Here is a 72089-nt window from a genome sequence, read left to right on the forward strand (position 1 = left end):
CCTTCTTTAAAAAAAAAAAACAATCATCCTGCCGCCACTAGATCGAAGTCAGCGAGGGCTCTGTTTGGATAAGGTGTCTGGGACCACCTGGATGAATGTAACTTCTGTTTACCAGACCGCACGTTGCTCACCTGTAGAATGGCTTCTTTCTTTTTTTTTCCTTTTTTTTTTTACAATGGGCTTTCCCCCTCCTTCAGAGGCTTTTCATCTTCACTGGCTTCTTCATCTACAGAGGGGGAGTTGTGACGACGTGTTGCTACAGAAGAAACGACTGACTGACTGACTGACTGGGAAGGCCGAGGTTGTTGCTGGCCCCGGTGGAGGGGAGGTCTGCACACAAATGAACAAGAATGGTAAATATTTCCCAACACTGATGTGGACAGAGATAAAAGCAGGTGTTTGTGTTTGAAGGTAAAGGAGGGAGATCGAAGGAGTGTTTGAAGGTAAAGAAGAGAGATGGAGTGTTCAGATTGGAGGTCGAGGAAGACACTCGGTGTGTTGGCGTTACTGTAGAACAGAATGAAACCTTGTCCCTCATTCATCCCTCCTTATCTTTTCATTTTCCGGCTCTTTTCATAGCTGTACTGGTCTTTCTCCTTTGCCTTTTATGACCACCGGTGACAACGAAATAACATCTTTCCCAACTTATATACACCTCATATTATTTTCTAGCAATCCAAAACCACATTTCATGTTTTTCGTCGTTTTCAAAAGATTAAATCGACCCGTGCCTTTTCCTGAGCCTCTAATCTCCAGATGTAGTGTCATCCCCTCCTGACCTTAGTCAGAGTTCTCCTGGACTCTGTGAGTAGGTAACCCTGTGCCATTGTAATCCTGAGTCCCCCAGATCTACTGAAGAAACCCTCTTCTCTGCTTTAGCTTCAAAGCATTTCCCCCTGAGCGGCAGAGTTCCAGGCTCTTTGTGGCGCGGGCTATTTGTCAACGGGTTTGGAGGGTGACTCGTTTCACTCGGCTTTCTGAAAGGGCCCAGTGCTTGTGTGTCTGACGCGGCCTAAAGTTACGTCCAGGAGCTCCACTATTACAACCCGACGACTGACAGGAAAAATGGGGCGAGCTCCCTTCGCCCCGGCTTCTTACAAAAACACCAACAGGACGGAGCGGGAGGGGGGGGGGGGGGGGGGGGCAGCGGGAAACAACAGATTAGACCTCCGATCTCAATCTAGCCTCCTCTGGTTATTGGGAAATAATAGCCCTGAAGAGGAAGTCATTCAAACTGCCTTTAATCAATTTCTCTTTGACGAACGAAGGAATGAGCGGCATTGAAGGCCAGAGAGAAGAGGAGAGGAGAAGGGGGGGGGGGGGGGGGGTCGTCCTAGCTCTAACCAACAGGGGGCTGGCTGGTGGGTGTAGAAGGGAAGAGATGGGCTTTAATTTCTCAGGTTGTCCGGGCGTCTGAAGACTACGTGATCATCACCACAGCACAGCAAAGCTCGCAGGCCTTGAAGCCATGTGTGAGTGTAAATGGTTCCAAGGCTCCCCAGCGGTAAAATCACATTGCCAGAATTACCACCAAATCCAAATGAAACACTACCCCCTTTTTAAAGGTCTCATTGAGAACCCTGTGGCTTTTTTAAAAGGGGCATAAGGTAGCAATTTCCCCCCAAATATGGTATAGCCCAATAACTGTTGAAGAAACTGACACGGTGTCAGGGTAAATCAAAGAGATACACTATATATACAAAAGTATGTGGACACCCCTTCAAATGAGTGGATTTGGCTAGTTCAGCCACACCCGTTGCTGACAGGTGTATAAAATCGAGCACACAGCCATGCAATCTCCATAGGCTAACATTGGCGGTAAAATGACCCGTACTGAAGAGCTCATTGCGGTCAACTGTAAGTGTTATTATTGTGAAGTGGAAACGTCTGCCACTTCACGGCGCTTCATGAAATGGGTTTCCATGGCCGACCAACCGCACACAAGCCTAAGTTCACCATGCACAATGCCAAGCGTCGGCTGGAGTGGTGTAAAGCTCACCGCCATTAGACTCTGGAGCAATGGAAACGCATTCTCTGGAGTTATGAATCACACTTCACCATCTGGCAGTCCAAAGGACGAATCTGGGTTTGGCGGATACCAGGAGAACGCTACATGCCCCAATGCATACTGTCAACCGTAAAGTTTGGAATAATGGTCTGGGGCTCTTTTTCATGGTTTGGGCTAAGCCCCATAGTTCCAGGGAAGGGAAATCTTAACCTTACAGCATACAATGACATGTACAAAGCGAAGTCCATACAGAAATGGCTTGTCGAGATCGGTGGGGAAGAACTTGACTGGCCTGCAAAGACCCCTGACCTCAACCCCATCAAACACCTTTGGGATGAATTGAATACCTGACATGATGACTCCTTGCTGTCCCCAGTCCACCTGACTGTGCTGCTGCTCCAGTTTCAACTATTCTGCCTTATTATTATTCGACCATGCTGGTCATTTATGAACATTTGAACATCTTGACCATGTTTTGTTATAATCTCCACCCGGCACAGCCAGAAAAGGACTGGCCACCCCACATAGCCTGGTTCCTCTCTAGGTTTCTTCCTAGGTTTTGGCCTTTCTAGGGAGTTTTTCCTAGCCACCGTGCTTCTACACCTGCATTGCTTGCTGTTTGGGGTTTTAGGCTGGGTTTCTGTACAGCACTTTGAGATATCAGCTGATGTACGAAGGGTTATATAAATAAATTTGATTTGATTTGATTTGAATTGGAACACTGATCGTGAGTCAGGCCTAATCGGCCAACATCAGTGCCCAACACCACTAATGCTCTTGTTGCTCAATGGATGCAAGTTGCCGGAGCAATGTTCCAACATCTAGTGGAAAGCCTTCCCAGAAGAGTGGAAGCTGTTATAGCAGCAAAGGGGGGGACCAACTCCATATTAATGCCCATGATTTTGAAATGAGATGTTCGACGAGCAGGTGTCCACTTATTTTTCGTCATGCAGTGTATCTCAGATTGCTATGTTGCATTATTGTGGTATTATATATTATTATTATGTATGATACATTACAAATGGTTGGAAAATAATGTAATATACGAGGGACTTTCGGGATTGATTGAAAGACACCATCATCTTAACATTTCAGGATTTGGTTTTACAGTTATGAAATGCACATAAACTGTAGCTATGTGTGCATATTCACCCAAAGGACTGCAGCCTGCAAATCTGCCCATTTTAAGTTCAAGAGAGGAGGAACCGTTTAATTTAAGCCCTTAAAAAGGAAGTCATTCATTCCGTGCTGAATTGCAACGCGGCCCACTGGGTTAGATAAACAAGTGTCCCTTGCATTACGGTCAAAACACCCTTGCCTTGTTCCTGCCATGGTGTAAACTCCCACTATCACTTTACAGTTACATTAGCCAGTGAAACTGGCAGATGACAAAAAGACAAGAGGATATTCATGCCTTGTGTTGGGGACAGGGAGGGAGAGAGGCAGGGTGGGCCTATACCCGGGGCTGTTCTCAGCTAATTGTTTAAAGGGAAAACAGTGGAGCATGGTAGAAAAAAGTGAAGCAAGAAGGGAACAAAAGTTTTGCATTATGGTAGGATGACGACGGGCTACAAAGCACCAACCCAGATGGTCTGTCAGATTCATTACTATCGTACAGTACTTAACAGCTCCTATGGCAATGTCAGGAATACTACCGAGCTGCTGGGACTTCAACCTCAACACAGGAGTCTCACCAGGACCTCATTCTGTTTCATCCTCAGCTTCTCCTGTTTTCTATCCTTATTGTTGCTGCTCAATAGGATTTGGAGGGCTGCAAAAACAGCCCAACAACTATAGCTACTTATCTGGCCATGGAAGAGGAAACCTCTCGTAAGAGTCTCGTAAGAAAGATGAGAGCAGTTTGGTGCAGCAGATGAGTAACAGGCTCTGCTTATCAGTAATAAGACAGTAATTGCTCCTTGACGCTGTAGGGAGAGGGATAGACGGAGAGAGGGAGAGAGAGAGAAAGAGAAGGAGACAGAGAAAGAAAGAAAGCTGAAGGAAGAGATAATGAGAGACAGACAGACAGACAGACAGACAGACAGACAGACAGACAGACAGACAGACAGACAGACAGACAGACGAATAGACAAATAGACAAATAGACAGACAAATAGAGAGAGAGAGAGAGAGAGAGAGAGAGAGAGAGAGAGAGAGAGAGAGAGAGAGAGAGAGAGTAGATCCCTTTCCATTGGCTAACTGGAGGTAATGACTGCCAATGGAATGCCTGTTCCTATAATCCCCTGTGTCACCGTCGACAGATCCTCTTGTCCTCTGACCCCTGGACGACGTAAGGGAGGAATGACAGGAAGTGACAACTTAATTCAACGACCTCATAGGTCAGGGGTCAGCAGGGGTCTCTCTTGCAGAGAAGGTGGTGTTACTTTGACTACAACCGTTTACGACCGAGCTAATGAATTAGTGTCACAAAGATGATCAAAAGATTCTGACTTCGATGAGTGTTTGTCTCAACAGTGAACCCATCAGAGCATAAATGGCTCAATATTCTGCAGGTTAACACTTGATTTGGATATTCCATATGTAGATGCTCTATAGACTATCAGTAACATTTCGACAAACTATCTACTAACCCTAACCTTAACCCTTACCCTAACCCTAACCCTTAGCCTATCCCTTATTCCAAGCCTAACCCTAACCCTAACCCTAACCTTAACCCTTACCCTAACCTTAACAAGCGGTTGCTTATCAACTGCTAGTTTGTTGACAGTACGACCATCTGTAGACCATCTATCCAAATAAAGTGTGGCCTTCTGCAGTTAAAAACTTGCATGTACAGATTTGTGGTGTTTTTATCTTCAGTATCTGCGATAGAAAGACCTTCCGTTAGTCTGCATCCTCGTTCTTTTGGATTCTGCCCTTTGGTAACCTCACTGTGTAACCTTTTGGTAGGCTACTCCAACTCACCCGGTCAAAGAGCAGTGGACAGGTGGTTGGTTCTGACACTAACACACATGCAGTGATGTGCCTGAAGCAGTGAGTTTGCATTTGAATGCTCAAATGTATGCAGTAAATATTTCAACTCAAGCCACTGACTTCATGGCTGAATCAAAGGTTGTTAGCATTGGCACACACACACACTCAACAGGTTTGAGCTGACGCTGAACCACAGACAGTTTCAGACAACTTCACCAGTAAGCACAAGTTATGCTATCACATCGAAATCAACAGCTAAACACATAAAATGATCATATATGTAAGCATCAACAATACTATGACACAGTCAATTTGTTTAATGCACAAGCTCAAGCAGCGAGAACCGTTCCAACATAAGCGGCCATTACTGTAACTTTCAAACACTTGCTACTCTCAGGATACGGTATGCTTAACCCCGCACACATTTCCCAGCGCTAAGCAAACAAACAGTCACGTTGGGATCAAACCCCCTGAGCATTTACACAGGTATGTCTGTAACATCCGACAAAGGCAGGCTGAATGGCTTGGCACTGTCTGCTAGCGGCTAGGGTTATCTCTCTCCCACATTACAGGGGTATCTGAGAGAAGGGGCTGCGTGAGCCATCTACATGTCAGCAGCCTGCTGAGCCCGGGTCTGGAGAGACCAGCCAAACCTGTCAGGGAGTTTGTCGTCGATCCCTCCCCCGCCTTATTGTCCGACTTATCTGATCCTGGTGCATTTCTGCTTCCCTCCATGCCCTCCTCCTCCTCACCTCCTCCACCCCTTCCTGCTCTTCCACCTCCACCTCCTCCATGCCCTCCTCCTCCTCACCTCCTCCTGCTCCTCCACCTCACCTCCTCCACCCCTTCCTGCTCTTCCACCTCCACCTCCTCCATGCCCTCCTCCTCCTCGCCTCCTCCTGCTCCTCCATCTCACCTCCTCCACCCCTTCCTGCTCTTCTACCTCCACCTCCTCAATGCCTTCCTCCTCCTCTCCATGCTCCTGCTCCTCTCCCCCCCCCCCCCCCCCCCTCCTCCTCCACTTCTATTGAAGCAAATTGAAAAAATGGAATCTGTCCTCTTGGGAAATGTAAAGTATGTATTAAAACAGCAAAGAAACATTTGAATTGTGAAAATGTGCAGATTTTCACCAGATGGCTTCACGTTTTAAACCTGCTGTTCCGAGTACAGAATATGCAAATATCTTCTCAATGGTTGCCTAACTTCCCTTAATAGACCATATTGTTATACATAATACATTGTGAAAAGCCTTAGTATATGCTTCATTTGACAAGTTGTGAATGCTCTAATGTTAAACCTCCTGGTACACTGTGGCCTAGACCGTCTCTGTGGTCCAGGAGATGAGTCCTTCATGCACCATGTGATTGGGTTCCAAGCTGCCTGCTTCAACTGTAAGACGTTACAGTGTGTGTGTGTGTGTGTGTGTGTGTGTGTGTGTGTGTGTGTGTGTGTGTGTGTGTGTGTGTGTGTGTGTGTGTGTGTGTCTGTGCGTGCGTGCGTGCGTGCGTGCGTGTATATATATTCAGTACAGGCTTAATTTTCTGTGTGTTTGGCTTGGTGCAACTAGGTGGTTTATATGAATGAGAATGATAGGACTGCTCTGCATGTTTGTCCTGTGTAACTGTGTCATCGTCTTGTTTCTGCCTCCACTCTCTTCCTCTCTGCAGCCTCTCTTTGCTGCACCGACAATTTGGTGGACAAACATGCAATCAGCCTCTCTACAGACAGCCCTTTTAGTTAGTGCCGAGCAGTGTGTGAGTTATGGTCGAGATAGAAACTGTGGAATTATGGGCGAGCTGCAGGGATGCTTGTCCGTGGGAGGAGGGAGAGAGAGAGACAGGGAGAGAGAAAGAGAGATGTCTACAGCTTTGTGCCACACAATTACATTCAACAAATGCTCAGAAACGACACAAATCAAGAGGAAACGACATCCAGATAGCTGACCCAAAGAATCTCCCGCTGGCATTGGTTGGTCACGACAGTGAGTGTGTGTTTGAGTGTGCTTGTAGGGGTGCATAAGTGTGTGTGTCTGTGTGGGCGTGCATGTGTGTGCTTGTATGCGTGTGTATGTGTATGTGTATGTGTGTGTGTGTGTGTGTGTGTGTGTGTGTGTGTGTGTGTGTGTGTGTGTGTGTGTGTGTGTGAGGTAAAAAGGAGGTTGCTGCTAGCCCTCTCGGCATTCTCTCACCATACTGCACAAACTTCTGTACAGACTAACGACATGCTCAAAAGCAGCATTGAAGGCATTCCTTTCTAATTGTACATGTTATCGTCTTTTCAAACAGGAGAAGAAGAGGGCCAGATACTGAGAGTCTTGGGATAGGCCGATATGGGCCAGCATCTGTCCCAACCTCCCCTGGGCTATTTAAAGGTACAGTAGGCTGTATTTTCCACCCTTCCGCCGTTCTCCATATTGGAACCAGATGCTGCTGAATGCGAGGCCCCACCTATTGAAATGGACAGGGCAGATGGAAGTAGCTCACCCTGCATGCATGCCACCCCCTGTTGGCTTTCATGTGATCGAAAAGCTCTCCTGCATGGGTGGGCGTGGGTGGGTCCACACATACATGTACACATATATACACACACACATGCAAGCACTTGTACATACACTCACTCACACGCACGCACGCACGCACGCATGCACACACACACACACACACGCACACACACACGCACACACACACACACACTCTCACACACGCATGCACACTCACAAACATACACACACTCTCACACACGCACGCACACACATACACACACACATACGCACGCACACACACACACAAACACACACATGACACACATGCACACATAATTTCATCAATTTTAAGGAGGATTAAGTTTATTGTCATGAATCTTGCCCTGGAGGCAGAACTGAGCGGTTTCGACTAGATTGGCCAGCTGCAAAGTCAAAATTGGCTATATCGTAAAAATCCATATAAACAAAAAAAATATTTTTGGTCTTAATTTTAGGCTAGGGTTAGGCATTAGGGTTAGCAGTGTGGTTAAGGTCAAGGTTAAGATTTGGGTGAGGCTTAAAATCAGATTTTATGACTTTGTGGCTGTGCCAGCAAGTGACCACTCTGCAGAGCTGCCTCCAGTACATGAGTCATCCCAATATTATTATTATTATTTTGTTGAACTTTTAATCAAATCAAATCAAATGTTATTTGTCACATGCGCCGAATACAACAGGTGTAGTAGACCTTACAGTGAAATGCTTACTTACAAGCCCTTAACCAACAATGCAGTTTTAAGAAAAAAAATCAAAAAAATGAAGAGATAAGAATAACAAATAATTAAAGAGCAGCAGTAAATAACAATAGCGGGGCGAAATACAGGGGGTACCGGTACAGAGTCAATGTGGAGTCTATATACAGGGGGTACCGGTACAGAGTCAATGTGGAGTCTATATACAGGGGGTACCGGTACAGAGTCAATGTGGAGGCTATATACAGGGGGTACCGGTACAGAGTCAATGTGGAGGCTATATACAGGGGGTACCGGTACAGAGTCAATGTGGAGGCTATATACAGGGGGTACCGGTACAGAGTCAATGTGGAGGCTATATACAGGGGGTACCGGTACAGAGTCAATGTGGAGGCTATATACAGGGGGTACCGGTACAGAGTCAATGTGGAGGCTATATACAGGGGGTACCGGTACAGAGTCAATGTGGAGGCTATGTACAGGGGGTACCGGTGCAGAGTCAATGTGGAGGCTATATACAGGGGGTACCGGCACAGAGCCAATGTGGAGGCTATATACAGGGGGTACCGGTACAGAGTCAATGTGGAGTCTATATACAGGGGGTACCGGTACAGAGTCAATGTGGAGGCTATATACAGGGGGTACCGGTACAGAGTCAATGTGGAGGCTATATACAGGGGGTACCGGTACAGAGTCAATGTGGAGTCTATATACAGGGGGTACCGGTACAGAGTCAATGTGGAGTCTATATACAGGGGGTACCGGTACAGAGTCAATGTGGAGGCTATATACAGGGGGTACCGGTACAGAGTCAATGTGTCAATGTGTGGGGGCGAGGTAATTGAGGTAATGTGTACATGTAGGTAGAGTTATCAAAGTGACTATGCATAGATAATAACAGAGATTAGCAGCAGCATATAGTTTGGGTAGTCATTTGATTAGCTGTTCAAGAGTCTTATGGCTTGGGGGTAGAAGCTGTTTAGAAGCCTCTTGGTCCTAGACTTGGCGCTCCGGTACCGCAGAGACAGCAGTCTATGACTTGGGTGGCTAGGGTCTTTGACAGCGTCTGGTGTAGATGTGCTGGATGGCAGGAAGATTGGCCCTGGTGATGTACTGGGCCGTTCGCACTATCCTCTGTAGTGCCTTGCGGTCGGAGGCTGAGCAGTTGCCATTCCAGGCAGTGATGCGACCCGTCAGGATGCTCTCGATGGTGCAGCTGTAAAACCTTTTGAGGATCTGAGGACCCAAGCCACATTTTTTGAGTCTCCTGAGGGGTACAGGTTTTGTCGTGCCCTGTTCACGACTGTCATGGTGTGCTTGGACCATGTTAGTTTGTTGGTGACACCAAGGAACTTGAAGCTCTCAACCTGCTCCACTACATCCCCGTCGATGAGAATGGGGGTGTGCTCAGTCCTCCTTTTCGTGTAGTCCACAATCATCTCCTTTGTCTTGAGCACGCTGAGGGAGAGGTTGTTGTCCTTGCACCACACGGCCAGGTCTCTGACCTCGTCCCAATAGGCTGTCTCATCGTTGCCGGTGGTCAGGCCTACCACTGTTGTGTCATCAGCAAACTTAAGTGTTACCTGATCTCGTAAAAATGCCACAAAAACACTACATGCATAATTGAAGGAAGTGATTATTGTTCGCAGCTGATAAGAAGTTCCTTGTATGTGGACACAATTGAAAGTTTAACCTACCAATTGGTTTCGTTATGTGCTAGTTTTTTACAAGTTATTGTCAATGTAGTAATGACTGTAGGGAGTCTGGCTTGTGTCTACTCCGAGATGGACCTTGGACCCGCAGCCCTTTACCGTTTCTTTACCTGGCCCTAAAACACTGGCGTGGCCCTTAGCCTGCAACCCTATCCAGCCATGAATTACCACAGCACCTAGCAACCAGAACAACAATGATGATGATGCCAGTGTGTGTGTGCATAAGAAATCATGTGTCCTTTGTGTTGCAAGTGACAGGTAATTGAGGTAGATAGGTAGGAGGAATTATGGCAAGGAGGCAACTTTAAACGCTGCACGGCTTTACATAGCCAAACGCTCGCTGTTTGGTAACCTACCTGTAAGGCGTGCGTACTGGCGGTAGAGAAGTCAGGCGCAGGAGAGCAAAGACTGTGTTGCAACGGCGCAGTTTAATGATAAAAATCACTGTGAACAAAAGCAATATATACAATGGGACGGAAACCCCCAGACATAACGTGCACAAGCACTTACAACAAACAATACCGGACAAGGACATGTGGGGAACAGGGGGTTAAATACACAACATGTGATTGATGGAGTTGAAACCAGGTGTGTGGGAAAACAAGACAAAACAAATGGAAAATGAAATTTGGATCGGCGATGGCTAGACGACCGGTGACGTCGACCGCCGAACGTCGCCCGAACAAGGAGAGGGACCGACTTCGGAGGAAGTCGTGACACTACCACTATGACACAACCGTGGCTCCTTCTAATTTACACACAATTGCATTAAATGCAAATATGATTTTGGTTTTATTGACGTGTAATAATGTTTGTATTTTGACACACAAAATGGCCTTGAAAGTCACGAAAATGTGTCAATAATAGTAATAGTAATGCATTATTTTCATTTGAAGTCAGGTCAAACTGATGTAGGTGATGAAAGAATCCCCAAACATCTTATGATAAGAAATTAGTAGTGGGTTGGAGGCTGAGCACACCTTTCTCGTCTATCTACAGGGTGTGTAGATGTTGTCAGACTGTGAAGGAAAAGCCTGTGGATTGACAGGAAATGTCTTCTGTGACTTCTCTGGTCAGCCTCAGCCCTCTCTGCCCGGACCAAGATTCAAAACAACATTAACAACAAAATCTCCATCGGACCAAGATTCAAAACAACATTAACAACAAAATCTCCATCTGTGTAGATTTGGCTGACATGTCATCTAAATGTTGTAATGACCTGTAGGGCCAGGTCATAACTTGAGGAGTCTGTGGCTATTACAACCCTTGAATAAGAAACCTTTCCTGGCTTAGAAACTGTAAAATATACACAAAAAAAAATGTTTTCTAGGAATAACCAGTAGATTTTCAGATTGGAGGATTAAAGCTGTAAGGGATTCATCCGGACTGAGCCGTGCATTCAGGGATGAGAAAATCAAACGAGCGATGGACTCACACATGGGTTAAGGTGCGTTGGCCCCTTAACCGAGGGGTTAAGAGGGAGTATTATACACAAACATGCACGCAGGCACGCATGCACACACCACACAAACTCCTTGGGGGGTTAAGAGGTTGTTTTGTTTCTGCTGTCCGGGCCCTATGGCTGTGATTAAGAGTGTTGCCCCTGTCCTCTGCATGTCCTGGTGTTTAGATGTCACAGTTATGGCAGGAATTCTGAGAGGAGAGGCCAGGAGGGGTCACCACCATGATGTAAACATCAACATTATCTTCCTTAAATGGATTTAGGCCACTTGAAAGGAAAGGCCCCTACAGCAGTAGAAAGCCTGACCCATTGGCTAAAAGTTGCCCTGAGGCACAGATCTAGAATCAGCTTCTAAGTCCAAACCTTAACCATTAGGGTGTAAAACACCAAACTGACCTTAAACCAGCATCTAGGGACAGCTTCATCCTATACTGGGCGGTTGGCTGTGCGTGTAGGGATTGGGAGAGGGGCTTTACCCTGAGATGATCAGAACAGTCAGGTTTTTTTTTTAACTACAGTCGATGTCCGCGCCCAGGTGGAAATCACAGTGGCATAATAAAAAAAATCCCCTATCAAAATCTGTCAGTTTAAGCTAGAGATATCTTTGTAACATGTCCACATCTGCGGTGAAAGGTGACAGAGCTAGAGTGATGTTAGTCAGAACAAAATCAGTCTTCTCACAGAATCGTCTGTAGCATCCGAATGGTTTGGCCTATAAACACGATGGTGTTCTCTGTTTTGCTCTAGGACCCCCACAAGCGCCTTGGGACTCGTCTGAGGTCGGTACCGCCGATCTGCCAACTTCTGTCTGTAATAGTTTGGGCTACACACTAATATGACCCCTCTGTGTAAAGGTGAGACTCTCACGAACGCGAACATGTTGTTTTTTCTCTAGGACACTTACAGGCCTCACAGGACTCGTCTGAAGGTCCCCCGGTATCAGTCGAAAATATTAATGGAAGTTTACTGTGTATGGAGATCATTTAGTGACAACAAAAAAAAGGTGTTAAATATGTGTCAAATAAATATACAAATGTTTCCTAATCTTTCGTATATCTCTCAGATATAGGGCAGACACTTGTAGTGAACATGTAATGAATCTGTCATTCAATGTGTTTGTATGGGCTAATAGCAGTAAGGCCAAAAATGATTTTTCATCAAATGTTTTTTGTATATATTTTGTTGATACTTCAACGGGTCTTAAAATGTTAAATCAAATAGCAAAATGATCCTTGGTATAACCTTCTTAAAACATTTCCATATAGCCTAGTAGAACCCCCCCCCCCCCCCCCCGGCTTAGACAGGGGCTTAAACTCTTATGGGTTAACACCCTCCCTGGACCAGGGCCATGGCAGGGAGCGGACAATAGGGCCTTTGTGACTTCCTGATTGGACTATCTGATCACAACAAGCACACTAAGGGTTGAGTCAATGTAGGGGGGGGGGGGGGGGGGGGTAGAGAAAAAGTATCTCGGCTCCAACTGAAAGTTTTCTGGGCTTCATGTCGAGCTGTCGGTTTTCATAATGCCAGGTAGATGTCGTTTGATTTTAAAACAGGGTTTAGCGTTGTACAAGCGAGTTACAACTCTGTAACAGCTGATTCCTCCTTCATTTGGTCAGATAAATCATTGAGAACATGTTCTCTTTCACATTAACCACCTGGTAAAAGTTAGATGATTGTCAGTATTGTTGTCATGACCATGGAACATTTGCTTTCTCTCTCCAGTGGGTCCGGGATCCTTCAGGGTCATGTTCAATAGGCAATAAACAGCTAAATATTACCTGATCTTGTCCAACAAAAAAAAACATATTTTTGGTTTTCCTTTGGAAAACATTTTGCTACATTGTGCCATACTGAACATGACCCTGTTGACATGGTTTGATCAACCAGACATACTGACCTTGTCGTCTTTGTAGGGTTAGTAGTGAGGCAGATATAGTTATTTTCTGACAAGGGCCCTGACACTTGATAAGATGGTCAACTCCCCGGTCGCTCAATGTTAGGTTTAACAAACCATAAACATTGTGTCCGTAGGGACTTGTTGCACTATGAGAAAGCCCAGGACACAGATTTTCACGGGTCCGGGTGAACCCGATATACCTGAGACATAACCTGGGCCTGATGCGTTGGGGTCTGAAATTCTAACTTGTCCCTCGGGTCTGGGTCTGGTCCTGTTTGATTGTCATAAGGTCTCAGGTATATGTAACTACAGCTGAAAGACCCGAGTGGACCCAAATGGACCCGACCATGGCTCTGCATAGCCTATAGCATCTTTATTTTAAGCTAATAAGGTGAATTTATTTACTAATTGAAGGCCAAGCCAACAGATAAAGACTTATTCATTCATCAGAAGAGCAACTAAAAATATTTTTTGTCACTCTGGTCATTTCGGGTCAGGTCTGATTATTCTCGGCTCCATCAACTGTTGTACTATACACTACCAGGTAGAGGCTGGCCTTAAGCACAGATCTAGGATTAGGTCATGATCCAGAGTTCTAACCTGAAACCATAAAGTAAGGAAACATCAAACTGACCTTAGATCAGTGTGTAGGATCTACTGTTTTAAACCAGAGCAGAGGGTGTTCATTTTCGTGAGCCACGTGACCATGGTTGTGGTAACCAGGGTTGGGGTCAATATCATTTAAATTCCAGTTCATTTAGACACTAACCCACATTTTCCTAATTGAAAAGCATTGAAGAGAATTTGAATTGGAATTTCAGTGTTCTTCCTGAATTGACTGGAACTTAACCCCAACTCTGGTGCTTACACAGAACGTGATGCATATATAGACTTGGCCTGGTCCTGAGCCACAACCAACCAATCCAACCAACAAAGCAGACATCCAACCAATTGAACCAACCAAGCAGCCGACCAACCAATCCAACTATCTTAGCAGCCAGCCAATCAACCAATCCAACCGGCCAAGCAGCCAGCCAGCCAACTAGGCTACATGTAGGCATTCCTTCCACTGTCCTAAGTGAGAAAACACAACCCATAAGCATGTGGCTTACTGGGTCCTCTCTGGCGTAAAGGGGCAATCTGGGATTCCAACAACAACAAAGCGGGTGTACCAGTTCCAGATTGACCCTGTAAGTAGAGGAACGAAACCAGTCTGGATGAAAAAAAAACATCCACACAACAACCAGACACATTCTTCTGGGTTACAATTCCATGCTACTATTTGTAAAGTGAAGTAAGTAAGTGGCTCTGTTTTATTCTCCTATTATGAGATTGTTGATTACGTAAGAAAGCAGAGAGTGAAACTCCCACAGCTGCGGCTGTCCCAGGCCAAGAGGTGTCTCCAGGACAGGTGTGTACTGTATCGTACTCTGGCACAATGTCTGTCTGTGTGCGTCAGGATGTAGCCGTGAAAAACCTCTGTGTGATCTGAGAGTTTCAGTACCTCAGGGGCACTTCCTAACTTTAGATACATGTGTGTATCTTGGGACTTCGGGGCAAATGATTTACTTATTGAAGTCAATTGAAGATCTTGCAGCTGCTGAGATGTGTGAAAATGTGTGTTGTGAACATGTGCATGTGTAACAGAACTGAAAGTTGAATACTGTTAGTATGCCCCCCCCAAAAGCCTAAATGCTTGATTACTTGAATGCATGACTGACTTCATGCCCTAACATTCTACTGAAATCCATATGTGCATTACGCACACAGATTTCAGCTTGGATTGGTCCCTCATAGATTTGAACAGTAACAGTCCCAGCTCCCTGTACCTATGAGCTGAGCAGTGTAACCTGAGTTAGTCACAGGTCAGAGGTCAGTTATGGAACTCGAAATGGAGGGAATGGCCCCCTGCCTTCCTACCACTACGCTGTAGGCTTATTTGTTTTTTCTCTCTCTCAAAGTGGTGTTCAGGCCCTCTTAATGACTACTAATAATACACACCCTCACACATCTCCCTCTGTTTATACGGCCTGTAACAGCATGGGACTGACTGAATGAGACCTGTGTGTGTGTGTGTGTGTGTGTGTGTGTGTGTGTGTGTGTGTGTGTGTGTGTGTGTGTGTGTGTGTTCTCCCTGTGTTCCCTTTCATTCCATCTCACACCCCCTATTTTCTTCAGTTCTAAATTCTATAGCCTGAAGGTAAGAACACCTGCCAGTTTTTTTCTCTGTAAATCCGAGATAAGACAATAGGATCTGTAGAGGTGTCTTGTTACAGAGGTGCAGAGGCAGAGCAGGGATCCAGACACTGTAAAACCTCTCCTGTCGCCTCTGCACTCCAGGTGTGAAAAAGGTCGCCTTCACACTCCAGGCGTGAAAAATGCTACAAAAACATTCAGTCTTTCATGCCAGCAGAATTAGGGGACTGAAACATTTCAGCATTAGCCCCCGAACTCCCAATTTTGACTTGAACTGTGCCAGGTTGGTTGCAGCTCTGCAAGCTGTTAAGATTTCGACGTATCATTTTCAAGTGCACATGTTCCATGTTATGCTAGTCACTGTGGAGGAATGTGGAGTGAATGGACAATGAAGTTATTGAACTGAGAGAGAGAAAGATTAAGATTAAGCCTAATAGCAAGCAGAGGGCTTTCCCAGTTTGTTTTAGAGTGATGCAATAGCTCCCTCTGCTGGTTCCACCACCACATCATCACACACATGACAAGACACAGAACTTCTCACTTGAAAGCCTTGTTCTTTTTATAGGCTCAACCACATCCATCATGGCTTTGAACTGCACATATTCACTAAGTAGTAGTTTGGCCTGCCCAGCCCGGCCTGCCCGGCCTGGCCCGAACTGGGTTGACTGACTGACTCACTTCTTTATATGTATGAGGGGGAGAGAAACTCTTTGATCCACACCCATTGAGGATCCTGTGACACACTGATGGCTTTATAATACAGTAGTAACTAGTCCATGAATTCCATCTGAGTGACTGTAGATTCTCCACCTGGCTGTACAGGCTTTTGCTTCAGCCCTGCTCTAACACACTTGACCAAGCTAACCGTGGTCTAGATGTGCAGGTCATATGAATTATCAGGTGTTTAAGAGCATGGCTGGAGCAAAAGCCTGCATTCCCCAGTAGTTCTGTAGGAGAAGGGTTGGCCTTGCCCGGCTACCCAAACTCCTTGCTCCGGCCAAACACTACACCACGCCATCCATGCCCACGGATGTTAGTTTCTTCTCTGCAATGAGTCGGGATCTGAGTACCTCCCTGACGATTTCTAGAACACAAACACATTCTAACAGTTCTGATTGGTTCCAGAAACCGATGGGTTCGGCCAGAGCCAGAACACGCGTGGGTAAAGGGGCATTTTGGAAATTCCTCAATACTCTGATTGGTTAGAGATGATCAAATTGCTGAGGACTTTGTTTTGTACAACACCTCTCATTTGCCTAGTCACTTTTCACCTACCTATATGTATACAGCTACCTCAATTACCTCATACACATCGATTCGGTACTGGTACTCCCTGTATAGAGACGTTATTTTTTCATTTTTGATTTATTTCACCTTTATTTAACCAGGTAGGCTAGTTGAGAACAAGTTCTCATTTACAACTGCGACCTGGCCAAGATAAAGCATAGCAGTTCGACACATACAACAACACAGAGTTACACATGGAATAAACAATCATACAGTCAATAATACAGTAGAAAAAAAAGTCTATACAACGTGTGTGCAAATGAGGTAGGATAAGGGAGGTAAGGCAATAAATAGGCCATGGTGGCAAAGTAATTACAATATATAAATTAAACACTGGAGTGATTGATGTGCAGAAGATGAATGTGCAACTAGAGATAGTGTGGTGCAAAGGAACAAGATAAATAAATAAATACTGTATGGGGATGAAGTAGTTGGATGGGCTATTTACAGATGGGCTATGTACATATATATTTTACTCGTTATTGTTAATCGTTATTCACTGTTTATTTATTCCTCTTGTCACTATTTCAAATTTGTATTGTATTTTTTATCTTTATCTTTAACTCTGCATTGTTGGAAAATGACCCATACGTAGCTGAAGCATTTCACTGTTAGTCTACACCTGTCGTTTACAAGACATGTGACAAATAACATGTGATTTGATTTGATTTATATTTTGATGTCACCACAAAATACTTAAATGATGGTGGCAGTCTCAGACTGAGCAAGTGCCTCGTTCAAGTGCTAGTCAGAACTAAGAAACTCGGACATTTCCGACTAACTAACTGGTTGTAGTTAAACAGGTGCCGCGTTCAACGAACCAGTTTCCTAGTTCGGACGAGTAGATGAACGTGGCATATGTAGCAAACAGAGCAGCGGACGAATTCAGTTTGAGTCGTTCAGGTAAGGGTTGGCTACTCCTATATGCTCTGTCCATCACTAGTATCCAGTTGGTGGCAGGCTTGAGTCATCGTTACCTCTGTAGGTCTATTTTCAATTACTTTTCTGTGTTTCAATACATGGAGTTTCTAAATGTTTCATTTTCTTACGTAGCCTAACATGTTGAACAGTAACTCAAATCATATTGGATCTTTAGTTGTATGAATGCATGTGTAATGCCACTACGTCAACAAACAAACAACAAATACACAAATAGGCTACATTACATAAGTGCAACTATGGTGACTACACATTGAATCAGTGTTATGATTCATCCGGACTTACACATGGAGACAGGATGTTTGTGGGTCTGACGAGATGTTATTAAAGTAAAGGGAAGGTGCGCTGACTGACTGGCTCATACAACTCAGACTAACCTAAATAGGAAGTGTCCCTGTTCCTCTCCAACACACCCATTCCAAATAATAGTTAGCCTTCTGTAATTACGCAAGGCTATAGCGTAACGTGTACAGCCTGACACCACATGCTAGTTTCATGAATAGGCCTAATACAGGCAGGAGAACATTCATGCGACTGAGACATTTGACAAGGTAAAGCTGAAGCTTCATTCTTGCCGTTTTAATAAGTGGGGTTGTTTTGTGGACGTGGACTGGACTAGGTTGTTTCCTTACCTGTGTGAACTGGGCGGGTACCCGAGCGAACGGGACAACAGACCGCACCACACTCACAACAGAAGGAGGAAAATAGATTTCAGAGACGGAATATATATATATATATATATATTTTAAAAAATACTTTGATCAAGGTGAGTTTTCTATTTTATATGTGTTCTATTACAGTCAACTTTGTTTTTAGCGCGCTACCTGCGATGTAAGGGCGCGAGTAGAGATTGTAGCCTTTACACCTGGCTGAGGTTCGGGTAGTTTTAGCTTTGTAGGCCTAAATGCGGTGGGCTAGTCTACTGTAGCCCTAGATAGCACATTTGCTGTGGCATATGCTAGTCTACTAAATGTATAGGAAAGTGGGGTAAGTTGAGACATTTATAAAAAATATATTACAAAAATCAGCATATCTCCCTCAAGGGAAATTTGACTTGGTAAAAATCTGTTTTTTTTGGACCTAACTTGCTTACAACCTTTTTCCCATGACATGATGACCTCTTCCTAAATATTTGGTCAAATTATACATTTTGTATAGAAACAAGGGTGGCTCAGCTTACCCCTTTAGCTCAACTTACCCCACTCTCCCCTATCCTGGAAATCTATATTATAGTCATGCTTTTTTTAAATTCATATTTCATCATAGAGGAGTTTCAGAACATTTTTATGAGAGCTAGAGATGGTTATTTTCTTCCAGATTTCCTCATGTGAATAAAAATCATTTATAATTTATTGCTGCAAAACAAACATGGAATCTGGGTTCAATAACATGTTCTCTACTGCCCTCGTTTTGTATTTTCACGTGTGAAGTAGTCTACACTGTATCTCATTTGGTGCAACACCTTTGTTTTGGATATTGTAGCCTACAACTATTGACCGACTTTCCCAAGGCCTGGCTATAAATGCAAACCATGTTTTTCCATCACTCTTTGTTCCTTGCGCTCCACATTCTTATCCTGGTGGTTTGCCTATTAATGCACAGTAGGCCTATTTTTGTCTGTCTCTCTTTTGAGGGTGTGAAGTTACAGCACACCCTCTCTGTACCCTGCAGACACTAGTATTGACAGGTTCTGACCCCACAGCTATGTGAAGTGAGTGAGAGGATCACGATGACACATTGTGATCTCTATTAACTCAATGCTTTAACACATATCAACCATAAAACCATAGGCAATAATTTTTTTTTTACTTCAAATACATTTTTCAAAACACTTTAACAATAGTCCCTCCCTATAGCTGTCCAGCTAGCATACTTTGGGTATTCGTACTATCTAAAGAGAAACAATGAGACAGGTATTTCTACATAGCCTCGGGCGACAATCTGACTGAGAATCTGAGCAGCTCGGTAAGTTTCTGCCATTGTTCTGTGTGTGTGTCCCATTGTTTACCGGGTATTAAGACGGGGGATGATAGAGAGACACAGATCTAGGTTGTGTGGTTGTTTTGCATAGTCTCTCCTGTGCCAGATTCGTGTCCCTGCTCGTCACACATTCCATGGATGGAACCCATAGTCCTCCCTCGCTCCCTAGAAGGGAGAAGCCCTTCAGAACAACTCTAATTACACGTAGTGCAGTAGTTTCTTCCCTCCAGACCAGCTGTGGCGTTCTACTAGGAAACCAAAGTGTTTTATATGTACGTTACGCTGTTTTGCTTTACCTCTGGCAGTAAGTAGCCCAATGGTTTCTACACATGGATATGTGTGATATGTGTGTGAACGGATGTTTTATTCCTAAATGTAGCACCACCTCAGACACTGCTTTCAGTCAGCCAGTACAACAGATGACATGCCCTTTCACTGACCTGTCTTCAGTCAGTGTTTTGGGGAAGCCACAGCAGGATCAGTCGCTCAATCATACTTTCATTCATACAGCACGTTTTAACCAATACATTTGTCTATTGAGTCCTTTATCTCTCTGCTAACCTCCTTCTCTCCCCTCCTCTTCAGGAAGGGCTATGGTATCCACAGCAGAGTATGGCAAAACGTCGTGGGAGCTGTCGGTCCAGGTAGACCAGAGAGATGGAGACGAGGGCATGAGGTTTAAACTCCGAGTCAAGGGAGACCTGCACATTGGAGGACTCATGCTCAAACTGGTGGAGAAGATCAGTGAGTCTCTCTCGCTCTCTCTCTCGCTCTCTCTCTCTCTCTCTCTCTCTCTCTCACACACAGTACTAGACTGGAGAACACACCCTGGTTTGTCCTACATTCCTCTATACTGCTGAGTAGTATTGTTTTCCCACAATGCTTCAGTACCACAGCCTGAAAGGCTGAAGTTCACCACTTTATCTCGTATCTATTCACCTGGGAGAAATCTCCCAGAGACCCTATTCCCTGTGTCATGCGCTATATTTGACAGTTATTATGTCTACAAAATGAGTGCCCTACATGGGCAATAGGGTGTGATTTAAGACACAGGCTGTGTTTTATCCAGGATGATTAGACATTAGGGACTTCCTCGTGGGAAGACGGCAGGAAAGTGGCCTAAGGCAAGGTGTGTTGTGTTTGTTACGTCATCGTTAAGTAGGCATATGACTACATGTATATGATTAAGCCATATATGACTCAGTGGCCAGTCATCAGACTGGACTAACAGTGGTCTGGGTTTAGCTGTAACGCTCACAACATGTCTTAGAGAATCATCAAGCCACACCCATCTGCTTCCTGTGGGGACTTCTTATGCCTGCTGCAGGTGGTTTGTTTGGCGTAAACTTATGGGCAGAAGCTTTCTCGTGTAGTCCGAAACGTACACATACTCCATGCTGAAATTGTTCTTAGACAATTGAATATCAATTTGAATTGTGGATGAAATATAAAATGATACGTATTTAGTGGCAACGTTTGCACTTTGAGGAAATGCTGTCCTTTTACCCAACCATAACCCCTCTCTTTCTCTCTTTCCCTCCTCTCCCTCTCGCCGCCAGAGGCCCCTCAGGACTGGTCAGACCATGCTCTGTGGTGGGACCAGAGGAGCTGTTGGCTGCTGAAGACCCACTGGACCCTGGACAAGTACGGTGTCCAGGCGGACGCTGACCTGCGCTACACTCCCCAGCACAAACCCCTGTGCCTGCAGCTGCCCAACATGAAAACGGTCAAACTCACTGTCAGCTACTCTGCCGTCGTCTTCAAGACCGTCGCTGAGATCTGCAGAGCGCTCAGTGAGTACCCTAACCGGGCAATAGTGCAGCTCCGAAAGAACTAGATCACCGTTTTAATATGGTGAAGTTCCCAATACGGGAAGTGTTAGGGGCTCGGACCTATGGGGTAGGGGTTTAAATCTAGATGTAAGGATATAGGGCTAGGAGTCTAGGATCTAGGAGTCAGATAGGGTGCAGTGTCTCTCCTTGACCCGGTCTTCCTTTTCCCAGGCGTCAGGAGGCCATAGGAGAGGGAAGGGGTTAGGGTGTAGTCTAGAGGTCGGATCTCTCCTTGACATTCTTCTCTCTCCTCCAGACATCAGGAGGCCAGAGGAGCTGTCCCTGCTGAAGCCTCCAGATGACCCGTCCAAGAAGAAGAAGAAGAAAGACAAGAACCCAGCACTGGATGACATCTTAGATATGGACAGCATCAGCGGAGGCTCTGGGGGAACAGGTGAGAGACACAGTGTTGTTTGCGTTTTTTTAAGCATATGAATACAATGTTAATGATGTGTTGTTAGATGTACTGTATCTTCAATGGTCAGATTCTTCCAATCTGTTTTCATGTGACGATTTTTCAACCAAGTTAGCCAGTTAGCCATATCCTGGTGACAGCCCGTCCCTGCTTTAGCCAACCCCTTTATTGTCGTCTCTCTGTCAGTATAGCTTTGTTGAATCATAGAAACCATCAGGGCCTTAGGCCAAGTTATCCCCATTGAGAAGTTAGGCTCAAACTCTCCTCATATCGCGATGGTCTGTTTTCAATCACGCTGTGAAGGGATTTAATATATCACTATTGCAACACAGTCAAGGTTTTGAACCTCTGGCTAACTCAGTGGGTAGCTACTGACTTTTATGTCTCACACCACCACCAGATTCCACCCACATGGTGGCTTCCGTAGACTTCTGAAACAATCTAAGAAGGAATGGAGAATTCTATAAAGTTTCTGAAGATCTAAAAGAATACAGCAAGCATTAAGGAAATCTGAAAGAATAGAAGCTATAGTTCGCTGCTTTGTTCTCAAGGCTTTCGTTACCGCTTACTCTGAAACGCAGGCACACACACACTTTCCGTGTCGGTGTGAGTGTACAGTAGCTACGGTATAGGGCAGCTGAGGATTCCACACCAACTCATAAAACCAGCCTCATTTTGACAGTTGCTCTGAACCGTTTCAAAGGAATTATTTCTGAGTTAAAGGCTCTGCTGCTTTTAAACAAATGTAGACAGGGCCATTTCGCCCCCGCAATCCTCTATGCTCCCATGAGGCCTCACTCCTAGGCTAAAGGCGAAACTGATTCTATATCAGCGTTCTCACACAGAGCCTTTATGAATATGGGCTCTGAGTTGTATCTCCTCTTCCTCCACCTGACCCCTCCAGGCAGTCCCCTGTACAGTAAGACTATGGTGCCCACCTACGACCCAGAGAACGGGACTCCTGCCTCGGCCACCAGCCTGTGGTTTGGGGACAACCCACTGACCTCCAGCCAGCCCAACCTGCCCCCTGCGGAGCTGTCCAAGATGTACCAGCAGCTGTCCATGGTGGATAAAGCCATCATCAACGCAGGGTAAGAGTTACTCAGAAACAAAAACTCCATTGGAACGAATAAACCTTGAGGGGAACCAGACTCTATGGCTGGACAGGTAGAAAAGACGCTAGTTGTTGCTATGCTGGAGGGCACTACTCTGTCTCTCCCCTGAGCACATAACTTCCTGGTTGACTGTGACATGCTGCTGGTGTGATTGACAGGTGGCTGGACTCCTCCCGCTCCTTGATGGAACAGGGCATCGGAGAAGATGACAGACTGCAGCTACGCTTCAAATACCACTGCTTCTTCGACCTCAACCCAAAGGTTACCCTAACCCCTAACCTTAACCCAAAGTGGGAGTTTGAATACCACTGAACCTCAACCCTATGGTGAGACTAACTGTAACCATAACCCCACGCCTAACCCTAACATTGACTGATTTGTGTGTTTTCAGTATGATGCTGTGAGGATAACCCAGCTGTATGAGCAGGCTCGCTGGTCCATCCTACTGGAGGAGATCGACTGCACTGAGGAAGAAATGCTAATGTTCGCCTCCTTACAGGTAGACACACACAAACTCAAACCTGCCCACGCGCACGTCACACATTCAAACATACACGCACACATACACACTCGCGAGCGCCAATGAACACACACACACACACACTCTCACACTATTGTCCATCTGGGAGATCCGGTTTGGAGTCTCATTCCAAGAGAAGGCCTGTTGGGACAGGAGGAAAATCCCATAGGAAAGAGGGAGGGAGGGACATCTGGCTATCACCCTGTACTCCTCTGGGTGAGGAAAATATGAGAAAATATAACTAACAAAAAACTATGAAGCGAAAAACCTATGACTGTTACATGTTAAATGTTCTTCATCTCTGACTTTGATATAATTTTACATTTTTAACAATTTAGTAATTTAGCAGACGCTCTTATCCAGAGCATACCTTTGAATATATTTTTCCATGTTCTAAGCTGATATAGAAACCATTGTGAAATCCCTGAGATGGTTATTGCTTTCACCTGCATAATTACTGGAATCACAGGGCTCTCTCCTCCTCCCGGTCTTGTGTTATCATCTGGCCTCAAGTGTTGAACTAAAATCTGTTTTTTAGGGTTCAAACCTGCCATTTAGACAGCTAAAGGCTGGGTATATTTCATTTTTTTCAAAGTTGTCTGTTAGTTTTGTGCTCTTCTTGTCTGTTGTGTATTGTAAAATCTCCTGTTATATTCCCATCATTCACTGCTGATTATTAATGATTGTCCACATTGTTTCAGTATCACATATGCAAGATGACCATGTCCACGGAACCTCTGGACTTCTCCAACGAACCAGAGATGGATGAAGTAGAGGCTGCCCTATCCAACCTAGAGGTCACACTTGAGGGAGGAAATACAGACAGAATCCTGGTTAGTGTAGATGTCCTACATATGAAGGATTAATATATATTTTTTGACATATAAATGATAAACAAGTGTGTATGTCATTTGTTTGCTACCGTTTGTTTTCAACCGTTTCAGAGGGTTCAACACCTGTATTTAAGCAAAGGGTTTGATGGGTAGTCTGCTTAGATTGCATGTCTCAACGTGATGATGTCACTAAGTCACAAGATAATTGACAGTTGCTTGTTCCCGCCCCACAGGAAGACATCACAGACGTTCCAAAGCTGGCAGACTCCCTCAAGCTGTTCAGGTAAATCCTGAGGGCCCCTGTATTTGCCCAGAAACACACAATGTATTGTATACTGTACCTCTATGTCTATGTAACAGATGGAAACATAAGTCAAAGAGACCTTGAATGATAAGTGGTAGAAATAAAATGCCATTTCACTTCAGACAAGGAAAGGTTAATGCCCCACGCTGTATATGGCCTGGAGTCCGTGACACAGACGGTTCACACAGCAACATTGAATGTGCAACAGTGTGACTGTGTGGGGACACAACCCGTTCATGTTTTTCCTCACCAAGCTTTTTTGTTGTTGTTTCGTGAGCAGGCCTAAAAGACTGACGTTGCGTCCGTTTAAGGAGTACTGGTTCGTGTTTAAAGACACCACCATCTCCTACTACAAGAACAAAGAGACAGCCAGCGGAGAGCCGATAGAACAGCTGCATCTCCGAGGATGTGAGGTGGTCCCTGACGTCAACGTGACGGACAAGAAGTTTGGCATCAAACTGCTGCTCCCAGTGGCTGATGGGATGAACGAGGTCTACATCCGCTGTGACAACGTAAGAGGCTATTTCTTATTTATTTTTTTTGTTTAATAGAGTCGGGGCACCGCCAACATGACTCCGTTGTTCCTCCTACATATTGCTGTAACATTTTTGTTTTTTATCCAGGAGACACAGTATTCCAAGTGGAAGGCAGCCTGTACCCTGGCCTCCAAGGGCAAGACCATGGCTTACAGCTCCTACAGGTCAGACTTGTTTTTACCTAATACTTCACCTGCCTTGGACCACATTAGTAGGGTTGTGACTGTAAACTGACCAAGAGAAACTGTGATTGGTCCAGGTCGGAGGTGAAGAACATCCAGTCTTTCCTGCAGATGAAAAGTCTGGCGCCCCCTCCTGGTCAGGCTGCTCCAGACTTGGATGCCATGGAGATGAACGCTGAGTGCTTTGTCTCCCCCAGATACACCAAGAAGTACAAGACCAAACAGGTGGGTGTCTATCTTCAATATAGAGTGATCATTCATGATTCCGTGTTTGTGAGCCATAGACAGACAGAGAGAGGATGTGTCACCAGAGCTCTCCAGAGAAAGAGTTGATTATCTCTGACATGACTCAAGTGACACCATAATACTTATCTCAAATCAAATCCAATTTTATTGGTCACATACACATGGTTAGCAGATGTTAATGCGAGTGTAGCGAAATGCTTGTGCTTCTGGTTCTGACAGTGCAGTAAAATCGAACAAGTAATCTAACAGTTCCCCAACAACTACCAAATACACACAAATCTAAAAGGGGTGAATGAGAATATGTGCATGTAAATATATGGATGAGCGATCGCCGAGCGGCATAGGCAAGTGGCAACTAGATGGTATAAAATACAGTATATACAAATTATATGAGTAATGAAAGATATGTAAACATTATTAAAGTGACATTATTTAAAGTGACTAGTGATCCATTTGTTAAAGTGGCCAGTGATTGGGTCTCGTGTAGGCAGCAGCCTCTCTGAGTTAGTGATGGCTGTTTAGCAGTCTGATGGCCTTGAGATAGAAGCTATTCTTCAGTTTCTCGGTCCCAGTTGTGATGCACCTGTACTGACCTCGCCTTCTGGATGGAAGCGGTGTGAACAGGCAGTGGCTCAGGTTGTTGTTGTCTTTGATGATCTTTTTTGTCTTCCTGTGACATCTGGTGTCATGGAGGGCAGGTAGTTTGTACCCGGTGATGCGTTGTGCCGACCGCACCACCCTCTGGAGAGCCTTGCAGTTAATGGATGGAGCAGTTGTCCGACAGGATGCTCTCGATTGTGGATCTGTAGAAGTTAGTCAGGGTTTTGGGAGACAAGCCAAAATTTCAAGCCTCCTGAGGTTGAAGCCTCCTGAGGTTGAAGCCTCCTGAGGTTGAAGCCTCCTGAGGTTGAAGCCTCCTGAGGTTGAAGCCTCCTGAGGTTGAAGCGGCGCTGTTGCAACTTCATCACCACACTGTCTGTGTGGGTGGACCATTTCAGTTTGTTGTTGATGTGTACACCGAGGAACTTAAAGGTTCTTGTTAGCGGGCCGTGACGGTGGCACTGTATTATCCTCAAAGAAGGTGTTTAGTTTGTCTGGCAGCAAGACGTCGGTGTCCGTGACGTGACTGGTTCTCTTTTTGTAGTCTGTGAGTTCCTGTAGACCCTGCCACATACATCTCATGTCTGAGCCGTTGACTCCACTTTGTCCCTGTTCCGGAATTTTGCTCGTTTGATTGCCTTGCGGAGAGAATAACTACACTGTTTATATTCAGCCATAGTCCCAGACCTCTTTCCATGGTTAAATACGGTGGTTCGCGCTTTCAGTTTTCCGCAAATGCCGCCATCCATCCACGGTTTCTGGTTAGGGTAGGTTTTAATAGTCACAGTGGGTACAACATCTCCAATGCACTTCCTTATGAATTCACTCACAGAGTCAGTGTATAGGTTGATGTTAGTGTATAGGTTGATGTTATTCTGATGTTATTCTGTTATTCTCTGAGGCTGACCGGAGCATATCCCAGTCCGTGTGATCAAAACAATCTTGAAGCATGGTTTTCGATTGTTCAGACCAGCGTTGAATGGTTCTAGTCACTGGTACATCTTGTTTGAGTTTCTGCCTATAAGACGGTGGGAGGAAGATGGCATCGTGGTCGGATTTGCCGAAGGGAGGGCGGGGGAGGGCTTTGTATGCATCGCGGAAGTTAGAGTAGCTCTCGTGTATTACCCCCACGCGTAGTGCAATCAATATGCTGATAGAATTTAGGTAGCCTTGTTCTCAAATTTGCTTTGTTAAAATACCCAACTACAGTAAATGCAGCCTCAGGATATATGGTTTCCAGTTTACATAAAGTCCAGTGAAGTTCCTTTAGGGCCATCTTGATGTCTTCTTGAGGGGGAATGTTCATAGCTGTGACGATAACTGATGAGAATTCTCTTAGAAGGTAATATGGCCGGCATTTGATCGGGTGAGGTCTGGTGAGCAAAAGGACTTGAGTTCCTGTATGTTGTTAGGATTTCACCATGAGTCGTTAATCAGGAAGCATACACCCCCCTCTTCCTCTTCCCAGAGAGGTGTTTATCTCTGTCTCAGCTCGATGCATGGAGAAGCCCAGTGACTGAACCGATTCCGACAACATATCCTGAGAGAACCATGTTTCTAATAATACAATTTAAGATTTCCTGGGGTAACAATGTAAGAAATAAAACATTAAAAAAACAAAATACTGCAGAGTTTCCTAAGGACTCGAAATGAGGCGACCATCTCTGAAGGCGCCCAGACCATTCCATTCACTCACCATTTCAGTAGTTTTCTTATTTTTTTTAGTTATTGGGTAGATAAGCTTTAATTTAGCAGATTGTAGCTTCCAAACGTTTGTACACACCTTCTCATTCCAGGTTTTTATCTACAGTGTATATATTTGAGATTTTGTAATGTAGCCACCCTTTGCCTCCTTGATGACAGCTTTGCGAGGGGGGGGTTGAATAGTTATGCATGCTCAAGTTTTCTGTTTTCTTGTCTTATTTCTTGTTTGTTTCACCAGAAAAAATATTTTGCATCTTCAAAGTGGTAGGCATGTTGTGTAAATCAAATGATACAAACCCCCCCCCCAAAATCCATTGAAATTCCAGGTAGTTAAGCAACAAAATAGGAAAAATGCCAGGGGGGTGAACACTTTTGCAAGCCAACATATTTGTTGCAAGAATTTAGCATAATTTAAATGAAAAATTCTATGTTTTTAATCTGCCGTCGTTTTGTGTATCAGTTCATAAACCATGTGTCATGGAATCATTGTAAATCTCTTCCAACTGTCTTCCAACTGCGCCATATAGATTGCAACTCTTTTGCAATCTATATGGCGCAGCTGTCAATTTTTGGTCCTTAAATTAAACTGGTATCTGTTTTTATTTAACAATTTTCTTTAACCAATTTTGGTCATTAATGCAAGGCCGACATAAGTTCCTTACTTTTTCCCCCTTCCATTTGCCTCTTCCATTTTTGCGGTAATGCTGCAATTCATTGGTTGTAATTTTGGGTAGAGCAGACATTTCCATATATTTTTGTTAGCTGCATGTATGACAACTCCACCAGTCCTATTTATGATATAATTTACAAAGATTATACCTGTTTAAAAAAAATAGCAATGTTTTGGAATTGATTTAGTTTTTAAAGAATCAAAAGTGAGAGGTTGTAATCTGAATAAAGGGAAAAAGGTCTTTCTTAAACATGGGGTGAGACATTCTTTCTAATTTGCTAGAGAACCAGTTTGGATTTAAGTATTACTTTTGTATGACTGACGCCTTTAATTAGAGGTCTAATGCTTTAAAATGTAATAGTTTTGCCCTCCGAATTCATATTCATTTTATAAATATGCCCTTTTAATTTTGCCTGGCTTGCCATTCCAAATGAAATTGGATATTGTTTGCTCATATAATTAAAAAAAACAGGTCGCTAGGTTTAGGCAAAACCATAAGCAAATAGGTCAAATGGGATTTGAGTAAAGAGTTAATCAGGGTGATTTTTTCCCCCCACAAATAAACAGGTATTTTCATTTCCATGGTAGCAAGATCTTAACTAAAAATGTATTGGAGTCAGATAATTTATTTCGGGATATGTATACCGACTATGTCCACATTCCCGTCAGACCATTTTATTGGTAAACTACACAGTATTGTAAAAGTTGTATTTTTTTTGTAATCCAATACGTAATATTGTACATTTATCATAATTAGGTTAGAAAAAGTATCTAGATGCTCTATGAGGCTGTGGAGGGATCCAAATAGTGGATTTAAAAGAAAACAATCATCTTACAATGACACCTTTTTTTTAAAACCCTGGATTTCTAACCCCTTGATATTATTGTTGGATCTGATTTTAACAGCTAACATTTAGATGGCAATAAATATATATGCTGATAGTGGACAACCTTGTTTTATTCCTCTTGACAATTAAAACATTTCTGAGAAGTAGCCATTATTACTATTTTACACCTAGGGTTACTATACATAACTTTAACCCATTTTATAAGAGATTCTCCAAAATTGAAATTTTCCAGGCATTTATATATAAACTCCAGTTGTACTTTATCAAAGGCCATTTCAAAGTCAGCCAAGAATACCAGGCTTGATTTCCCAGATTTTTCATAGTGTTCAATACTTGTCTTATATTATCTCCAATGTATTGTCCATGTAAAAAACCTGTCTGATTTATGATGATGAATAATATAATACATTTTTGTATCACAACACTGAAGTGTAATAGGCCTCCAATTTTTTTTTATGGACTGGATCTTTATATTTACCACTTGGATCCTGTTTCAGTAATAATGAAATCAGACCCTTTCAGTATTTGTTAGATGATTGACATAATGTCTGTGTAAAGTAACCTAAATGTCCCTTTTCTGTCTCCTGTCCAGCTGACAGCGAGGATCCTGGAGGCCCATCAGAACATTGCCAGGCTCTCCCTCAATGAAGCTAAAATGCGCTTTATCCAGGCCTGGCAGTCCCTGCCTGAGTTTGGTATCAAATACTACATTGTCAGGTACATAAATGTGACCGACCAGGTTCAAACAGCTCAAGACTGTGTTAGCGAGATAAAGCCTGGGAGTTAGCTCAGGGAGCAGGTCCCAGGCAAAGTTACTCATCACACAATCATGGTTCACAAAACCACTATGGTTCCATAAAGATATTATGAATGTGTGTGTGTGTTCCAGGTTCCGAGGCAGTAAGAAGGATGAGCTGATGGGTATCTCCTATAACCGTCTGATCCGTATTGACATGTCCACTGGCCTGCCCGTCACCACCTGGAGGTTCGCCAACATGAGACAGTGGAATGTCAACTGGGAGATCAGACAGGTAAATGGTTATAGATTGATTGATTGGTTCATTGATTTATTTCATTGATTGATTACTTTTTACAGATTAGGAAGTAATGGATAATAGTTGCCTTTGAGAAACCAGTTTCTCCTGAAAATGTACAGTGGGACAAAAAAAGTATTTAGTCAGCCACCAATTGTGCAAGTTCTCCCACTTAAAAAGACGAGAGAGGCCTGGAATTTTAATCATAGCTACACTTCAACTATGACAGACAAAAATCCAGAAAATCACATTATTAGGAAATGGAAGACATACAAGACCACTGATAATCTCCCTCGATCTGGGGCTCCACGCAAGATCTCACACCGTGGGGTCAAAATGATCACAAGAACGGTGAGAATAAATCCCAGAACCACACGGGGGGACCTAGTGAATGACCTGCAGAGAGCTGGGACCAAAGTAACAAAGCCTACCATCAGTAACACACTACGCCTCCAGGGACTCAAATCCTGCAGTGCCAGACGTGTCCCCCTGCTTAAACCAGTACATGTCCAGGCATGTCTGAAGTTTGCTAGAGAGCATTTGGATGATCCAGAAGAAGATTGGGAGAATGTCATATGGTCAGATGAAACCAAAATATAACTTTTTGGTAAAAACTCAACTCGTTGTGTTTGGAGGACAAAGAATGCTGAGTTGCATCCAAAGAACACCATACCTACTGTGAAGCATGGGGGTGGAAACATCATGCTTTGGGGCTGTTCTTCTGCAAAGGGACCAGGACGACTGATCCGTTTAAAGGAAAGAATGAATGGGGCCATGTATCGTGAGATTTTGAGTGAAAACCTCCTTCCATCAGCAAGGGCATTGAAGATGAAACGTGGCTGGGTCTTTCAGCATGACAATGATCCCAAACACACCGCCCGGGCAACGAAGGAGTGGCTTCGTAAGAAGTATTTCAAGGTCCTGGACTGGCCTAGCCAGTCTCCAGATCTCAACCCCATAGAAAATCTTTGGAGGGAGTTGAAAGTCCGTGTTGCCCAGCAACAGCCCCAAAACATCACTGCTCTAGAGGAGCTCTGAATGGAGGAATGGGCCAAAATACCAGCAACAGTGTGTGAAAACCTTGTGAAGACTTACAGAAAACGTTTGACCTCTGTCATTGCCAACAAAGGGTATATAACAAAGTATTGAGATAAACATTTGTTTTTGACCAAAAACTTATTTTCCACCATAATTTGCAAATTAATTCATTAAAAATACTACAATGAGATTTTTCTGGATTTTTTTTCTCTCATTTTGTCTGTTATAGTTGAAGTGTACCTATGATGAAAAATCTTTTTAAGTGGGAGAACTTGCACAATTTGTGGCTGACTAAATACTTTTTTGCCCCACTGTATCTATAAAGTACATTAATCAGTAATAATCCATGTTGTTTCATGTCTCCAGGTGGCCATAGAGTTTGACCAGAATGTGTCGATAGCCTTCTCCTGTGTGAGTTGTGACTGCAAGGTGGTCCATGAGTACATAGGAGGATACATCTTCCTCTCAACACGCTCCAAAGACCAGAACGAGACACTGGACGAGGAACTATTCCACAAACTTACTGGAGGGCAGGAATGAACCTGGGACATCAGCTTTAATTTAGTGCCGTGGCGATCAAACATGAGGATTTGTTACAAGCTGAGACTATCCATGCATTCCAATGCAGTCAATCATTCATGTACTGAAGGCCTGTAAAAAGCCAATCCAGAGTCGAGAAAGAATTTAAATGAATTGCTGATATGGTTTTGTAGGCTACATAAATTATATTTTCATATTGTAAGTGCAGAGAAAAGTAGACGTCTTGGTCACAGTACACTACATTTGATTCTAAGACCATCTCTACAAAATGTGTGGACCATCTCTACAAGGCTCATTTGCCTGACGGTTAGGCCTTGCAATTCATTCGGCACATGGGCTGTACATCTTGTCACCTGTTTACCTTGGTGTAGCCCAGAAAAAAATCTGTGACAACCAGTGGTTGAAGAGGAGGATTTTAGGTAGTTTTACTGACACCACATTTTTTAAGTCTTTGATTTCAATGTTGTAGTCTACTTTCACAATCACTCTATTGGGCTGCTCATTGCCCTATTTTATACATATTACTTTTATACTGTTTTATAATGTAACATTTGCAATTGTATTACAAGTCCAACAGAATTTCAAAGATATTTCTGGTGGTGGGTTATTATCACGTTGAACGAGACATTTGTTGACACTGGTATTTCTCTTGACTGAACTGCATTGTAATAAACTTGAGAAACATGTTTTGGTCAGTTGTTGTCTCTGTAATGGCACAGGTTGAGAGCAGTTCGTGGCGCATCTACAAACAGTAGAATTGTCTTTCCGGCCTTAGATCAGTTATATACAGTGCCTTGCGAAAGTATTCGGCCCCCTTGAACTTTGCGACCTTTTGCCACATTTCAGGCTTCAAACATAAAAATATAAAACTGTATTTTTTTGTGAAGAATCAACAACAAGTGGGACACAATCATGAAGTGGAACGACATTTATTGGATATTTCAAACTTTTTTAATAAATCAAAAAAATGAAATTGGGCGTGCAAAATTATTCAGCCCCCTTAAGTTAATACTTTGTAGCGCCACCTTTTGCTGCGATTACAGCTGTAAGTCGCTTGGGGTATGTCTATCAGTTTTGCACATCGAGAGACTGACGTTTTTTCCCATTCCTCCTTGCAAAACAGCTCGAGCTCAGTGAGGTTGGATGGAGAGCATTTGTGAACAGCAGTTTTCAGTTCTTTCCACAGATTCTCGATTGGATTCAGGTCTGGACTTTGACTTGGCCATTCTAACACCTGGATATGTTTATTTTTGAACCATTCCATTGTAGATTTTGCTTTATGTTTTGGATCATTGTCTTGTTGGAAGACAAATCTCCGTCCCAGTCTCAGGTCTTTTGCAGACTCCATCAGGTTCTTCCAGAATGGTCCTGTATTTGGCTCCATCCATCTTCCCATCAATTTTAACCATCTTCCCTGTCCCTGCTGAAGAAAAGCAGGCCCAAACCATGATGCTGCCACCACCATGTTTGACAGTGGGGATGGTGTGTTCAGCTGTGTTGCTTTTACGCCAAACATAACGTTTTGTATTGTTGCCAAAAAGTTCAATTTTGGTTTCATCTGACCAGAGCACCTTCTTCTACATGTTTGGTGTGTCTCCCAGGTGGCTTGTGGCAAACTTTAAACAACACTTTTTATGGATATCTTTAAGAAATGGCTTTCTTCTTGCCACTCTTCCATAAAGGCCAGATTTGTGCAATATACGACTGATTGTTGTCCTATGGACAGAGTCTCCCACCTCAGTTGTAGATCTCTGCAGTTCATCCAGAGTGATCATGGGCCTCTTGGCTGCATCTCTGATCAGTTTTCTATTTGTATGAGCTGAAAGTTTAGAGGGACGGCCAGGTTTGGTAGATTTGCAGTGGTCTGATACTCCTTCCATTTCAATATTATCGCTTGCACAGTGCTCCTTGGGATGTTTAAAGCTTGGGAAATCTTTTTGTATCCAAATCCGGCTTTAAACTTCTTCACAACAGTATCTCGGACCTGCCTGGTGTGTTCCTTGTTCTTCATGATGCTCTCTGCGCATTTAACGGACCTCTGAGACTATCACAGTGCAGGTGCATTTATACGGAGACTTGATTACACACAGGTGGATTGTCCTGACTGAACTTCTGGAGAGAGTTTGCTGCACTAAAAGTAAAGGGGCTGAATAATTTTGCACGCCCAATTTTTCAGTTTTTGATTTGTTAAAAAAGTTTGAAATATCCAATAAATGTCGTTCCACTTCATGATTGTGTCCCACTTGTTGTTGATTCTTCACAAAAAAATACAGTTTTATATCTTTATGTTTGAAGCCTGAAATGTGGCAAAAGGTCGCAAAGTTCAAGGGGGCCGAATACTTTCGCAAGGCACTGTAACCCCATGTGAGAAAGTTAAAACATCCCTAGACACATGAGCATGTAAGACCAAAATTGCTCCTTCAGTCTTGATGTCAAACAGATTATACTGTATGTCAACTGTATGAGAATTATGTTTTGAGAATGGATATTATGGAAGCCCATTCCCGCCATGAAATAAATCAATAAAAATGCTGATACTTTGCTGATACAAAATGTTGAGATAATAAGTAAAAATGTTGAAATACTAACTCAAATGTTTTAGAAAGTAGGGCATGCTTATGTTTCTTAATTTGTAACATTGTGTGGTGATTTCAGAGGTGAAACCACAGGTCCAAGGTGTGGTGGGGAGTATTTCAATGAACAGTCATGAATACATAATTTCACATTTCATAGTTGCCTGCAATATAGTGTTGGAACAGATGGGTCATACCCAACAGTACTTTATCCTTATTTTAAACGCTTTTGTGTCAGTAGTTGTTGTTAAAGCGAATCAAAAGCTTATGCTAGCTCAACACGTTGCCGTCGGCCCTGCTTTGCTGATCTCAGCAACATGGATAGATGGGAATCGCCACATAATGCTACAAATTAAGTAATATATCCTGTATGTTCTGCTGTCTTGAAATGTCAAGTTAGTATCTTGAAAATTCATGTTAGTCTCTTTAAATGTCGAGGTAGTTTCTCTAAATGTTTAGTTTGTATCTCGAAATTTGTATTGTATCAACAACAAAAATATATTCGTGGCGGGGATGACTAGCTAAAACACAGCCACGACCGGAAGTGCCTTTTCCGTAGCAGGTTAAAATCATTTATGCAGCAGGTTAGGATAATGAATGTAGCCGGTAAAGAGACTGAGGTTTTGGTTCGGGATTATTATATTATGAAGAAAAAAAAAGCCACACTTCCGCTAGTAGTCTTCTAGTCACAAACGAAATTGATATTTCTGAAGTCGATTTTCCCCCTGTTTTCTCGACCACCTATCGGAAGCTAGAAAATCCTGGTACTTCTCTACCATTGGAGGATACGCTCTACGAACATCAATGAGCCAATCAGAGTCGAGTACGGTGAGTGATTGATACAGCGTCGACTAATTGTCCTGAATGCTAAGGAAATGCAGGCTAGCACGTGGGTAAATTCAGTAGGCGATCTCTCCCAAAAATACTTGATTTCAGTACATTACTATTCTCTTTGGTGATTTAAAACTCACATTCTAGTGTGTGAAAAATCGACTTTACTACTAAGCTGGCTATCAAGCTTTCTAATGGCGGACAATGGCGATAATGACTCCCAGCACAGAGTGAATGAGGGTGACTACGTAGTACTGAAACGGGGAGACATCTACAAAGCTGTGCAGATTCAAAAGAAAAAGTGAGTCCTCACACAATTTTGCACATGCACAATCGCATTATCTGTTGATTTGCGTTAGCTAACAATGCTTCACAGTCAAGTCAAACCTTTTGCCTGTACTAGTGTTACTAGTTTGCAAGCTATGTCTGGTGGATTAGCATTGTCCAATTGTCATCATTGCTTGATAGCTAGGAGTAGGATACTCAGCCAGGTAACTTTTAAGGTTATATTTTTACATTTATAGAAGAGAATGTCATGTTGCCAGCTTCAAGCTGGATGACATATTGGCAGTACTCCAGTTGTGTAGTCAGTATAGTGTATCACAGTGGACTCACTGTGTGTCAATGTGCGTTTGAGATTATCTGACATGTCTTCTTCCCAACCCCAGGAAAACAGTATTTGAAAAGCAGTGGTTCTTCCTGGACAATGCAGTGGGGGAGTTGTATGGGACCACCTTTGAAGTTGTGACTGGTGGGACACTGCAGCCACGGAAACCTAAATGCGTCGAGAGCTCTGCAGGTAACTGCAGCTACATGCCGACAACCTCCATTATTCTCTCATTCCAGTAAGGATTCAGTTGTCCAGGCACAGAGTTGATGTCTGTGTCTTGTTTTTGTGTGCCTCTTTAGATGCCAAGGAAGCAGGAACGGACAACAGGAACATTCTGGATGATGGGAAATCACAGAAACTCACCAGAGACGATATTGAGACCCTCAAAGAGCAGGGTCTGAAGGGACAGGTACCTCTGGATATATGTGGATTAGTTGTCATTAATGTGGATTAGTTGTCACTAGCCGGAAGTGGAGATCCTGGATTGGCGTGGTTACACGTGGTCTGCGGTTGTGAGGCTGGACTCTAAAATGACATTGGTAGAGAAATTAACATTAAATTATCTGGCAACAGCTCTGGTGGACATTCCGGCAGTCAGCATGCCAATTGCACGCTCCCTCAACTTTAGACATCTGTGGCATTGTGTTGTAACAAAACTGCACATTTTAGAATGGCCTTTTGTCCCCAGCACAAGGTGCACCTGTGTAATGATAATGTTGTTTATTCAGCTTCATATTATGCCACACCTGTCAGGTAGATGGATTATGGCAAAGGAGACATGCTCACGAACAGGGATGTAAATACATTTGTGCACAAAATTTGAGAGAAATAAGCTTTTTGTGCATATGGACAATTTCTGTGATCTTTTATTTCAGCCCATGAAACATGGGACCAACGCTTTACATGTTGCATTTATGTTTTTGTTCAGTATGCGTTGTAAGTCATGGTGAAAGATTTGTTTATGTTGAGGATGCTCCTCTGACTTCACTTTCCATAGGAAATAGTCCAGCAGCTGATAGAGAACAGTACAACATTCAGGGACAAGACTGAGTTTGCACAGGAGAAATACATCAAGAAAAAAAAGAAAAAGTGAGTCAGTGGAATATATAGATATATATATATATGCACACACACACACTCCAGGACCAGGGTTAGTGATGAATGAAATAGGCTTTACGAGTTCTGAATGTCTTGTGTTCTGTTCCCTCCAGGTATGAGAACAGTGTGATGGTTCTAAGGCCCTCCTGTCGTGTCCTGGCTATGATGTACCACGGCAGAGAACCAGGGAAGATATGGTGAGTGTAGCCTCCATGCCAGCTAAGTCATACCGAGGCCTATTTGTAGGTTCTGATGTTTTTTCCTGGCTTAGGTCAAGTGGTCAGGAAAACCTCTGGTCCCAAGAGAAGTTCCTCTCTGTATTGTATGTGGTTGTTGTAATAACCAAGACTGTGTCTCTGCCTCCCTCCACCAGCCACCTGCGGTATGACACCCTTGCCCAGATGTTGACTCTGGGGAATATCCATGCAGGCAGTAAGGTGCTGGTGTTTGAGACCTGTGCTGGACTGGTGCTGGGGGCTGTCATGGAGAGGATGGGAGGTAACTGGACTATAGAAATGTCTGGAAGTATCATGGCTAGACCTGGCATGACCTGCATTTAAAATGGCACCCTATTCCCTATATAGTGTAGTAGGTTTGAACAGAGCCTCAAAAGTAGTGCACTATGTAGGGAATAGGGTGCCATATCGGACTCGCACATGATGGCTTAATTCTGCATGGTTTATGAATTGTGTTTGCTCTGTGGCAAGCCGGTCTATTCCCTGTCTATGTTTACCATGCTCTGACTGCCATGTCAGCAGTCAACGTTTTATGTAATACATTTCAATTGGAAGGTCCTGTAACGAATATACATTTTAGTCATTTAGCAGATGCTCTTATCCAGAGCAACTTACAGTTAGTGCATTTACTTTAAGATAGCTAGGTGGGTCTAGAGCTGCTGCAGTGACCGTATTCCACACCGGCAGTCATGAGTCATGACCACAGTAAAATTCACTCTGGACCAATGTTCAGTCTAAGCTGCGTGTGTGCACACAGTAGCCCCGAGACTGCTTCGCGGCTCCCCAGGAATGCTTTATAGAGCGAGGAGAGAAGCACGAGATTGAACTTCACTTAACTAACAGGGAAAACTCTAGAAAGTATCAACACTATCAACGTTTCCCTTTCCTGTGGCAATGGTGATGTCATCAACGCAATATTAGCCACTTCCAATGCAACAGAACGAAACAAACAATGCAAGAGATTTTGTTGTAGGCAGAACGCACCAGAGTAGAATTCTGCACAGACCGTTGCGACAACCAATCAGAGCTGCAGTAGGCCTATATGCAAATAGACCATTGCCATATATGGATCTGTGCTGTTTACTTTGAACTGGACTGTGTTGATAGCTGTGGTCGTGAGTAGGGCTGTGGTGGTCATGAAAGATTGTTAGCCGGTGATTGCCAAGCAAAAAGCTGTCGGTCTCACGGTAATTGACCGTCAATTAACATAAACACATTTAGCATCTCCTGGCTTCCACACACAGCCTACAAGCCATTTTAAAAGGTCTAATAAATCCATGTAATATTGCCTACATACACCCTCACAATAAATCCATTATTTATTTAAAATAAAAAAGCATGATATTAAGAAAATGTAGTCTATTTCAGAATAACAGAATAGCATACTCTGAGTTGTCCTTATGTTATGTCTGATGTGTCTATACCAAATAGCTGTGGGCTACAGTAGTTCATTTAGCAGGCAAGATTTGCTTATAATTCCGTGGCCTTATTTTGTAGTATGAAGAATACAATTGAACAAAGCTGAATAAAATATATTTTCTCCAAACAATTTGAGGGAGTGCGCACATGAGGCTATTTTGCGTTGAGCGGTTTACAAAGAAATAAGTACTCCTATATGCTTAATTTGGAGTTATTAAAGTAACCTTTTATTTGTGCTACAAACGTTGGGCTATATGTTTTGATTTTTAATACATTCTAAGGCTGCATGATGAGACTTTAATGATGATTTGAAAAAAGTTTCTTGAAAGGCATGAGCTCTGCTTTGTTTTTTGTGCATGCTGTACACACGTCATCAGTCTCTCATTCACATTATAAGTGAAGCAATGAGCACATGGTAGTAGGCCATAAGCACGACTGTTCCATTAGTGTAAAACACCATTATCAAAAGTGACCGCAAATGCGATTATGCATTATAAAGGCTCATTTTTATGGTGAAAATGATCTTCCCCAAACTTGAAACTCACTTGCAGCTTATGTTAGACTCTAAACCCCCTGTAAAGCGGGTTAATGTGCTTCATTTTAAGAAGTTATTTGGCCACTTTAGTTGTGATACAAACCTTATTAAAACATATAAGCCTATGGGCTAGGCTACATAAGGTGTGCGACTATGATTTGAAGAAGTCGACAAAAAAAGGCATTGTTTCTTATTATTCACAAGTGATAATAATATAATTTTATTGTTTAAAAAAAATATATATTTTCCTTAACTGCATTGTTGGTTAATGGCTTGTAAGTAAGCATGTCACTGTAAAGTCTACTACACCTGTTGTGTTCGGCGCATGTGACAAATACAATTTGATTTGGTATAATTCACAAGTGATAGTCTGATGGGTGACAATATTAGCCTATTCTTGATTTAATATTGTCTTTTAAATACTAAGTAATATGTGACATTTGTTTTGATTTAGAATGGACCATTATCATGCACCTGTATCAAAACATAAATGCACTTAAATTGCAAATGGAGGACGCTTTTTCCCGTGGGTTATTTTCATGCCTGCCAGGTAGGCTATACTCATGTTGTAAATATAAGCAGTGTGCTTAATATTAGGAGAGTTGAGAAATAAATATAGTAGGTCTAGCCTATAGAAAGCTGATGGGGTGCTCGTCTTTTTTATTAGCGGCCATCACTCTGTTTTCTTCCGCAATTGCGTAGCCTATAGAAATGTTGCGTAAAATGAGCTCCTGGGCTCTCATTAAGTGTTTGATTAGATTTTCCAAACATTTGCATTGATGTCAGAGCGATTAGTGCTGAGTACCAGGCAGTTAGCAAGTTTGGTAGGCTACTAATGACCAGCAGCATCATCAGAGCTTGGAGAAGCCTAATTACCGTGACTAAACGGTCATTTGGAATTTGACTGTCTTCATGACTCGTGACCGCCGGTAGATGCGCATGTGTTGAGATCAAAGCAAGAGCTGCTTGTAGCCACTTGTGCAAATTTTTTAAATATCCTTTGCTAGTTATTGAGTTATTAGCCCAGTTATAGATCATTTGTAGGCAGCAATAGGGGAGTGATTGCTTCCTTCAAGAGCACAAAATGTGTACATTTCTAGACATATTTGAAAAAGCAAGTCAGGTAAAGAACCTTTTTTTTTGTCTTAAAGGGGCAGTGTTGTATTTAGAAAGTGGATTGAATACGCTAAGTGGCCAATAGGCAGAGGATAGCATAATTTGTCTGATTCTCTGTATTAATGGCATGGGAATAATAATGCATTTTATTTTGTGGTGGTTTCTTCCATCAAACAAACAAAAACAAACATTTTCAGTCACTTCCGTGTCTGAAGGACAAGTGTATAAACAGGTTGTCAAGCCCTGCAAGTTTTTTTCAAAAGTCTCATGGACTGTAGGCCTACATTCCATTGTTTTTGATAGTAGGCCACTCTGGTAGGCCTACATCATGATCAAATAGCTGTGATAGCCTACTTGGCCACTGTTAAAACTGTAACTTAAAGCGGGTACAGCCTCTGTGTTCACACAGCGCTGGAAGAATTTTCACAACGTTGAAGTTGTTGCAGACCTGAAATTTGCTCAGTGCCCTAAAATGTGCTCTGGACATTTTGGTACCAACTCGCTAATTACCATCAGGTCGCTAATGACCTGGTACTCAGCATTCTATTGTCCCTCTAACATCAATGCTATTGACAAATCACACCGACCACGTATCATCCAAACGGTATCATGCTTTTAAAACTCACCTCACTGTGATGATCAATTTGAAGAAAGACTTTTTAACCGGTTGAAACGGAGTCGAGAACATGGTCATTGTAGAAGCTTCAAAAACAAAACGGACGGCACTTTCTAAGGTGATGATTCATTCCATAATGCCCGTACACATATTATACTTCCGGCGCCGACAGAGATGGCCGCCTTGCTTCGCGTTCCTAGGAAACTATGCAGTTTTTTGTTTTTTTACGTGTTATTTCTTACATTAGTACCCCAGGTCATCTTAGGTTTCATTACATACAGTCGAGAAGAACTACTGAATATAAGATCAGCGTCAACTCACCATCAGTACGACCAAGAATATGTTTTTCGCGACGCGGACCCTGTGTTCTGCCTTACAAACAGGACAACGGAGTGGATCCTATGCAGCGACCCAAAAAAACGACTCCGAAAGAGAGGGAAACGAGGCGGTCTTCTGGTCAGACTCCGGAGACGGGCACACCGTGCACCACTCCCTAGCATTCTTCTTGCCAATGTCCAGTCTCTTGACAACAAGGTTGATGAAATCCGAGCAAGGGTAGCATTCCAGAGGGACATCAGAGACTGTAACGTCCTTTGCTTCACTGAAACATGGCTCACTGGAGAGACTCTATCCGAAGCGGTGCAGCCAACGGGTTTCTCCACGCATCGCGCTGACAGAAACAAACATCTTTCTGGTAAGAAGAGGGGCGGGGGCGTATGCCTCATGGCCAACGTGACATGGTGTGATGAAAGAAACATACAGGAACTCAAATCCTTCTGTTCACCTGATTTAGAATTCCTCACAATCAAATGTAGACCGCATTATCTACCAAGAGAATTCTCTTCGATTATAATCACAGCCGTATATATCCCCCCCCAAGCAGACACATCGATGGCTCTGAACGAACTTTATCTAACTCTCTGCAAACTGGAAACGATTTATCCGGAGGCTGCATTCATTGTAGCTGGGGATTTTAACAAGGCTAATCTGAAAACAAGACTCCCTAAATTTTATCAGCATATCGATTGCGCAACCAGGGATGGAAAGACCTTGGATCATTGTTACTCTAACTTCCGCGATGCATATAAGGCCCTGCCCCGCCCCCCTTTCGGAAAAGCTGACCACGACTCCATTTTGTTGATCCCTGCCTACAGACAGAAACTAAAACAAGAGGCTCCCACGCTGAGGTCTGTCCAACGCTGGTCCGACCAAGCTGACTCCACACTCCAAGACTGCTTCCATCACGTGGACTGGGAGATGTTTCGTATTGCGTCAGATAACAACATTGACGAATACGCTGATTCGACGTGCGAGTTCATTAGAACGTGCGTTGAAGATGTCGTTCCCATAGCAACGATTAAAACATTCCCTAACCAGAAACCGTGGATTGATGGCAGCATTCGTGTGAAACTGAAAGCGCGAACCACTGCTTTTAATCAGGGCAAGGTGTCTGGTAACATGACCGAATACAAACAGTGCAGCTATTCCCTCCGCAAGGCTATCAAACAAGCTAAGCGCCAGTACAGAGACAAAGTAGAATCTCAATTCAACGGCTCAGACACAAGAGGCATGTGGCAGGGTCTACAGTCAATCACGGACTACAGGAAGAAATCCAGCCCAGTCACGGACCAGGATGTCTTGCTCCCAGGCAGACTAAATAACTTTTTTGCCCGCTTTGAGGACAATACAGTGCCACTGACACGGCCTGCAACGAAAACATGCGGTCTCTCCTTCACTGCAGCCGAGGTGAGTAAGACATTTAAACAACAACATCTACTCCCCGCTGATCCTCAACACTGGGGCCCCACAAGGGTGCGTTCTGAGCCCTCTCCTGTACTCCCTGTTCACCCACGACTGCGTGGCCACGCACGCCTCCAACTCAATCATCAAGTTTGCGGACGACACAACAGTGGTAGGCTTGATTACCAACAACGACAAGACGGCCTACAGGGAGGAGGTGAGGGCCCTCGGAGTGTGGTGTCAGGAAAATAACCTCACACTCAACGTCAACAAAACTAAGGAGATGATTGTGGACTTCAGGAAACAGCAGAGGGAACACCCCCCTATCCACATCGATGGAACAGTAGTGGAGAGGGTAGCAAGTTTTAAGTTCCTCGGCATACACATCACAGACAAACTGAATTGGTCCACTCACACAGACAGCATCGTGAAGAAGGCGCAGCAGCGCCTCTTCAACCTCAGGAGGCTGAAGAAATTCGGCTTGTCACCAAAAGCACTCACAAACTTCTACAGATGCACAATCGAGAGCATCCTGGCGGGCTGTATCACCGCCTGGTATGGCAACTGCACCGCCCTCAACCGTAAGGCTCTCCAGAGGGTAGTGAGGTCTGCACAACGCATCACCGGGGGCAAACTACCTGCCCTCCAGGACACCTACACCACCCGATGTCACAGGAAGGCCATAAAGATCATCAAGGACATCAACCCCCCGAGCCACTGCCTGTTCACCCCGCTATCATCCAGAAGGCGAGGTCAGTACAGGTGCATCAAAGCTGGGACCGAGAGACTGAAAAACAGCTTCTATCTCAAGGCCATCAGACTGTTAAACAGCCACCACTAACACTGAGTGGCTGCTGCCAACACACTGACACTGACTCAACTCCAGCCACTTTAATAATGGGAATTGATGGGAAATGATGTAAATATATCACTAGCCACTTTAAACAATGCTACCTTATATAATGTTACTTACCCTACATTATTCATCTCATATGCATACGTATATACTGTACTCTATATCATCGACTGTATCCTAATTTAATACATGTATCACTAGCCACTTTAAACTATGCCACTTTGTTTACATACTCATCTCATTTGTACATACTGTACTCGATACCATCTACTGTATCTTGCCTATGCTGCTCTGTACCATCACTCATTCATATATCCTTATGTACATATTCTTTATCCCCTTACACTGTGTACAAGACAGTAGTTTTGGAATTGTTAGTTAGATTACTTGTTATTACTGCATTGTCGGAACTAGAAGCACAAGCATTTCGCTACACTCGCATTAACATCTGCTAACCATGTGTATGTGACAAATAAAATTTGATTTTGATTTGATTTGATTTGAACTTATGCACACGCATAGGACTATATATGAGCCTAAGGCTGAAAATACCTGAATTAAAATGATGGTAAACCTTAGTTAAAAAAAAAAAGTTTGAGTTTACCACATATTACACACAGCAGAAATACATAAAACAAAACGGATTTCAGATGTCTTTGGTACATAATTGGTCTCGCCTATACTCCAAAATTAAATGAATTATAGTAATTGCCTTTAAGTGTGGACTGTATTACCCACGAGTCTGGGAGGGAAAGTATCGCCCTAGGCGATGCTGTTGGTTCATTGATTGTGCAGGGCGGCTTACAGTTGTCCTACAATTATAGAGAATTTGTATTTGGTTTTGAATGGTCTAGTAATAGTGAATTTTGTATATTTTCATAATTAATAGGCTGACACATTACCTTTTAGCTATTATAGAATATCTCACCACTGTGCTTTTCCATCTCATCTCCTTCATTCCCTTCTCGTGCATGCAGAGCAGTGGAGGCTGCTGAGGGGAGAACGGCTCATAATAATGTCCAGAACGGAGCAAATGGAATGGCACCAAACACATGGAAACCATGTGTTTGATGCATTTGATCCCATTCCACTGATTCCACTCCAACCATTACCACAAGCTCATTCTCCCCAATTAAGGTGCTACCAAACTCCTGTGGCACAGATGGCCTGTCAACATTTTAATGAAATATGTTTTGTTTTGAAAACATGTTACTATTGATGTTCCCGAACAGATGTAACTTGTTTTCCCAAATTAAGCACTGGGTATCTGCAAATTATATTGGGCGGAATATAATTTGTCGCACAGCGAGAATATGCTCCTCAAACAGTGGTTGATGTGTGTCGTGAAAAAGTATTTGCCCCCTTTCTGATAATCTCTATTTTTGCATGTTTTTAAAAAACTGAATGTTATCAGATCTTCAACCTTGCTGCATGACCCAGCTGCACTTCAGTTCACAGACGGATGGATGGCCTGTCATTGTCCTGTAGAATTCTCTGACACAGAGCAGAATTTTTGCCTTTTAAGGCAAGTTGTCCAGGTCCTGAGGCAGCAAAGCATCCCCAAACAATCACACTACCACCACCATGCTTGATCATTGGTTTGAGGTTCTTACTATGAAATGCAGTGTTTGGTTTTTGTCGGGCATAATGGGACCCATGTCATCCAAAAAGTTGACTCAATTATGACAAAAAAGCACCTGGAAGCACCTGGAGGATGATCAATAATCTGGAAATAATGTTCTATGGACAAATTAGTCAAAAGTATAACTTGGACGACATGGGTCCCATTTATAGTCTCATCGTGCAGCCCATATCTTTGGATTTCTACATCATTCTAAGGTTTGTGTCATTCACAACTTAAGTTTCCAAATAACTCTTAAGTCTAGCATATAGGACTTGTTTCAAGTGATCACTTTTACGCTCAACATATACACTTATCCATATCCACATATGCGCACTCGATCCGGATTGGGGAAAAATATTGGTTCTATTTCATTCACCTAAGTTTAATTATATTCTTCTTACTATAAAATAATGGCACAGGACTTATAAGCATATCTTGTCTTCAAAATGCAGAACCCTACAGTCTATGGCACGGCACTGTGACATCACATACAATAGGCCAATTACATTCTGTTCTTCTGAAATCCATTTTCCTCGTCATAACCTTTCTTTAGATCTGCCTAAAATAAATCATGTATTTATTGTGGTATTTTCCAAAGGCGCGCATCAGCGGCTTGTATGCATTGAGGCATGGAAATGCTAAGTGTGCGTGTGTTAATTAACGGTAAATTACCATGAGACAGGCAGTCTTTTGCATGACAATAACCAGCGGACAAAATGTCATGACTGCCACAGCCCTCCCTACGTGGCGTATGCAGACCCCTTGACTTTTTCCACATTTTCTTACGTTGCAGCCTTATTCTAAAATTGATAAATAATATAATCTGCATAATTTACACACAATACCCCATAATGACAAAGTGAAAACAGTTTTTGTTTTGCAAATGTATAAAAAATAAACATACCTTATTTACATAAGTATTCAGACCCTTTGCTATGATACTCAATTTAGCGCAGGTGCATCCTGTTCCCATTGATCATCCTTGAAATGTCTACAGCTTGATTGGAGTCCACCTGTGGTAAATTTATTTGATTTGGAAAGGCACACACCTGTCTATATAAGGTCCCACAGTTAACAGTGCATGTCATGGAAAAAAACAAGCCATGGGGTCAAAGGAATTGTCCGTAGAGCTCCGAGACAGGATTGTGTCGAGGCACCGATCTGGGGAAGGGTACCAAAATGTCTGAGGCATTGAAGGGCTCCAAGAACACAGTGACCTCCATCATTCTTAAATGGAAGAAGTTTGGAACCACCAAGACTCTTCCTAGAGCTGGCTGCCCAATGGTCACTCTGATAGAGCTCCAGAGTTCTTCTATGGAGATGGTTGTCTTTCTGGAAGGTTCTCCCATCTCTGCAGCACTCCACCAATCAGGCTTTTATGGTAGAGTGGCCAGACGGAAGCCACTCAGTAAAAGGCACATGACAGCCCACTTGGAGTTTACAAAAAGCCACCTAAATACTCTGACCATGAGAAACAAGATTCTCTGGTCTGATGAAACCAAGATTGAACACTTTGGCCTGAATGCCAAGCGTCACTTCTGGAGGAAACCTAGAACCATCCCTACGGTGAAGCATGGTGGTGGCAGAATCATGCTGTGGGGATGTTTTTCAGTGGCAGGGACTGGGAGACTATTGAGGATCAAGGGGGGGAAATGAACGGAGAAAAGTAAAGAGAGATCCTTGATGAAAGCCTGCTCAGGACCTCCGACTGGGGCAAAGGTTCACCTTCCACCAGGACAATGACCCTAAGCACACATCCAAGACAATGCAGGTGTCCTTGAGTGGCCCAGCCAGAGCCCGGACTTGAACCCGATCGAACATATCTGCAACGACGCTCCCCATCCAACCTGACAGAGCTTGAGAAGGTCTGCAGAGAAGAATGGGAGATACTCCCCAAATACAGGTGTGCCAAGCTTGGAGCGTCATACCTGTCATGACTCTCCTGGTCGAGTATCCAGCCCTCAGATCAGCTTGGCAAATGGCTGACCGATAGCCAGACCCCATCTCTCCCACAGGAGAGGAGAGGACTGCTGGGCTGGTTTTGACACCTTAACACTGTGTCATAAATTTAGGGAGGAGGGTAATTTCTCTTCTGTTCTCTAGTAATAACCAAAGCAATGCCTTTGTCCCCTCAAGACTTTTGCCGCAAAAAACAATAACACCCAAAAAGTGAATCTTGGAACAATATTTCTGTGATAGGCATGTTAGGAATGGTCATTGTGGATCTAAAGAATAGTTATGTCATATTGTTTATTTTGTGATGTCATTAACTGTATAACGAAAATACTGTAACTTAGGAAGGAAACCCCCTTCAACTGTTAAGTTTCCATCCAATTTTGATGTTAATACAATATGAAGAACTATTTTTTGTTAAGATGGGAGTGTAATTTTAGTTTTCTAACGAGATCATAATTTTAACTAAGCTACGCTCCAAATGAGGTCAGATGAGCGTGTCAGTGTGGTGGAACTGCCCTTTCTGACCAGAGTGCTTAAAAGAACTCGCTAAGAATGAACATATTCAGACCAGCAGACAGACAGCATGAGCTCAACGTTACGAATTGTTGAAACTCTGAGACTCAACACGAGGTGAGAAGATAACCTCCACTACAAGACCAGAAACATTCAGTCTGCAGCTGTGCCTGTGAAAGTGGTCCCAGAACTTTGACTAAAGACACGAGGTGGGAAGGAAGAAATCCCATCTCAGACAATCACTGGCGCATCTGAGTAGGTATTCTACTTGAACACTCCACTACCAGAGAAGCTCTACAACTAAGGACATGGTGACCACAGGTGGACAAGCCGAAGCCTTACACCGATGCATGAACTATAACTACCCTGTCCACATAGAAGGGTTGATTGGTTCAACAGAGATAGATGACAAACAAAGACATCTATGCGTTAATAATATGTACATTGCATTTCTTATCGCATGGGTGCTGGTTAGGGTATTAAGTATTCTGATTACTGTGAGCGTAGTTTCCAAATGTATGTACGATAAGTTTGACTCTTTGTCTCCCTCTTTTTATCTACCCCTCCCTCTCCGTATGTGTAACAAGCCATCACATTGTGTCAGTCCACTAGGGACTTTTGTCTCATGTAAGTGTGTGTGTGTGTGTGTGTGTGTATTCTGTGTTATTATTTAGTTAGTTAATAAATTATCTAAATACATTTGTGTTGTACTGAATGATCAGAAAAGGCTGGGGTTCTTTCGGATTCAAGAGGTCTGCGACGTTCAGAATGAGACTATGTATGAGGTAATGATTAATAAATGACTGTTATTGATATATCTTATACCATCTCCCGAATTAAACTCAAGATAACTCATTAAAAAACTTCTCCCGTGGTGCCCCAAATTCCTAATGAGTTAATTGCTACGAGAATAATTTAATCAGGTAACAATTAAACATAGTTTGAGTCGATAAATAACAGTCATCACATTAATGGAAGTCCCGACATACCCAAGAATACTTGAGTCTGTAGTTGCTGCCAAAGGTCCTTCAACAAAGTACTGAGTTAAGTGTCTGAATACATAAGTAAATGTGATATTTCAGTATTTTTTTTTCATTTAGCAAAAATTCTAAAAACCTGTTTTGCTTTGTCAGTATGGTGTAGATTGAAGGGGGGGGGGGGGGGGTGATTTAATCAATTTTAGAATAAGGCTGTAACGTAACAAAATGTTGAAAAAGTCAAGGAGTCTGAATACTTTCCGAATGCACTGTATCATCGTCATAGTAAACATTTTCCCTCAAAATAGCTATCAGCAAAGTCTGCTAATAAGGGGGGGGGGGGAATTAAAGTGCGAGTGTTAGTTTACGAAAGCCATTTTCTTTGTTAGGGTGGGGAGTGGTGCGAGGGGGGACGGGGGGTGCTGTGGGATTATTTAAGATACTCTTTGAAGAGATAGGGTTTTAGATGTTTTCGGAAGATGGGCAGGGACTCTGCTGTCCTAGCTTCAGAGGGAAGCTGGTTCCATCATTGCTGCACAATACAGTCCTATTTGACTAAGATCACAACATGGTGTCAAAAGTGCTTCAACCTGATCAAATATAACACAGGAGAGATTATTTCACAGAAAACAATCATGTTCCTTGTGGAGAACGAGATATCGATATATCGGGCTGATGTTGTCCTTTTCTTGTGTATCAGCCCTTCTTCTGCGAGTCTACATATCAAAGCTGCTGCCATGCCAGCTGCCACTCAACGCATGAGCCACGAGCACTGCACATTACTGAGGAATGTCTAGCTGGGAAAATTAGCAGCAGCAAGCTAGCTCTTTCTTCAGCAGAAAGGTGCAGTATTGATGTATGAATTGACACAGTGACCAAAATCAAACTCCTGTTGCACATATTAGTTTAATTAATTCACTAATAAGGCTTGTCAACGTGCCCAGACATGGATGCAATAAGCAAGCTTACCTTTTAGGAAAGATTACTCCTCTGTGGTGTTGGCTAGCTAGCTATATTAGCTGGTTAGATAAACATGATGTTAAGATATCAGATAGCTATCTACATTGGCTAATAGCTCCTAACGTTAGCTGGTTACCATTTTGAACGTCCACCAAGTGAAATGAGCGATGGAGGGAGATGTGATAGGGAGCCGGAGTTAAGGCGTCTGGTGTTTTTTATTTTCAGCTGTTCATGCACAAAAAAATGTCTGTAGCAAGCCGAAGTCTACGCCCCTTTGTCTGTGAACGGTTAACAGTAGGGATTCTGCAATAAAGTCTTCGATGTCATTCAATGAGAGACGATTCATTTTCATGCACATTTTTTAATTGAGAAATACTGCACTGTAAAATTGCGTGACTAAAATGAATGACAGATTTCTGGAGTTAATTTAGATTAATTGTGACTATTTTGAGGAAGTGTATACTGGCTATGGCGTCTCAAAATAGACATACAGAACTATTGGCGCCTTTTCCTCAATTTTCAAGCGAAAGTCTTTAAAGGGAGTATGCAAGCACACTCGTTTGGTTTGGCTACCCGACTTGGGCTAGGCGCCAGCTGGACTGAAGCATGCTGACACCTTTACAGCCTCGCTCTATTCAGGCGTAGCAGTAGGATCAAGTCTCAACCCGCTTATTTCTTGACGGATAGCTAAACTACCCAAGTGGACCAAAGCGCAGCGTGATCTGGGTTCCACATCTTTTTATTACTATGTGAAACTCACAGCAAAACAAAACCAAAAAATCTCAAACGAAACGTGAAGCTAACAAAAGTGCTAACAGGCAACTATCCATAGTCAAGATCCCACAAAACACAAAGGAGAAATGGCTGCCTAAATATGATCCCCAATCAGAGACAACAATAAACAGCTGCCTCTGGGAACCATACCAGGCCAACATAGAAATATAAATCACCTAGATGACCCACCCTATTCACACCCCGACCTAAGCTCTTTATGGTCAGGGCATGACAATATGATGTCCTTCCATACAGGCGTGATATGCTGGAGTGATGCTTATATGCTAATGTTGTTGATCCATAGGCTAATATGGAAGGCAAACTGATTGTTTGTCATCGGTTGCATCATAGACTCCACTGATAAACCAAAACAAGCTCAATAACTCAATGTATGCACACACTACTATTGAATATGCATTCACCTGTATTGTGGATAGGCCTAGGCTACATCTTGATTTACCCAGTTTAGGGTTACCATTGAAATAAAATGATTAACATTATTGTTATGTAGTTAGATTGGTAAAAACACAGTCAGATGTATTGTTTTGATTTTAAAATGTGTGCAAGGATCATCAACTCTATTCAGCTGCAAGCCGATTTTGTCTTGAGAGGATGGTCGGGGACCGGAACATAATTATAAATAATTTGTCAACTGCAAATTGACCACAAGTAGCCCGAACAGATACGTTTGGCTAAAACATAATAATTTCAAACCTTGCTCACATTTGGATGCGATCATGTGTCTCTATGTTATGTGTGGGAATACTTCTTTAAGATTTATTCAATTAAAATCACTTGAAACTGATTTACTGGAGTTTTTACAGCCTTAATAAATAATAATAAAAAAATTATGTTGTTTTTGCTCCGAACCCAAATAAAACCATCCGCGGGCTGCTATGGATACTCACACCGCCATGAACAGAAGCGTGTTCAGAGTGAGCTGAGTGCAGGGAGCAAGTGACAGACAGAAAGGAGCAGCTAATGATTTCAGGCTTTCAGGCAGGGCCTTAAATTTGACAGATACAATCGAGGTAGGGTGGGGCCTGAACGTCGCGGGCATGGGTAGGAAAGGTCGTACTCTACGGATGTTGTAGAGCATGAACCTGCAGAAGAGAGTCACTGTTTTGACGTTAGCAGAGAACGACAGGGTGTTGCCCAGGGTCACGCCAAGGTTCTTTGCCCTGGGAGGGTGACACTTCCATCTTCATATTCTGTCTCTCTCCTCTCTCTCATCCAGGCTATGGGTCAGTGGTGCAGATGTACCCAGGAGGAGGTCCTGTGAGGGCGGGGATGGAGAGCTTTGGGTTCCCCTCCCACTTCCACGACACGCTCCATGAGTTCCCCATCTGTCACGTCAACGCACTGCTGGCGGGGGCACTGGACACAGAGGCCAAAGACATAGACGCAGGTGTGCGTTTGTGTTTATACTAGGAATGTCATCATTTAGTAGACCAACAAATGCTATACTATCTTATCTATTGAATTGATTCATTTTTATTTTTTGGGGTCACAACTGCAGATTCCGGACAGGCCAATGGGGACAAGTCCAACCTGACCCAGACTGACTCAGAGAAGGCAGAAAGCAAGGAGTGCAGCCCAGACACAGAGGACCAATGCATGGAGACTAGTACCAGTACAGACCCTGCCGCGGACAAGGAGAGAGAGGAGAGGGAGAAACTTAGAGAGATCAGAGTATGACAGCACATAGTAAAGCAGCAAATGGTGTCTGTTGTTTGTCACACCTGTTTGTGCTTGCACGTTCCAAAGATTTGCTCAACTTAGTCCGATCAATGGCGCACAAATTGAACAGCAACTGTGTGTTGTGTTTTAGGGCCAGGAGAAGAAGGTGAAGATGGAGGAGAAGAGGAAGAAACTAGCTGCTGCTGCTGCCGTGCTGGAGGGGAGGAACGCTGACGGGTCAGCCCTGTTCTCTCATCTCTCTCACCCCCTTCCACCATCTTTCTGTTTTAATAACACTTTGCGACAGTGAACTCTAGACTTGTTTATGAAACCATTAATAAGAGGTAATAAACATGTATGAGCACTAATAACCAGTATAACAGCTCTGTGACACTAAGATTACACCCCCTTGACACGTGAGTTAAATAATCCGTGTAAATAATCACAGTTTCTGCTCTGCCGGCATGTTGGTGTTTTCTTGCACTGTCTAAAAATCAGTGAAACACGGCCATGCTAACATCTTCGTGTCCGCACAAGACGAGCAAAAGGGGATCGCTCAGCGGTTATCTTGATCAGAAGGGAGAGAAGTGTGACACGTCTAGTTAAAGACGATTGATGTCTGGGCTTTCAGCACACGTCATCTCATCCTGTGTTTATTCATTTGGTTTGTCGGTGAGGCGAGGGCTTTCATCTGTCAAGTTTTGCCAGCTCAGTTTTCACCGGGAGGGAGGATAGAAAGAAGAAAACATGTTCATGGTGTTCGAACAGGGCCCCACACTGGTAGTAAAATATGTGTTTAATACCTCTGTTTGTTCTCCTCCTCAGGTTGGTGATTGCCAGTCGGTTCCACCCCTGTCCAGTTCTTCTGGGCCTTATCAAGTTCCTCGCCCCCTCCAGACCCTTTGTAGTGTACTCTCAATACAAAGAGGTGTGATTCGGAGTGTTTTCTAGTATGCTTCCTAGTAGTACTGATGACGATACCAGTATTGCAGTCATTTTTTCCCATGGCAAAAATGAAAACACGAAGCAGACCAAACTCTTTGCTCCTATAAAAACCTGCTTTGTGTTTTGTTTTCTTGTCACGATATTAAAGAGTATTGCGATACGTGTATCGAACCGGCCCTACTTTCTAGTGTGTGTCGTGTTCTTAATAATGTAGCGTATTTAATCATCTTCTTACTTTACAACCCAAACTTTGTGTACTACAGACCCTTCATAGTTTGTTGCCAGTAGAACCTAGTGTACTGCCATTATACATTAATTGTCTTCCTGCAGTGGGAAATCTCCTATCAAAACCACTGATAAAACAGTCTGTAATCTAGTCTGGAGTTCGGAAATATCACCCCTGTCATGTTCACTCTGTTATGGCCTTCGTTGCTCCTCTGTTATTAAATATCTCTCTCCCACAGCCTCTGATAGAGTGCTATACAAAGCTCAGGGAACAAGGCGGAGCAGTCAGCCTGCGACTCACCGATTCCTGGATCAGACATTACCAGGTATAATCATTTTCAAACTGAACTGTACCTCTGGGGAAGCATCCATGTTTGTAGTACCAGCATTAGCTTTTACCTCTGACCTCACTTCCTGTGTTTGTGTGTGTAGGTGTTGCCTAACAGGACGCACCCTGTGCTGCTGATGAGTGGGGGCGGGGGCTACCTCCTCTCAGGGACGACCGTTGCTACGGATACGCCGAAGATGGGCCCAACGAGAGGAGAGGAGGAGCCAGCTGCAAAGCGACTGAAACTCACAGAGACCACAGAGGGATAACACTTAAAACGTATTGCGGTCACCCATTTGTTGTGACATTTATATCATTGATGACATCATTTAACTGTACTTGTGGGATAGGACTGAAATCTCTCACGCATCTTAAGATCAGTTATATAATCATTTGGCTGCTATTGAGCCCTGGAGCTGCTCTCCAAAGCTCTTATCTCCCAAATGCAGCATTTCGTTATCATTACATTTTTTTTTGAAGAATGCGCCGTGGTGCAATAAAGAAGCCACTTGTTTTCGCAGACTCATCCCGTAACCCATCTGTGTGTATGAATTTCAATAAAATGCAGTGCTCTAAAGATACTATTACTGTTGATAAGCCCTGTGTTCATGAGGTATTAAAGTTCTTTGTATAATTGTTTCGAAGAAGGAAAAATACTGAGATGTTAGGCTTGGTCCCGGGATAATATATTTTATTAAATGCAGACTGAAGAAACAAACAACCATTCAAAAGTTTGAAGAAAACGGCAATGCACACTTTAAATATATATAGAGAAATCTGTGACAAATAAGCAAAGCATCTGTTTTATCTTTGATATTATCTAATAGAAACTAAACGGTCTCCATGCTGATTCTTTTGTACCTGAATATTTTTATTTAACCTTTATTTACGTTGTGTGGCAAGTCTCTTAGATTTGTTTTTTTGTTCTCCCACCTCTTCATCTCTTTAATGTTTTCTTAAACAAGGTTAGCACACTGAGCTCGTAGTTTAGCATCCCTGTCGGTCTGTCCACTATCTATTTGCTCCTCTTTTCATGCATCTTCTCAGCAATTTCCTGTAGCTCCATGTCCATAGCTGCTAGGTTTTGCAGCTCCTTCTCCTGAAAACACACACACACACACCGTGTTATTGTTGCTTAATTTGCATCGCTTCATTTAGGCTACTATCCTAGGTAGAAAGAACACTGATAAAATTGTGAAACCTCAAAAACTACATTTATTGTGTGCATTGATCCCTTCTGGAACAGGGCATGCCCTTCAATAAAAATAACCATTTTAAAAGGCCATATTTCACACCATGTAACCACAGCTCCTGAAATCGGACTCCTCTTAGTTAGCCACTACTTTCCCTGGATCTTAATACGGTCAATGGTGTAGATATTCCCACTGCAGTGTAGAGGACGCTAAATGCAGTGTAGTCTGAAAACAGTCAGGATGAAAAAGAATAGCCAACAGTCATCCATTCTCTCCCCTCCCCCATTGTATTCCATCGCAGGCGGTAAAATGGCCCGGGCCGCACCACTATCAGCTCTAATAAGGGTGGTTTGGTACGGTGGGTCGTGAGGGCGCCCTTAGGAGAGGGGGTGTACTGTAATTACGGAGGTTTTGGTGCAATCGCTGCTGCAGCAATAAAAACCGCAGGAGATAGAGGAAAAATAGATGCGCTTTTCTCTGCAGCTAGAAGCACAGTCTCAAAGCCTGTGATTTAATTGCTTGCAGATGGCTTCCACAGTGCAGAGGACACCATTTATTTCAGGGACACATCTCTTATTTAGCCTACTTCTGATTCTTTTGAAGCCTATGGGTGCCAAACAACAAGGAGTTTCAGAGGAATATATTAATAACATTAAGCTGCTTAGTGAGCCACAACCACTATGTAGGAGGACATGCTCTGGGTCAAAGGGGGGCTTTCTCTTCACGTGTTTGTACCTACACTCATTCACACACAGGCTTTTCCCTTCTAGAATATCAAGGCTCATTTTGAGATGTGAAGCCTCAACCTGAGCCAGGTCTCCTAGAGATAAGCATATGGTTTCTGTTATCCAGCAGAGAGGGCAGTCTCTTCTCACAGCAGACTACAGAGGGCAACATCCAATATTGGGCATTCATAATTTTCATGGCTTGCCATGTGTTTTCTCACTTCAATAAAAACTGGATTTTGGTGTCTGTGAATAACAGCATAAAACATCCAAAACCTGATCATTCATTTCAGGTATCTTTCAAGCGATCTTATCTAAGAAGTTCAATATGATGCTTATGATAAAGCCAATTAATTCCCCATAAGGATGAATGTTCTGTGTCATGTCATGTTACGTAAAGGTATTGTGTGATGATGTTACCTCCTCTGGGGTTAGAGGTATGCTCTTCTGCCTCTCTTCCGCTGGCTCTGATTGGCTGGCCAGTTGGTGCCTCTTCAGCAGCTTTGCCAGTTCCTCCATCTTAGCCAATCAAATCACACCAAATCAAACTTTATTGCAGTAAAACATCTCTGTACGATAAACAAGCAAAATAGAAACAGTGGAAGGAAATACAAGAAACAAGTGTCTAGAAACACTACTAATTAAATCAACACAATCATACAAACTAAAAAAGGATTCAAATCTTTGACCGTAGGCCAGTCTAACAAGATATCTATGTTATCATAGGTGGTACATAGAAACCTTGTGTGATGGTGTGAGTGGCTCTATGCCTCTCTTCCACCAGGCGGGGTGGTAGTATCCTCTGTACGCCCAGGGAGAACGTTTCTCATATATCTCCCCCAGGAGACGACTCTCCACCTCACTCCTCTTCTCCGCCAGGTACCTGTCACACAAACACCAGCAGAACATACAGTCAGAGTCCTTTCAGATTAAACCTAGTTCTGGACTAAAAAGCATGTCTTTGGCTGTGTCTAATATGACTAGAGCCACATAGACATAGTGGCATTTGAGACATAAGCTACGTTTCCATCCAATTGAAGACAGGTTTTCATGTGAGTATTCTAAAATCCGCATAAAAACAATATGCTCACTTTCCAACCAGGGACATCAAATTGACTTGCTGCAGATACAAGGCTGTGGGGTGATGATATAGTTCACATCAAAAATATTTTTGCAGGTAAATTACCATTGATTGCATTTTCAACTCCATTGATGGTTTTCTCACAAATTTTTTTTTGCATTATATAGCAAGTGTGCCAACTCTGGTAGTGGCAAATGCGCTCTAGCCCAGGGTTTCCTGAACTGGGTTTCACCACCCTGTAAAGTTATTTATTCTGCATGCTTTCCGGACGAGTGGCGTTGGGAGGATCACACAACATGTGACTTCAATTTTACTTTGAAATTATGATTGTATCAATATTTGCGCATGAATGAATGCGTTCCCATCTATATTTCTCGCATAATACAGTTTGTAGTTGCACGTGCTGTCTTTTTGTAACATTTTTATGGGTGAAGATTTCTACCAGGCTGCCCACAGACCGGCAACAGGCGGGGGGGATTTAGTTTTTGTTTTAAAAAATACTGTAAAATCACCAGGAATTCAGCAACAACAAAAAAATTGTTCCCAACTTTTCCCTTCAATTAAAAAAACGCACATGCGATCGTGTCTCAATGTCATCAAGGTATGATATTATTGTTATTTTCAAATACAATACATTTTTTGGGGTTAGTTGTGGTCAATTTACAGCAGGGACTATCAACTGTATTCAGCCAATCATTTGTAGACTGCAAATAAATTGATCACAAGAAACCCTTACAGATATAATGTTTGAGTAAAACGTAATCATTTCAAACCTTGCTTACATTTGTATACAATCGCGTGTCTCTCTATTATGAGTGGGAATACTTGGGAACAGATTTCCTAAATGAAAATCCCATGGAGCTGATTTCCTGGTGTTTTTACAGTCTTTTATGTCCAACAATTAATTGTTATTATCATTTCTTTCTTTTCTTTTTTTTTTTCCTCTGAAAACATGGTGGGCTAAATGGCTCACAAGCCGCCATTTGGGGAACCCTGATTTAATTATTATAATTATGTACCTGTGCCCCCCCAATCCGGCTGAGTCTAGTTGACTACCCCTCATACACTCCATACACTTTCTGTAAGAGAAAAATATGAATAGACAGATAAATACATCAGAGCCTCTTGCCTCTCTCTCTCCTCCTCGGCATCTCCGTACCTCTTCTCCTCCTGTTCGTCAGAATCACTCCTTCGTTCCTCTTCTTCCTCCCCTGAGGAATCCCCACTGCGTTGGTGACGCTTGTTGTGATGGTACCTGTTTGTTGGTTTCCAGATTCTCTTCTCTCTATCCTCCTCTTCTTCGGACTCATCGGATCTCTTTTCCTCTGATTCCTCCTCTGATGAGTCAGCACCTCGTTTGTGGTGTTTCTTGTGGTGATGTCTGTGTGGGGGTTTCCACATTCTTTTCTCTCTTTCCTCTTCCTCCTCTCTCTTTTCCTTTTCATCTTTCAGATCCCAGGACTCCTGACTGCACTTTTCACCTTTGTCATCTCGTTTGTGTAATTTCTTTGGGGTGTACCGATAGGTAGGCCTATATCTCTTCTCCTTCTCTTCTCCCAGGCTCCAGGACTCTTGGCTGCGTTCCTCTTCTGGATCTTCTCTCTCCTCCTCTAAACCGTCTTCGTCTCGTTTGTGGTGTGTCTTTGGGGTGTACCGATAGGTAGGCCTATATCTCTTCTCCTTCTCATCACCCAGGCTCCAGGATTCCTGACTACGTTCTTCATCTGGCTCTTCTCTCTTTTCCTCAGACACCTCTTTCTGATGATACCTGTGCGTTGGTTTCCAAATCCTCTTCTCCTTCTCATCGTTGAGGTCCCATGACTCCTGGCTGCGCTCTTCGTCCTCCGGTGTCTCTCTCTTCTCCTCCACAGATTTCAGGCGGGCCTCGATGTCCTTCACATCAGCCCCTGGAACCTCAAGCTCAGGTTCATGACCTTTGACCTCCTCTTTATGGGTCAGCACCTCCTCATCACTTTTCTTCTCCAGAAGAGCAGCATGTTGGGCACCTGTAGAGGAGGTGGAGGGAGAAGGGACATTCAAAGGGCATTCAATATCCACACTATCTACTACTCTGTCATTGTCTCATGTTGTCCAATTCAAACCCCGCTCCGCAAGTTCCCCGTCAATCAAAACATTGTCACTTCGAGAGCTTGGAACTATAAGGTTTTATCTGCATTTTTGTTCAAATTTAGCTATTGACATAGCCTTGTTCTGTTCAATGTTCTCTACCTCTAAATACACCAATTCATGTTGTTAAATTCAAAATCATACCATATAAAAATGGCTGACATTATTCAAACCAATAAGGGTTCGACACTTTGAAGACATTTATCTCAGAATCATCTTTTTTTACAGATTGAACCTTATAGTCCCAAACTCTCGCTTTGATTAGTTCATTTTGGTGACCATTGCAAAATGGCACTCAACAGTGTATGGAGAAAGCTCAGCATCTGTCTCCCATAGTGCCATATTTATATTCAGCTAAGTACGATTTCCATAAATACAGAAGCCAATCTAGGTTGCTCTATTCATATCTCCTCAGCTGGTTGCCAGGTTGCGGCTCTATATTTCGGGTCTCTGTGGTAGCAGAAGCCCCACCGAGTCCCTTTTGACCTACAGTAAGAACTCTGTATAACATTACTGTCTGCATCAGCAACAAACGGTGCCACCCTCCAGAAGGAACAGTTCTTTCACCATCTCTGCCTCCAAGTCAATAGTTTAAAGTATTGCTTCCTCTGCTCCTCTCCTTTCCTTAATTTCCCTGACGGAAAAAAAGATTGCAGTCAGAGTACAGTATAACTGCAGTTCATTTCTGCAGTTGCTGCGTACAAAATGCCACAGTCGATTGCAGTTACTGCACGTTGTTTTACTGCAGTTTTAAAACTGCAACAAACCCAATTGGAAGGGATTTCCATTGACATTGCAGAGCGAGACAGACGAAAGGGATTTCTTGGTAGCGTCACGCATCAGGGTAGACAAACAAGGTTCATTAACCCCAGTCTTGTAAACAAGCACTGACAATTGCTTTCACAACTGGGGAAGCCACACTGTACACTAATGAAACGTGCCTTAGATTCGTCTCTACAATAAAAGAGCAATTTCCTCCTACAGTACTGGTTAAGATATTTTTTTTCTCCCATTATGATGCTGTGTTTTTTTTATGTACTGCTTTTGAAACACAACAACGGATGATGTGAGAACTACTTGCCTGCTTTGAGAATGTCTTTGCATTCCTGATCCAGAGGGTGAGAGTCAGGTTTGGTCAGTGCCTTGGACAGGACCTCAACCAAGCACCGTGTTACCTTAAACACAGTAACAAGCAACCTGTCACGATTCTCTCATTAAAGCATAGAGTGTCATTTCCGTTGTATAAAAATACAATGTTATCCAGAGACTAAAAACATGTTTCGTACCACATCTTCTCTCTGTCGTTCTTTTCCAAGAGATTAAGAGATTTTCTGTAGATTCGTAAGAAGATCGGTCAGAATGTGGTTCTGTGTTGAAAACAACTTACTTCTCCTAAACAATCGGGTAAGAGGCTCCATTTTGTTTTGCAAAATGAACGTGTGATATACACTGAATATACTAAACATTAAGAACACCTGCTCTTTTCATGACAGTCTGACCAGGTGAATCCAGGTGAAAGCTACGATCACTTATTGATGTCACTTCATTGTAGATGAAGTACAATCATTTTAGATGAAGGGGAGGAGACAGGTTAGAGAAGGATTTTTAAGCCTTGAGACAATTGAGACATGGATTGTGTATATGTGCCATTCAGAGGGTGAATGGGCAAGACGAACGATTTAAGTGCGAACAGAGTATGGTAGTAGGCGCCAAGCGCACCGGTTTGTGTCAAGAACTGCAACCCTACTGGGTTTTTCACATTCAACAGTTTCCCGTGTGACTCAAAAATGGTCCACCACCCAAAGGACATCCAGCCAACTTGGCACAACTGTGGGAAGCATTAGAGTCAACATGGGCCAGCATCCCTGTGGAACACTTTCGACACCTTTTAGAGTCCATGCTCCTACGAATGTAGACTTTTCTGAGTGCAAAAAGAAGGGGGGGGTGAAGGTGTTCCTAATGTTTGGTATACTTAGTGTAGATGAGAAATTATAACAACTTCACTCAAGATAAACAGTCAAGTAGAGAAAATCTGCCATACAAGACAAAAAAAAGGCATGCAACACACGCTCACGCAGAGGCACTCTCCATGGTGCTGGAACACAGCTACTATACTACATGCACCATTGAAAACAAACCAAATTCACCCATAGCTTACCTGCGAAGAAAGACGCAACCAAAGCAAAAACAAGCACAAGTTTCATCATGGAAGGATTAGATTATCTCCCCGTAGAAATGACATAAAAAAAAGAGCTGATAACTTGAAGCAAAAACTCTAAAGACAGCACTGCCAAGCCAGCTCCCCCAGCTCCCGTTCTCCCTCTGTGCGGATTGGAACGGTTGTGTGGGTTCTTCTGCGGTATGCTTCTTGTCTGAGAAGTAGGGGGAGGCACACCATATATCAGGTCTGAACTGGAAGAGGCGTAGGAGGGATGTAGACGACACCTGCGTCATTATTAGATCAGATCCTAATCAGGATGTGTTCTGTGTCCATCCAAATGAATATCACATGAGACAATAGCCTACAGCAAGATGTCAACCGTCTTTTGTACACATTTGTTTGGGGAACGCAACAACCGGCACCAGAGTTCCAAGCTGTGTCAGTGTGTTTACATCAGACGAGTTGTCAGTAACAGAGAAATGGGTGCAAAACAAGAAGTTTCATTTCGATAGATCAAAGTTCAGTTCAGGGATGAAAGAAACGATGTCATCTCTCCAGAACCCTTCATCTAATATATATTTTTCCTTTGAGTCCCCCAGTTACAGCTGTTTTCGTCAGTCTCTGAGAACAGTTAGGCAACACTTTTATGATCTCTCTTTGGCCATCGCAGCCCCACCCCTCCCCCACCACTCTGTGTGTGTGTGTGTGTGTGTGTGTGTTTGTGTGTGTGTGTGTGTGTGTGTTTGTGTGTGTGTGTGTGTGTGTGTTTGTGTGTGTGTGTGTGTGTGTGTTTGTGTGTTTGTGTGTGTGTGTGTGTGTTTGTGTGTGGAGGCTGGAGCTAAGTAAAATATATGTACTGAATACAGCCAACCATCTGTGAATAATGGACAGCTGTAGGCTGTCAGAACATGCCATTTAAGAAAACAAAGGGAAATTCCATAAGAGACAATAGTACAGTACAGATTCGGATTCGGAGCTGTCTGGCAGGAGATCGAGTGGGGGTTTGTAGTGACACTGTGTTGCTGGATATCTGATGATCATCTCTTGTTTTTTCGATAGCTGAAGCCTCCTTTTTAAAACATACTAAATGTTCTGCCAAGTCTGAATCTGTAAGGCACATGTGGTACTGTGCTTGCCTTGTAACCTGTCTGTTTCGCCTTAGTCACTACGTTGGCCTACATTTTGAAATGAAACTGAGAAAAATAGCATGTCAGTCTTAATATCTTTAGGGGATATCTAGATAGATAGAGAGAGAGAGAGAGAGAGAGAGAGAGAGAGAGAGAGAGAGAGAGAGAGAGAGAGAGAGAGAGAGAGAGAGAGAGAGAGAGAGAGAGAGAGAGAGAGGGAGGGAGAGAGAGAGAGAGAGAGAGAGAGAGAGAGAGAGAGAGAGAGAGAGAGAGAGAGAGAGAGAGAGAGAGAGAGAGAGAGAGAGAGAGAGAGAGAGGGAGAGAGAGAGAGAGAGGGAGAGAGAGAGAGAGAGAGGGAGAGAGAGAGAGAGAGAGAGAGAGAGAGAGAGGGAGAGAGAGAGAGAGAGAGAGGGAGGGAGAGAGAGAGAGAGAGAGAGAGAGAGAGAGAGAGAGAGAGAGAGAGAGGGAGAGAGAGAGAGAGAGAGAGAGAGAGAGAGAGAGAGAGAGAGAGAGAGAGAGAGAGAGAGAGAGAGAGAGACAGACAGAGAAAGAGAGAGAGAGAGAGACAGAGAGAGAGAGAGAGAGAGAGAGAGAGAGAGAGAGAGAGAGAGAGAGAGAGAGAGAGAGAGAGAGAGAGAGAGAGAGAGAGAGAGAGAGAGAGAGAGAGAGAGAGAGAGAGAGAGAGAGAGAGAGAGAGAGAGGGAGAGGGAGAGAGAGAGAGAGAGAGGGAGAGAGAGAGACAGAGAGAGACAGAGAGAGAGAGAGAGAGAGAGAGAGAGAGAGAGAGAGAGAGAGAGAGAGAGAGAGAGAGAGAGAGAGACAACGATAAACAGCTGCCTCTGATTGGGAACCATACCAGGCCAAACACAGAAATACAAAAACATAGAACAACACATAGAATGCCCACCCCAACTCACTCCCTGACCAAACTAAAATAGAGACATAAAAAAGGAACTAAGGTCAGGACGTGACAGCAATCCTGAAAGTGCTGTCTTGTGAGTAACAAATAGAAAATATTAAAAAGGTAAAATAATGTAGGAAATACACAGTAGATACAACACATAATATCAGATTCGGTTGCATTCTCTTAATAATATATATATTTGTCCCGCCCTGGCCATAGAGAGGTTTTTATTCTCTATTTTGGTTAGGCCAGGGTGTGACTAGGGTGGGCATTCTAGTTTCTTTATTTCTATTTCTTTGTGTTTGGCCGGGTGTGGTTCCCATTCAGAGGCAGCTGTCTATTGTTGTCTCTGATTGGGAATCATACTTAGGCAGCCTTTTTCCCCTCTTTCATTTGTGGGTAGTTATTTTCTGTTTAGTGTCTGCACCTGACAGAACTGTTCGCGGTTTCAATTAGCTACTTTGTTCGAGTGTTTTTGATGTTATTTTAATGGGCAAAAAAAAATGTTTCTAAGGGACGTTTCTAAGACATTTCTAAGGGACCCCAAACTTTTGAACACTAGTGTATCTGTGGCTTCACCCTCTTCAAGACATACTGTACTGTATACTGTAACTTACTGTAATTACAGAGACATATCATTTTCCTAAGGCAGCATTATTATTATTATGCTGGCCCTATATGGCTGGACTCAAACAGCAGAGAATCAGAATAGAGTCTCTCTGTTGTTGTAAAAACATTGGGGGGGGGGGAACAGCATACAGTAGTGCCTTTAGTACAACATAATTTAGCATAAGAGTGAGTTCATTCATTCACCCAGTCCATATAGACATTTGCCCTGTGCGTTGAGCATATGTGGTATGAAAGCCTAATAAACATGAATTGGGACTGTGTGCAGCTGTGCTACATTAACACAATATACTGTAGCAGCCTTATAAACACAATTCTGGCTGCTGCAAGAACACCATCTGGCCAGTAGGAATCAATATCCACAGTCAATTTAAATGTCCCCTGATTGGTTTATCAACAACAGCAGATTCCATGTGCTTTCACTATGCCGCATTTTCACAGTAAAGACGCAGAGAAACTTTGTTCCCGTCTGGTACTTTAGTGGGTCGTCTGAAAAGGAATGCCTCTCTTTCTAAAAACGAGTAGAATATCTGAGTCCTACCATAAATTCGGGAAGACCCAAACATGTCTTCTGCATTTAACCCAACCCCTCTGAATCAAAGAGGTGCGGGGGGGGGGGCCTTAATCGACATCCAAAGCAGTTGTCGTTGGGGGTTAACTGACTTGCTCAAGGGCAGAGAGGCAGATTTTTCCACCTTGGGGATTCAAACCAGCAATCTTTCAATTACTGGCTTAGCGCCCTTAACCGCTAGGCTACCTGCCTTGTTTACCAGAAGCCCAAGCTGGTAATAAAAAATGACCCCAGACTCTCCTCATAATATTGTTATCTGCAGCACTAATTGCTCGTAAAGAAATGGTACCGTAGCGCTATCCATACACATGAGAACAACAGTACGTGCTTAATTTACATTTTGGCCCAGAGCAGGTTTCTCTATGTGACCATGGGGGAATATCTCAGTTCACATTACCTTACATAAAGAGAGCCATATGGAAATATTAGTTGTTTTCATAAAATACAAGACAGCAGTTTGGGCTGCTTGCACGTAAGACTGTTGATCCTAGATCGTCATTGATCTTGCGTTGATCCCGGATTGTCATTTGATACTGTTGACAGTTCTCAGATTATGCTGCGATTAGATATAAAAACACATTCACCAAAACCAATACCTTGGAACTGGTGACTGATTGATATTGGCGCTGTCGTTCGCCCTTCTCTTTTCGAGGAACATTAACAATGACAGATGCTTTTTTAATCTGGCCATACCACTGGCAGCGACCTTTCAGCACATTGGGTTAAATTGAATGATTCTTGTTTTTCTTTTCTCTGTGGCTGTTGGCGAGGCGAGGAGACCGGAACGGCAGCAGACCTCTGTTTATGACCTGGAGAGGGTGATGGAAAGTGAGTGAGGGGAGAGAGAGAGAGAGAGAGAGAAGAAGAGAGAGAGTTTGTGTGTGTGTGTGTGTGTGTGTGTGTGTGTGTGTGTGTGTGTGTGTGTGTGTGTGTGTGTGTGTGAGAGAGAGAGAGAGAGAGAGAGAGAGAGAGAGAGAGAGGAAAGGGGGAGAGAGAGAGAGAGAGAGAGAGAGAGAGAGAGAGAGGGAGAGAGAGAGAGAGAGAGAGAGAGAGAGGGAGGGAGGGAGGGAGGGAGGGAGGGAGGGAGGGAGGGAGGGAGCGAAGTAAATTATATTGTTTCTCCCACTAGGTTGTAGATGTTCATGCGGATGGAGGTAGAGACTGTGGATGAAGGTAGAGACTGTGGATGAAGGTAGAGACTGTGGATGGAGGTAGAGACTGTGGATGGAGGTAGAGACTGCGGATGAAGGTAGAGACTGCGAATGAAGGTAGAGACTGTGGATGAAGGTAGAGACTGCGGATGGAGGTAGAGACTGCGGATGAAGGTAGAGACTGCGGATGGAGGTAGAGACTGTGGATGGAGGTAGAGACTGCGGATGGAGGTAGAGACTGCGGATGGAGGTAGAGACTGTGGATGGAGGTAGAGACTGTGGATGAAGGTAGAGACTGCGGATGGAGGTAGAGACTGTGGATGGAGGTAGAGACTGTGGATGGAGGTAGAGACTGTGGATGGAGGTAGAGACTGTGGATGGAGGTAGAGACTGTGGATGGAGGTAGAGACTGTGGATGGAGGTAGAGACTGTGGATGGAGGTAGAGACTGTGGATGGAGGTAGAGACTGTGGATGGAGGTAGAGACTGTGGATGGAGGTAGAGACTGTGGATGGAGGTAGAGACTGTGGATGGAGGTAGAGACTGCGGATGGAGGTAGAGACTGCGGATGGAGGTAGAGACTGTGGATGGAGGTAGAGACTGCGGATGGAGGTAGAGACTGTGGATGGAGGTAGAGACTGTGGATGGAGGTAGAGACTGCGGATGGAGGTAGAGACTGCGGATGGAAGTAGAGACTGTGGATGGAGGTAGAGACTGTGGATGGAGGTAGAGACTGTGGATGGAGGTAGAGACTGTGGATGGAGGTAGAGACTGCGGATGGAGGTAGAGACTGTGGATGGAGGTAGAGACTGTGGATGGAGGTAGAGACTGCGGATGGAGGTAGAGACTGTGGATGGAGGTAGAGACTGTGGATGGAGGTAGAGACTGTGGATGGAGGTAGAGACTGCGGATGGAGGTAGAGACTGCGGATGGAGGTAGAGACTGTGGATGGAGGTAGAGACTGCGGATGGAGGTAGAGACTGCGGATGGAAGTAGAGGCGGCACACAACCGAACCTTTCTGACCTGAACAATTAGGACAGGATGACGTAAAACCTGACCTTAGATCAGCCGTTTTGTGCATCTTCATTATATGTTGCCAATAATAGGCCATTTGATTATTAGGCCAAAGCCAACTGTAACAACTGTTCACCCATCTGTCTTAGTAATAGACTTGGTTACTGTTCTACAACAACTGAGAGATTGACACTAACCACTGGAGTCAGGTCGTTGTTTTCCCTCCTCACTAAACTTTTGGACAGATTGAAGGTGACATGGATTTGTTTTCCAGCTAGTGCTCTGCTGCAGGACTTCAGGCAGGATACATGCTGGATGAAGATGGATCTCTGAGGAAAAATAGCTAGTTTACCCTGGGGGCAAGTCCATCAATATCCGCTCACCTGTCTGAGAGAAGCTCTCACGAGCCCCTCGTCTGCTCCTGCTTCATCGTCTTTGCTGCTTTTTGGCTGTCACACCAGTGTTACACTAGTGTGCACACTTTATGCTATACGAGTGAAGTTGTGTTTCCATGGCTAGGGCTGACAGTGAGGACTTGTGGAGAGCAGAATCAACAACCTCTGCATCATCAAAGCAGTTGCTTTGTGAGGTGTTAAAGTTCACAGTCAGCCGTTGTTATGTAAATGCCCCAGGTGAGCTGGTCCTCCAGAGCCGTGGCACAGTGAGACACGGTTGCCGGTCCGTGTAGATGGAAATCGAAAAGTCTGAGCCTTTTGGGTAAAACACCGGGGTCAATTCTGTCTTTCAGGAAACACCAATGTGTGGTCACAGTCAGTGGTGGGGCATAATTATATATATATTTTTTATCCAGTCGGATAAAAAACACTCCAAACCCGACCGCTCGTCCACATGGTCCTAAACACACCGTGCTTATTGTATCACATTTCCTTGACAAAACTGGGGGGGGGGGACAAATGTCCCTCCCCCCATCCACAGTGAAAGTTGCGCCCCTGGTGACAGTTAGCGGTTGAGGAAAGGCAGGGAATCTTTGAAGCTTGGGTTGATAATAGCCACAGTACCATGGAGGTATGTGTGTGTTTTATGGCACTAGGATTACACCGATACACTGTAACTGTTTCCAGAATTGCCCACTCACAGTAATTACACTGAGTAGACATTACCAACCACCATACTTTTTTGGACATGTAGGATGATGTAAAATGTGACTTTAAGTGGCAACTTATATTTGTTTGGGCCTCTACTGTAGAACTGAAAAGAACAGGGACATTTTGTGTGTGATCAAATGTGTGGTCCAGTGGAACTGCCAGAGGCCCTGGAGGAGATGGGAGATAGGAATCAGTCACACTGTCTGTCTGTCTGTCTGTCTGTCTGTCTGTCTGTTTGTCTGTCTGTCTGTTTGTCTGTCTGTCTGTCTGTCTGTCTGTCTGTCTGTCTGTCTGTCTGTCTGTCTGTCTGTCTCCGCTCTGCACTGCACTGCTTTCAAAGGAAATTGAAGAGGGCTGGCTTATTGTTGAAAAAATCATCCCACTGCACTATCTGATCAGAAAACCTGCTCTGAAGCTACGAAGCGGTGGTCGTATCGTAACTGCAGGGTTTCTTATTGGCCTTCTACCTACCGTCACAGAGAGATGGTGTGTGTGTGTGTGTATGTGTGTGTGTGTGTGTGTGTGTGTGTGTGTGTGTGTGTGTGTGTGTGTGTGTGTGTGTGTGTGTGTGTGTGTGTGTGTGTGTGTGTGTGTGTGTGTGTGTGTTTCATCAGATCTTCATTTGTCAAGGTCCGTGGAGAGCACTTGTGTTTACTTTTGCAAGAGAGCCATTTCTGCCAAGTAGACTACTAATGGCCATCCTCCTTCACACTCTCCTACCATCGTCCTCCTTCCTTCCCTTATTTCTCCACCTCCTCCACTAACTTCTTTCCTCCTCCTCAATATTCTCTCTCATCCTCCCTTCCTTAACCTCTTTCCTTGCCCCTCCTCCTCCCTCTCTTTCATCCTCCCCTCCCTCCCTATCATCTCCTGTCTGTAACCAACTCTGACAGGCAGGTGGGATGTTACATAGTGGAGGTCCCCAGGCAGGCCAGTCAGATCAGCATCAGATCAGACAATCGGTCAGTAGAGACCTGAGTGATATCTTCCCTCTGTAATGCCTGCTCAAATGCCTGCCATTTAGTTTTACATTAGAGGGTAGCTGCCCAGTGTGTCCCAGCCCAGGCCACTAGATGGGGGTGTGCAGAGGTGTCGTGGTGACTGGAGAAGCGTGTAGACTCATTTTGCCTAACATTTCCCAAACGGCCACCCGGCAAAGGAGAAATTCTATGAAAAACAGTGATATACACTCTGAATGACCTAAAATGATGAGGCCCATATGGGCCTTTCACAGACAGGCCAACCCCAGCTGTACTGTTGGGTCAGTTTTTTCCCCGTTTTTCTGTTTTTGGTTTCAAAGTCACACTTTTTTTTTTTAAATATAGAAAACAACAGCATTAGATGTTCTAAGTCCACTGAAATGCTTAAACCACATTAAGAGACCACGTTTGAGGTCTGGGAAAAAACGAAGACATTTAGATTTTTGAGTGTAGTTACCCTTTATTTCAAGTGTGCAGGCACGAAGCACTGTTGTTTAGTTAGCAGTGTTTCTGTAGCACATGAGATGGAGTTTGAAAAACAAATGGACAGTGGATTGATGCAAATAATCATGATATCATTCTGCCACTGAGGCATTGGCTACATTGTAGCTAGCTAACATTTAATTCAGAAGGTTTCGGGGAAAGCCTTTCCATCTACCAGAAGACTGTTAGGCCTATCACTAGCGTTGCTCGATTGTTCCTGTTCCTGTTTTTGGTACAAATGCATATCAGTCTAAATCCATACAATGTGGCATATATTATCAGTGTTTATGATAATGACGACCGTTGAGGCGAGCCCTGATACAGCGGCCATTAAGAACTTTGGCGCTGCTGAATGAGTCTGGGCTACAAACTACACTAGACAGACCACATTATACAGAATCACTCAACCAAAGAAATCTGGTCACTCACACCTACAGCACATCGACACAATGTGCATGTCCCCCAGAAATACTCGGAGAGTATACTTTCAACTCTGTCAGTTACCATGATTGTCAATAATGTGTCAGTTCCCTTGGTTATCAGTAATGTGTCAGTTACCATGATTGTCAATAGTGTGTCAGTTACCATGATTGTCAATAATGTGTCAGTTACCATGATTGTCAATAATGTGTCAGTTACCATGATTGTCAATAATGTGTCAGTTCCCTTGGTTATCAATAATGTGTCATTTACCATGATTGTCAATAATGTGTCAGTTACCATGATTGTCAATAGTGTGTCAGTTACCATGATTGTCAATAATGTGTCAGTTACCATGATTGTCAATAATGTGTCAGTTACCATGATTGTCAATAATGTGCCAGGTACCATGATTGTCAATAATGTGTCAGTTACCATGATTGTCAATAGTGTGTCAGTTACCATGATTGTCAATAATGTGTCAGTTACCATGATTGTCAATAATGTGTCAGTTACCATGATTGTCAATAGTGTGTCAGTTACCATGATTGTCAATAATGTGTCAGCTACCATGATTGTCAATAATGTGCCAGGTACCATGATTGTCAATAATGTGTCAGTTACCATGATTGTCAATAGTGTGTCAGTTACCATGACTGCCAATAATGTGTCATTTAACAATGATTGTCATATTGCTGTGTGTGTGTACGTGTAAATACAATTCCTCATCATCACATCAGTATGAGTAGTGTTTTAGTCTGCGGCAGCACGTTGTCTCAGGGAGGAGAGGAACAGTAAAGTTGAGGAAAGGAGAGCAACACATTGCTCTGGGAGTGTTAAATATTTATAATGCTGCAGTTTCTCTCATCATCTTCAATCTCTCCCTCATTTCTCTCTCACCCCCTGCAGTAGCAGCCACTGCCAGACATCTATGCAGTGTTGTGTAGCAAGACATCGCTGTGAAGACACGATCCCTCCTCTCTCTCTCTCTCTCTCTCTTCTCTCTCCCTGAAGACTTCAGTATATTCTTCACACGTAACAACAAAAAGGAACATTTGCAATTGAAGCAGAAATGCTAATCAACATAATGCCACTGGCATAGCATTCTCTTTGTCATGAAAATGATTCTGCCTCTGTCTCCCCAGGACCGTACCATGACTCATTGGTGCCACACTGGACTTCATTATACAGGCAAGAAGGAACACAGTCATGGGGGATACCGCCTGCTCTGCGGCATGTAATACACTTTGTTTACACTCGAGGGGGCTATAGTACCATTACATCTTTACACATGTCTACAATGTAAAATCACACTTGTCTGGTGGACAGTTGAAGTCGGAAGCTTACATACACTTAGGTTGGAGTCATTAAAACTCGTTTTTCAACCACTCCTCAAATGTCTTGTTAGCAAACTATAGTTTTGGCAAGTCGGTTAGGACATCTACTTTGTGCATGACACAAGTCATTTGTCCAACAATTGTTTACAGACAGATAATTTCACTTATAATTCACCTTTATCACAATTCCAGTGTGTGAGAAGTTTACATACACTAAGTTGACTATGCCTTTAAACAGCTTGGAAAATTCCAGAAAATGATGTCATGGCTTTAGCAGCTTCTCGTAGGCTAATTGACATAATTTGAGTCAATTGGAGGTGTACCTGAGGATGTATTTCAATGCCTACCTTCAAACTCAGTGGCTCTTTGCATGACATCATGGGAAAATCAAAATAAATCAGCCAACATAATTGTAGACCTCCACAAGTCTGGTTCATCCTTGCGAGCAATTTCCAAATGCCTGAAGGTACCACGTTCATCTGTACAAACAATAGTATGCAAGTATAAACACCATGGGACCAGGCAGTCGTCATACCGCTCAGGAAGGAGACGCATTCTGTTTCCTAGAGATTAATGTACTTTGGTGTGAAAAGTGCAAATCAATCCAAGAACAACAGCAAAGGACCTTGTAAAGATGCTGAAGGAAACAGGTACAAAAGTATCTATATCCACAGTGAAACGAGTCCTATATCGACATAACTTGAAAGGCCGCTCAACAAGGAAGAACCCACTGCTCCAAAACCACCATAAAAAAGCCAGACTACGGTTTGGAAATGCACATGGGGACAAAGATCGTACTTTTTGGAGAAATGTCCTCTGGTCTGATGAACCAAAAATATAACTGTTTGGCCATAATGATCATCGTTATGTGTGGAGAAAAAAAGAGGGAGGCTTGCAAGACATAGAACACCTTCCCAACCGTGAAGCACGGAGGTGGCAGCATCATGTTGTGGGGGTGCTTTGCTGCAGGAGGGGCTGGTGCACTTCACAAAATAGATGGCATCATGAGGATGGAACATTATGTGGATATATTGAAGCAACATCTCAAGACATCAGTCGGGAAGATAAAGCTTGGTCGCAAATGGGTCTTCCAAATGGACAATGACCCCAAGCATACTTCCAAAGTTGTGGCAAAATGGCTTAAGGACAACAAAGTCAAGGTATTGGAGTGGCCATCACAAAGCCCTGACCTCAATCCCATAGAACAATTGTGGGCAGAACTGAAAAAGTGTTTGCGAGCAAGGAGGCCTACAAACCTGACTCAGTTACACCAACTCTGTCAGGAGGAATGGGCCAAAATTATTTTTTAAATGTATTTGGCTAAGGTGTTTGTAAACTTCCAACTTCAACTATGTATTTTTTGATATCATTGGCTGGGTTCATAGGCTGGGTTTCTGTACAGCACTTTGATATATCAGCTGA

The 72089-nt window shown here is 43.4% G+C and overlaps 2 protein-coding genes across 2 annotated transcripts; both read left to right on the forward strand.

Moving 5' to 3' along the window:
• Window positions 1-18287: 18287 nt before the first annotated feature.
• On the forward strand, window positions 18288-32734 carry LOC139415662 (fermitin family homolog 1-like). The gene is made up of 15 exons (XM_071163782.1): window positions 18288-18417; window positions 20217-20375; window positions 21191-21424; window positions 21720-21857; window positions 22783-22969; window positions 23152-23254; window positions 23385-23492; window positions 24215-24346; window positions 24580-24629; window positions 24931-25162; window positions 25274-25350; window positions 25446-25593; window positions 30029-30153; window positions 30326-30467; window positions 31875-32734. Exons 2-15 carry the CDS (start codon window positions 20225-20227, stop codon window positions 32046-32048), a joined length of 2001 nt encoding a protein of 666 aa, XP_071019883.1. The 5' UTR covers window positions 18288-18417; window positions 20217-20224; the 3' UTR covers window positions 32049-32734.
• Window positions 32735-35436: 2702 nt separating this feature from the next.
• LOC139415361 (tRNA methyltransferase 6 non-catalytic subunit) lies at window positions 35437-54244 on the forward strand. Its single transcript, XM_071163448.1, has 12 exons — window positions 35437-35753; window positions 36121-36251; window positions 36362-36471; window positions 37060-37151; window positions 37274-37357; window positions 37534-37658; window positions 51720-51890; window positions 52002-52174; window positions 52314-52399; window positions 52988-53090; window positions 53572-53658; window positions 53765-54244. Exons 1-12 carry the CDS (start codon window positions 35647-35649, stop codon window positions 53927-53929), a joined length of 1434 nt encoding a protein of 477 aa, XP_071019549.1. The 5' UTR covers window positions 35437-35646; the 3' UTR covers window positions 53930-54244.
• The last annotated feature ends 17845 nt before the right edge of the window (window positions 54245-72089 follow it).

Source organism: Oncorhynchus clarkii, chromosome 8, assembly GCF_045791955.1.
Source record: "Oncorhynchus clarkii lewisi isolate Uvic-CL-2024 chromosome 8, UVic_Ocla_1.0, whole genome shotgun sequence".
NCBI classification, from domain to species: Eukaryota; Metazoa; Chordata; class Actinopteri; order Salmoniformes; family Salmonidae; genus Oncorhynchus; species Oncorhynchus clarkii.

Bases quoted from the DNA above. Each gene is read 5' to 3' on its own strand.
- LOC139415662 (XM_071163782.1), top strand. From the start codon at position 20,225: ATGGTATCCACAGCAGAGTATGGCAAAACGTCGTGGGAGCTGTCGGTC. The intron at 25,351-25,445 runs GTCAGACTTGTT...TGATTGGTCCAG, and splicing joins ATGGCTTACAGCTCCTACAG to GTCGGAGGTGAAGAACATCC. The intron at 25,594-30,028 runs GTGGGTGTCTAT...TCTCCTGTCCAG, and splicing joins AGAAGTACAAGACCAAACAG to CTGACAGCGAGGATCCTGGA.
- LOC139415361 (XM_071163448.1), top strand. From the start codon at position 35,647: ATGGCGGACAATGGCGATAATGACTCCCAGCACAGAGTGAATGAGGGT. The intron at 37,358-37,533 runs GTGAGTGTAGCC...TCCCTCCACCAG, and splicing joins AGAGAACCAGGGAAGATATG to CCACCTGCGGTATGACACCC. The intron at 53,659-53,764 runs GTATAATCATTT...TTGTGTGTGTAG, and splicing joins CCTGGATCAGACATTACCAG to GTGTTGCCTAACAGGACGCA.